Source organism: Lipotes vexillifer, unplaced genomic scaffold, assembly GCF_000442215.2.
Source record: "Lipotes vexillifer unplaced genomic scaffold, Lipotes_vexillifer_v1.1 scaffold808, whole genome shotgun sequence".
Taxonomy (NCBI): domain Eukaryota; kingdom Metazoa; phylum Chordata; class Mammalia; order Artiodactyla; family Lipotidae; genus Lipotes; species Lipotes vexillifer.
In genome coordinates, this window is record NW_006786020.1 from 548669 (window position 1) to 606992 (window position 58324).

The following is a 58324-nucleotide window of genomic DNA, read 5'->3' on the forward strand; positions in this document are numbered from 1 at the left end:
AGTGGTGGAGCTGGGGGGAGGGGGAATTGGATGAAGGCAATCAAAAGGTACAACTTCCAGTTATAAGAAAAATAAGTATTAGATGTAATGTACAACCTGATAAATACAATGAACACTGCTGTATGTTATATATGAAAGTTATTAAGAGAGGAAATCCTAAGAGTTTTCATCACAAGGAAAATCTTTTTTTCTATTTCTTTAATTTTGTATCTATATGAGATGATGATCACTAAACTTATTGTGATCATTTCATGAAGTATGTAGGTTAAATCACTATGCTCTACATCTTAAACTTACACAGTGCTATATGTCAATTATATCTTAATGAAACTAGAAAAAAACACTTAGTAAAGTGAACAAATGCTGTTGGGAAAATGGTGCTTATAGTTGACACTGGGTTGCTGCAACATTTAATTTGTAAAAAATGCAGTATCTATCTGTGAAGCACAATAAAGTAAGATATGCCTAAGCAGATATTGCTTTCTTTTTTAAAAATATTTATTTATTTATTTATTTATTTATTTATTTTTGGCTGCGTTGGGTCTTCGTTGCTATGCGTGGGCTTTCTCTAGTTGTGCGAGCGGGGCTTACTCTTCGTTGCAGTGCACGGGCTTCTCGTTGCGGTGGCTTCTCTTGTTGCGGAGCACAGGCTCTAGGCGCGTGGGCTTCAATAGTGGCACACGGTCTCAGTAGTTGTGGCTTGCGGGCTTTAGAGTGCAGGCTCAGTAGTTGTGGCGCGCCAGCTCAGTAGTTGTGGCTCGTGGGCTTAGTTGCTCTGCGGCATGTGGGATCTTCCCAGACCAGGGCTCAAACTCGTGTCCCCTGCGTTGGCAGGCGGATTCTTAACCACTGCACCACTAGGGAAGTCCGCATTTTTTTTTTTATACAGACTGAGTTTTTGTGGCAACCCTGCATTGTTAGATGATTGTTACTTTTAAAAATATTTATTTTGCTGCGCCGGGTGTTAGTTGCGGCCCGTGGGATCTTTAGTTGTGGCATGTGAACTCTTAGTTGAGGCATATGAGATCTAGCTCCCTGACCAGGGATTGAACCCAGGCCACCTGCATTGGGAGCTCAGAGTCTTAGCCATTGGACCACCAGGGAAGTCCCAATAAAGTATTTTTTAATTAAGGTATATTCATTTTTTAAAGACCTAATGCTATTGCACACTTAATAGACTACAGTGTAGTGTAAACATAACTTTTATATGCACTGGGAAATCGGACAATTCCTGTGACTCGCTTTATTGTGATATTCACGTTATTGTGGTGGTCTGGAACTGAACCCGCATTATCTCTGAGGTTTGCCTGTATATGGGGATCAGTTTTCTCTTGAAGTTCGTTCTTCCTTGAACAGGAAAAAAAAATGATTTTAATGCTAACCAATTCCACTAGTCAAAATAAAAGTAATGCAATAGAGCTCATGTACATTGAACCTGGATAATATGAGCCGTTCATGTATTTGTGATTTTAACAGAACCCCAGAGAGAAGACAGTACTCAAAATGGTAAAATTTTGAGCCCAAAACCAAGAGTTAAAGAATACTTTTTAGTTGTTTTCACTTTTATAACTTCCCTCAAGTCAGAGTGTGTAGGCAAATCACCATTTTATGTCTCTATTTAAGGTCAATTCTGTGTTTGTTCTTTTTCGACATAAATGAAAAGAATTAGTTACCATGTCTGGAATGCTGAATCTGAAAAAATTGACATACAAGAAACTTATTGTGAATTATACAAATAAAGGAAGTCAGCATTAAAAAAAAAAAAAAAAGCACAAGGCACAAGGCATCTGAAAAATGAAAGTAGAGTCTTTGGGCTAGAGCAAGTTTATGACAGGAAGATGTTGGGACAAGGCTAGGTTGGGCCATGTTGTGAAGTGCCCTAAAAATCAAAGCTAAAGACTTAATGCATCCCAATGGCAGTAGGAAGCCATTGAAGTTTAGTTAATTCTCAGATTTTACCTTTATCAAACACTCAAGGGGGTTCATGAGATTAATATATAATCTTCTAAGGTAAGAGGAAACATTCCTAAAGAATTATAATTCCTTGGCACTCAACATACTAAAGAGCCAATTTGGTCATCCCAAATCCAGTTTTCTAATCCTTGCTATGCTACTGGTTCACTGATGATGGGAAAGATAACTTCTCTAGGCCATAATTTCCTCAAGTGTAAATCAAGATCATTTGAAAAGTTCCTTTTAGCTCCAAACTCAATTATTCTCATTCTCCTGTTTGACTTTCTCCCTAACAGTGAGAAAAGAAGAAAAACCTGTTACTAACCCATTTAATGATACTGAAATCATGGTTTTAATTTTTTACACTGGAAAAGAAGTCACATATGCATTATTCACTGAAACTTGTATCTGTGGAGAGCACATGTGTATTTTTTTGACTACTGGGCTATCGAAAATTATTTTTCAACATCACAGATAAAAAATTAAACAAAAAAAAACTTTAGCAAAACTACTTTTAAAAATGTACTCTGGAATATGTGAAAGTGAATAACATTACTGATTTGATCTTTGTTAATTTTGTGCTGTACAGGAAACACCAATAGTAAATTTGTCACAAATTCATTTTCAAAAAAAAGTTGCATCCATAAAAGGACAACCTCTTTTCTTTCTTCTTTAAATTGGCAACATGAAAAAAATTTTAGCTTTCTAAAAGCAGAAGCAAAGAGCTCATGAAAACAGAAGTGTCCTGTGTGGGTATTTTGCAGTCACTCTTATGGTTTCTAGATGGTTGAGTGAGTCAGGAAATCTTGGCTCTAGTTTCTACTCTACCTCAACTAGTTCTGTGAGGGCAAATCCACCATTTATCTGGTTTTACTTTTCCTTTGAAAGACTTATCACAATTATGGTCGTTTTCATTGTATTGTCTTTTTCCTCACTACTGGACTGAAAGATACCTGAGTGCTGAGATTCTGTATTCACATATCTATCTCCAGATCTGGCACATGTTACTCAATATTCGCTGAATAAATGAATTTTTTACTTATCTGTAAATGGAGGCAGTTGTACTAAATTTCCCATCATTTAAAAAAAAATAAATTTATTTATTTTTGGCTGCCTTTGTTTCTTCATTGCTGTTTGTGGCTTTCTCTACTTGCAGCAAGTGGGGGCCACTCTTCAGGTGGGTGCAGTGCACGGGCTTCTCATTGCATTGGCTTCTATAGTTGCGGAGCATGGGCTCCAGGCACGTGGGCTTCAGTAGTTGTGGTACGTGGGCTCAGCAGTTGTAGCTCACAGGCTCAGTAGTTGTGGCACATGGGCTTAGCTGCTCCGCAGCACGTGGGATCTTCCCTGGCCAGGGCTCAAACCCGTGTCCCCTGCATTGCCAGGCGTATTCTTAACCACTGCACCACCAGGGAAGCCCTCTATGGCATTTCTATCTTTGATTCTTTGATATGAATTTACTTCGAATTATTTAAGTCCAGACAGTTGAATTTTTCCCTTCAGCTTGATTTCTAGCATTTTATTGCTCACTAGCTCTCTTTCCAGATTTGGACATTTTTGTTCTAACTCGAAGATAAAGTGGTACAAGCAGCTAGAGTGGGACTGTGTTTAGACAGGAAAGGATTCTCTGTGGGAGTGTCATAGAATTTGCTATTGAACCCAACTCCTACCTCTTAAAGTTGTGGTTTGCATCTAAAATGACAAGTTAAAAACTAATACGTAGGTAAATGTAAATCAAACTTCAGAACAATTTCTAAGTGGAAAATCTGATGATGTCCTAAATTTTACAGATGCTAAAAGCATAATAAAATTTTGTTGCTGAACCTCCCAAGAATATAATCCAGCACTACATGGTAGTCCTTTGTGGCAACAAAACTCCAGGAACCTCAGTGACAATAGCCATGGCCTTGCAGTTGAGTATATACATTTCTTTAATGTAAATCAAAGCCTATTACAATGCATTCTGTTACAATGAAAATCTTCACTTATTTTGGAAGCCCACTCAATCATTTTGAGCAACATTATATACAACCCAACAGATACAATGAAATCATTGACAACTCCTTGAAACGTTATAGCTAAATTACAAAGAGTAATTGGATAATGTAGACAACCCCGATAAAGTATTTATTCTCACATTGTGCTCAACATTAGATGACATATAAAATTCAACTGGGAAAGGGAAATAAAAAAAAAAGAAAAAAATTGTGCTTTTCCTTGAACCAGACTCAAATAATGAGATGAGGGTAAACCCCAGTTGGGAAAGTATTTAATTCATTGTGCTTTTATATATTTTTCTTGCTATCTATTCCCAGTTAAAACCTTAAATTTGTGCCTCTGGGTACTATTTCTTTTAACTCAAGTACAACATACCAGGCGTTCCTTAAAATCATTTTCTATTAAGTATAAAAAGTATACTCAGATAAGAACTCTATAAAATCATTTCCTTTTAGAAGGCATCAAATATTCAGGGATCTTTATTTTTAAAGGGTTAATGAAATGACACAGCTTTCATTGACCCAAACATGCATAATCCATCCTTAAAAATGCACCCAATTGGTAATGACACGATATACAAAGGGAATGCAACTTTACATATGAAAAATGATTGCTCACTATGGCAATTTGACAGTCAAACTAACAGACATTGTACATTAAAAAAAAATAACAAAAAACCCTCAATGTCTTAAAGCCAGTTATCTATAGGAAACCAAGGGAAATTCTGATATGGAATAGTTTGACTCAAAGCAAAGAATAAGGCACCTGCTATGAATTTAGAACAGTAACTTTCATTTTTTAAGTTACAACAAAATAGAATTAGTTAACCAAGACACTTGCTTCCAAGAGGGAAACAAGTACAGGGGTTGATTTTCTGGGTGAGAAAGGCAGGTAACAATGCAGACAAAAACCTGCTGGCCTAAGGTCAGCAGATTCCTTTCCTATTGTAGTCAAGTTCCTAAAAGTCCTTAACCACTCCTCTCCTTTATTCTCCCCATACTTAGGGGTATCAGAAGCTCTGAGGTTCACACTGTATATAGACTAGGTAGTAGATTTCCCTTCTGTTCCTCTTAAAACAGCTTATTTTCAAGAGGTATCCTGAGGCAATTAATACAGCAAATAAGCAGCTTTCTTTCCAATTCATTACCACATAGACACCTCAGGCTTTTTTCATCATTATGGCTAAGAATTTAAATAGCCAATACTTGAAATTTTCAACAGTACCAGAAAACTCAAAACCTGCTTTATCACTCACCCTTACCATTAGTAAAAAGAAAGTTTGATCAATCATAACCTATAAAATCATACAACAAAGGGAAGACTGAAGACTGATCCGTATCAGTAAATCCATTTAATTTCACATGACACTTTAGTCTGATGTACCTAGTACCCTAACAGAATTTTAATCAAGAAAAAGCATTTCCAAACTAATTTGCAGTTGATGTGCCTTTTTGGTATTAAAAGTGCTAATAACATGCTGTCCTACGGCACACTGGACTCAACAGTATGTCCTGATGAGGCATCCATTTTTAGTACTATTTTTCCCTAAAATGTTGTGAGCATAATAGGCCCCTTTGATATATTAAAGTAATTCTGGTGAAATCAATGGTGATAATAAAAAACCTTCCCTGACTTTACTCCACCATGGCTGCTTTTAGTGAAACCGAAGTGACTAAGTTATAAAATGCTCAACCAAGTTGTTTTCTTATGGCCTCTTACGTTAGTATATTCACTCATGCAAAATCCAAGGTAGTGTAATAGAAATAATATTGTTAAAATAGACGTTGTGGCTATAAGCATCTCCCTTTATATTAGGCATTTAGAAGCTTTTTAAAATTTTCAGGTGCTAGAGATTTCGGGAAAACTAGGCTAACTGTGTAGTTGTTCCATTTATAAGCACCTTATTACAGGTCGGTTACATAACCCTCTATGGGAGTGTGCTTTCAAGAAATAGTAATAAAGTGCCTAGCTATATAAAAACCGTAGGATTCCAAATTTTAAATTAAGCTAATTGCATTTACACATTAGGGCTAACAAAATCTAGACCCTGTCTACACAGATTCAATCTAATTACCTATATTGTATACTGTTCTAATAACCACATTAAAAAAAAAAAACTTACTCTTTACTGACTGAATAAGTAGGGTCCACTACTGTAGCTTAACAAATTTTATTGCTTTATTCATGTGGTGCTTTTGCAAGGCACTGTGGTATGGACTAGAAAACTTGGAATGACTTGTGAAGAAACCTTGGAATGACACATGAAGGATGATATGAAAAGTCATTCTGAGGCAGGATGCTTTACTGAATTGCTTTTAACCAGGGTATCAAACATCAGGAATGAGTTCAAGTTAAAATTCACAGGAGAATGGAAACATCTTAAGGTCAGTCACTTCACATGCCCATCCTGATACTTTGAATAATCTGGAAAATTGCTGTAAAGAGAAAGAGCAAGTATTAAAACATGCTTGGAATAAAACAGGCCTGGCAACTGACAAATATTAAGGTAGTTCAAGAATCCAAGAATACCCTTACAATTACTTGCAAATACTATGTAACTTCACAGTAATATGAACACAGGCCTACCGTAATAATACAATTTTTTTTATGCCTCAGCTTCCTTGAATTTTATGCCAAAATGTCTAGAGAGTTACCAAATAAGCAGTGATTTTTGGAAAGAAATTAAAGCACCAAAGCAAAAAGGTTTTTCTAGCATACAATTATTTTGGTTTAACCCTAAACATTAGGTGTACTTGACCTGTAACATATGCACATTTCCTCATTCTCACAAGGCTGAAATTCAATAATCTTTAGGTTACATAAATTGCTTGGCTCTTGGCCATTTATCAGGAAAGCTTCCAATTGGTATGTTTAGGAGACAGGCAAAATGAAATGTTTAAAAGAAACCTGAGTAACTTTAAAATGTCAGAACGTGTAAAACAGAAACAAGTATTTTCATATTAACAGCTTGCATATTAAGATGAAGAGAAGAAGGCATTCTGTAATCCATCTCCTTGGGCAAGAGTCTACTACTCTAACAGCAGTCTGCCCTGATAACTAATTTTTCCTACCATATGCCAAACATTTCTTTTATTAAACTAAAAACATTTGTCTCGCACGTTAAATTGCCAATCAGGTACAAGTTCCTCTACAATGAGTCAATTCTTTGCACTAGCTTTACTTTATAAAATATATCCAATTTTGACATAAAGACATTACATTTCAGAACATGTTAAATTAAGTTCGAACACCCGCATGTACATGATGTTCATAAGCTTCTCTTTCGCAAAGGTGGCAAAATATTCTAAATTCTCTTTCTGGGAGGTGTTTTTGTTTTTTGTTTTGGTCTAATGTTTGTCAACTCGATCATTACTAAGGACCTGACCTCCTTTTCTGCTCTCCTGTGAGCTCAAATCAAACGGGGAGAAGTTTCTAGAGCACCACCCTCTGTGCATATGTGGGACAAGTAATTGGGTTCAGATAAAACAGAATTATGCGGATCTCCCGGCAGGTAGATTGAGAACTATGCGGGCAGGATTTACCACTGATGGATCACCACGTCATCCCCAAACCGTCATCCAACACCTTACCCGATGGTCGCCCCCAAAACACTTACCAGAACCACAAACAACAAAAATGAAGAGAGCCAATAACCAGGGTCCTACAGACGCCTTCTCTTCGGGAGCATTTCTCTGCAAAAAGGAAAATCCACGGTCTCCAATGCAAAAAAACCACTCTAACCCCGGGCTCTCACCCTGCACCCCGAGCCAGGTCGCCGGGTCCCTGCACCTCACTGGTCTCCCCTGTGTTCCCGAGCCGCCCGGCTCCGGCACCCACCTCCCTGAGCTCCCAACGTAGCGTCCGGCTCGCGGCCTCGGGCCCTTGAGTCGCCCGGGTCTGGGGAAGAGAGCTCGGCGCGGCCCCGGGGCCCGGGCCTCATACGCGGCTGCAGAACCAAGAGGGGCGCCTGCTTTTCCCTTACCGAGGTCTTGGCGACGTTGCCGCGCTGGGTGATGTTCTTGCTGTGCTTCTCGTTGGCCATACGGATCCGCTGCTTGGCGACCATCTTCGCGGCGCAACCACCTGCCCCGGCCACCCCTGGGCCTCGCTCGCTCGCTTCTCCTCGGGCCGCTGCGACCGACGCTCCGCTCCCGATGCCCGCGCCGCCGGAGCGAGGAGGCTCTCAGGTGGGACGCTAGCTCCGGCCGCTGGGCCTGGGCGCGGCGGGCGCGGGGGCTGAGCCCTTAGCTGGGCGCGGGCCGCCGGCTGACTGACGACGCCGGACCGTCCGGCCGAGCGAGACGGGCGCGCGGGAGGAGGAGAGCAGGTCGCCAGGATATTCTCGCGTCGCCGCTGTGGCCTCCGCCGGGAGCGTGGAGTGAGAGAGGAAGGGAACGCAACGCTACACAACGCAACAACCGGACGGTGCAACCCGTCGCCTCGAACTACTTCGGGTTAGGCTGCCAACGTCAGCATTGGGCCGACTCCGCCCCGCGGAAGTGCACGCTCCGCCTGCTGAGGAAGAGGGAGAGGGCAGGCGAAGGCCGGCACTCCAGCCTTAGCCCCGCCCTTCGACGCTCCGTAAAGTGTTGCCCCAGAGCTGCGCGTGCGCGTTCGGGCTCCTTTTTCAAGGCTCTCTCCGATCGGAAGTGAATTGGCCCCGAGGCTGGCGGCCCCGGAAACACCAGTTTGCCGTCTCACGCCGGAGGAGACGTGTTGGGGCCGGGTTCGGCTCTCGTGAACTCTGACCCAAGCATATGAGTTTCTTTTTCCGGGACAAGATGGCGCCGTCCACGCCGCTCCTTACAGGTGAGTTCTGAACGAGCAAGGGATTATTTCTTTAGAGCAATAATTTTTGTGTCTCTAATCTTGGGCACCACCCGGGAAGCCTTGGAGTCTGATCCGCCTTTTCTTGTGGACTGCAGGAGAGCCGGAGGGCCTTTTGGAGATCTTGGTGTAGCGTGGCAGTCGGAAGTTAGGCTCTAGCCTCGGGACTCCAGCATTCCCCTTCCCTTTTGCTCGTCCATCATTCTTTCCTGACACTTCAAGTTCTACAAGAATAGAGGAAGGGGCATAAAAACGAAGAGTGCTAGTGGGATTTGTTACTCTGGGCCTGCAATACTGGTGTTACACCAGCGCTTACTTGGTGACAGGCCCTGTTGACAGGGTGAAGTCATTTAGCTAGCTCTTGTAATAAGAAAAAAACGTAAACGTATGACTCGGTCTACTAGAATAACCACGCACATTAAATACACCTGAATTTAAGTGATACCGAATCCTGCACTCCTTGCTTTAATGAAATTTGTGGGACAGAGTAGGGCGAGTGGAGCTGCGGTAGTGTAGGTTTTAAGGGGATGAGAGTGTGGTCTGGGGTGGTAGCATATAATGAACATTATAAAGATAAAGTAGCAACGTTAGAACATTACAGGATTCCTGAGGTTTCGAAGCTGAGGCAGAGTTTATAATGTTGGAGAAGATAATAAATTTAGTCTTAGACAATGTCGGCGATGACTCTGGATTAATGGCTGGAGTCTCATATATGAGCATCAAGTAAGGAGAGGGGAGTTGGGAGGGAAAAGAAGGCTATAAGTTACCAATAACTTAATAACATATTAAGGAAAAATAAGCCATTGAGAGAAAGGTTGTCTACTTTTGAGGAAAGGGGTTATTTCCCCCTGAGACTTGGGGGGAAAATAAGCTTTTGCACTTTTCACCATTCTACATTTTGAGATCTTTGTTATTAAGCACCCTGCTCATTCATATTCAATCTGGCTACCACAGTTCATTCACCACACATTTATCAAAAACTGACTAATTTGTTAGATAACATACCAGGTAGATACTGCTTAAAAAGTAACTAAATGAACTTATTTCTGTAGCTTCATAAAGGTAGCTTGTATGTTACTTATAACTTTGGAATACTAAATGCTTTTTTTGAACTTTAATTTAAAAACTGGTACATTTTAAAATTTGATCATTATTTTTTCCCTTTTAAAATCCTTTCAGTGACTGCTTGCAGGGTAAATTCCATCCTGTTTAGCGTAGCATATAGAACCCTTTATAATCCTTGAATAGCTCTTGTCATTCATTTCACTCCTTGCCATCCTATCCTATTTTGTTCTCCATCAATACTGAACTGCTAATAAAACCTTTGAACAGCCTGTTTCCTCAGTCTAACACTACTCTCTTCCTCTTGATTTGCCTGACGTCTTTTTATCTTTTAAATTTCATTTTAGACATCATTACTTTGTGAAGTCTTTCCTTACTCTTCCCAGATAGTCTTTCCCCAGCCTATTTTGGTACCTCATATATACTTGAGGTTTTGGGGGTTTTTTTTCCACTTATCACATAGGATAATTATCTAGTTGTTTAGATGCTTTTCTCCCTTGCTAGACTGTGAATTCCTTAATGGCAGGGGCAGAACCTTATTCATCCCTGTCTTCTCAGTACCAAGTACAATGCCTGGTAAACAATAGACACTAAGTGTTTTGTTTTGCTTTTGTTTTTATTTTATTTTTGGCTGTGTTGTGTCTTTGTTGCTGCACACGGGCTTTCCTCTGGATGCAGTGAGCAGGAGCTACCCTTCTTTGTGGTGCACAGGCTTCTCATTGCAGTGGCTTCTCTTGTTGCAGAGCACGGGCTCTAGCCACGCGGGCTTCAGTAGTTGTGGCACAGGGGCTCAGTAGTTGTGGCTTGCAGGCTCAGTAGTTGTGGCGCACAAGCTTAGTTGCTCTGCGGACCAGGGCTCGAACCCGTGTCTCCTGCATTGGCGGGCAGATTCTTAACAACTGCACCACCAGGGAAGCCTGACACTAAGTGTTTAATGGAAGAATAAATTATGAATGACAACCACTTTATTTGTAGTCAGATTAACCAAGAGTGACAGTTTTCTTACAGTGCTTAAGATCAAGGACTTCATAAGAGCTTAAGGGTTATCTAGTCCGTGTGCTCCAAATATTCTCATATTTATAGCAGCTCAGAGAAATTCACATTGCAAATTGGCAGAGTCAGGATTATATTCAGTCATTCAACTCCATGGCTGATTTTTCTTTCACTAGAACACACTGATTAATCTTTTAAACATTCTTAGTATAGGTATTTCAGTCAATAATAGATTCTTTTACTTCCAAAACTTTTTTTTAAATATAGACTTATGGGACTTTGAAGTTGTGAATAATTTAAAGATTATCCAGCAAATTTTATTTGTTATCACTTTTAATTGGAAATGACAAAAAGCTAAAGCAGGTAAAAAGGGTATTTTTTAAAAATTAGTTTTTTATTTTTGGCTGCGTTGGGTCTTCGTTGCTGCGTGTGGACTTATCAAGTTGTGCCAGCAGGGCTTACTCTTTCTTGCAGTGCGCGGGCTTCTCATTGCAGTGGCTTCTGTTGTTGCAGAGCCTGGGCTCTAGGCGCGTGGGCTTCAATAGTTGTTGCACACAGGCTCAGTAGTTGTGGTTTGTAGGCTCTAGAGCACAGGCTCAGTAGTTGTGGCTCACGGGATTAGGTGCTTCGTGGCATGTGGGATCTTCCCAGACCAGGGCTTTGAATCCGTGTCCCCTGCATTGGCAGGTGGATTCTTAACCATTGCACCACCAGAGAAGCCCCGAAAAGGGGATTTTTTTTTTTTTTTTTAAGAAAAAGCTCATGTAACCTTAAAGGTTCTACTGTTACATCCAGGTAGTCACATGACTCCAAAAATCTGTTTTTCTTCCTCCTTCAGCTCTTGCTTTCTTTCCGATTAAACTTATTGTCAGGCTGATGTTCTAATCGGGAGCTCCAGGTTTACAGTCAACCAGCTCAACAGCCCCAGAGGAAGGTGCACATGTGTGCCAGTTTCAAGGCTGGCTGTCTTTGGCTTGGCTCATGCTCATCTTTGAATCAGTCAATTTTTAATCAGATCACCAGGACCAAATTATATTCTCACCCCTGGATATTTCCCAAAGGAAAACTAAAGTCTCCTAAAAGGGGGGCCTGGCTGCTAGGCATGTAAAACAATAGCCCTTACATGAAGCCCATGTTGTCCAATCAGCTTGCCTAGTTGAAGCCATTGAGATAATCAGGACTGAGTCATTTTCTTAAATTGATACATACTTCAGGGGATGTAAGCATTGGAAAAAGTATCATACTATACTTTTTGCCATATACTATACTATATGCCATATCCCTGGCATAGGACCCTTGTTTGTTGAAGTCCAGTAGTTTTCTCATATTAACTCAGGCCTAGAGCAATAAATAGTATGTGAGTATCTAGAAAGGCTAGTAAGTTTTTAAAAGATACTATGTAGGGACAGTATTTAATGTAATTGTTGTTTTTAAACAGTTATTCTGTGTGAAACTCTGGCATTTATTTGTTGCTTTAATGAAAAGAACTGTTAGCATTCCAGATTTTTCTTTCCAGTAGAACATATTGCTGATGTTCTACTGGAACATTTATTTATTTTGATATAAACATATATAACATAATGTTTGATATAAACATATCAAACATAATTTATTTTGATATAAATTAAGACTTGAAAGAAGTTGCAGAGAGAATAAAGAAAGTTCCTGCATATCCTTCATCTAGCTTTCTCCAATGGTAATATCTTATAGTATATTAGCCAAACCAGGAAATTGACACTGGTACAGTCGTATTTACTAAACTGCTCTCCTTATTTGGATTTTACTAGTTTGTGCATGTCTATATTTTATCACGTGTAGCTTCATGTAGCCACCACTATTAGAATATAGAACTGCTCTATCACCACAAAGATGTACCCGTTTATCATTGGACCCTCCTTCCAACTCTAACCATTGGCAACCACTGATCTGTCCTGTATCATAATTTTGTCATTTCATGAGTGTTATATATCCTGGTGAAAAGCCAACCATTTTTTTTTAGTAAGTTTTTATAGCATGGCCAAACATAATGATTTGTGATAAATATTGAATAGCAACCTTAATATAATACAAAATTATTGAGACTACCTAGTGAAATTATCTTGATTATTATTCAAGGGACAATTGAAATGTACTTCTAAATTTCAAACAACAACAGTTTGCCTTTTTTTCTCCATCTCTGTGCAAAATAAAAATGTATTTTCCTTAAAAAAAAAAAGAGTTTTATAAATGGAATCATAGACTATGTAACCTTTTAATTTTTGTTTTCAAAGTGTTCTTTATTTAGAATGTGAACATATGCATGTTGAAAAGCAGTTGATTAATTTGACTCAAGATTTTGCTTCCCCAGAAACATACTAAAACCAGTAATTGAAAGCCACATGAGACTGAATGCTACTTGAGCAAGAAAGACATGGCACTTTTCACACTGACATTTCTGTCGGTGTTGCCTTCTGAGATTTTGGGTTAATAATCTGCATTATTAAGTTAAGTGGGAGTTTTGCTCCCCCACTCCTGTCTTAGTCCATTCTGGCTCTGGTAACAAAAATATCATAGACTGGGTGGTAAACAACAGAAATTTATTTCTTACAGTTCCAGAGGCTGGCAATCCAAGATCAGGGCACTGGCAGATTCAGTGTCTGGTGATCGATCACCTGCTTCCTGGCTCATAGACAGCCATTCTGCACTGTGTCCTCACATGGTGGAAGAGACAAGGGACCTCTTTGGGGCCTCTTTCATGAGGGCACTAATCCCATTCATAAGGGTTCTTCCTTCATGATCTAATTACCTCCCCAAAGCCATTCCAAATACCATTAGGGATTAAGTTTCAACATATGAATTTGGGGTAGGGGTACATAAACATTCAGTCTTAGCAACTCTTTGGGGATCTTCTACATGTCTTAGTTTGGGATGTAAGTATGAAATAGAAATTTTGGAAAAGGAAAACCATGTACCCGTACTAGTTGCCCTGAATATCCTGAAAGTTCCCACTGCTGTGGCCAGAAGGCTACCTTCATGGGTTCTGAGGTACAGCTGCCACTTTAATATAACGTACGAAAACTTAGAATTTTCACCAAGTAAACATTGTGGTCGGTAATAACAGCAAAGTCAACAAATACAGAGGACCAAGGTCACTAGGTACAAATGTCATAAGAACACAAGAAGCTGAGATGAGCTAGGGAAAGCTTTCTTTCTTTTTTGCCAATCACTTCAGGCATGTGTCAAGGAAATAGAGCATGGTTTGATTGCATTATCATATGGACATTTTAAGAGTATTGCAGCTTCATTGGGTATACACTGATAATGTACAGTTTTGTTTTCCTAGATAAGTATGAGAATTTTGAAAGAGCGATTAGTGAGTTAAATTGTCACTGAAGCTTGTGGGAGGGACCTCATTAGGCTGCAGAATTTTATGCAACCTAGCGATAACATGTAATCTGACAACTACAAACCCCCTAGTTTGGGAAATTCACTTTTTATTAATCCCTCAAATAAATGTTTATTAAAACCTTAACTGTAGTATTAAGAAAAGAATGGCTTGTTTTCTTCTAAATCATAATGTATCATACATTATATTGCAGCAGACGATTGATTTGGTGACAAGAAACAACACAGCTTTGCCTGTGTAGTAAGAGAATTTTGATGCAATAGTTGATTTTATCCAGAACGCCAAGAAGCAGTTGAGAATTTCTGATGCTAAAGGATTAAACTTCATAGTTTTCAAGTCTTCTAGGAAAACATTTCCTGGCACAAAATGTTTACTAAATGTATTAGAGATTTTTGGAATAGATATCGTCAGTGTTTCATTCAAGGTGTAGCAGTAGGCTGAGCTCCTTTTGAAATCATCCTTTTGAGTGTAGTGATGGACTCATTTTTTAAGATCCCTAATGCCTAGCACATGGAGCTGTGCAGGGGCCAGGTACAGAGCCTTGTAGGCAGTAGTGTGAGGAGTTTAGATTTTGATATATGTAGAACACTTTGCTAGACTCCATTCTATTCAAGGGCAAACTACCCACAGCAGTTTGGCAGCTCAGTTTAGTATATGAGGAAACATGGTATCCAGTTGTATACTTGTGGATATCTGACCAGAAACTCATTATTCAATTACGTGTTTACTCCCTTATTTTTCATCATTTCCACTAGAATGGAAGCTCCTTGAGTACATAGATTTTTATCTTGTTTGTCAGTGGTTCTTTTACTTTCATTCTAACTTAAAAACAAAAAAAATATTTATTTATTCATTCATTCATTTTGGCTGTGCCAGGTCTTAGTTGCGGCATGCGGGATCTTAGTTGTGGCGTGCGAACTCAGTTGTGGCATGCATGCGGGATCTTGTTCCCTGACCAGGGATTGAACCCAGGCCCCTTGCATTGGGAGTGTGGAGTCTTACCCACTGGACCACCAGGGAATTCCCTCAGTCTAACTTTAAATTATTTACTTTGGGAAGATAGATTATATTACTTTCAATATCTGAAGATTGAGCTAGTTAATTTACAGGTAGAAAATTGATGTTATGAGAACTGTCCCTTGAGAAGGGAAAGGAAATAGGGATCAGAGTTGGAGCCAAGAGTGGCCCCTAGCTACCAGCTTTGCTGCTGAAGAGTGGGAGATTTGTGAATAGCTGGCAGAAAAGGAAGTGAAATTGTAGCCATGGACTTCAGTAAAACTTTTTCCTTTCTTCAGCTCTTATACTGTTGCTGCTAGCAGGAGTTCTAGCTGATAAAATAGTTACTCATCACCAAGTCCTGTCAGTTTTCTCTCTTGAATATTGAACACTTATTCTCCGCTTTCCATTTCCACTGCCCTACCCTAGTCCAAGTTTTGTATTGTTTTGTTTTTTTGTGGCCGTGTTGCTTGGCTTGAAGGATCTTAGTTCCCTCCACCAGGGATGGATCCCGGGCCCCTGGCAGTGGAAGCTTGGAGTCCTAACCACTGGACCACCAGGGAGTTCCCGAAGTTTCTATTATCTCTTCTGTGGGACTACTGCAGACCATCTTGAGTAGTTTCTTCACATCTTACTGCCTTCTGGTTCACTGTCTACACTGTACCAAGTTGAGCTTTTCAAATTGCAAATGTTTCCCAACATTCTTAGGCTGCAGTCCAACGTTGCCTAACTTAAGCCACAGGATCCTGCTTGGTCTGAGCCCTGTTTTCTTCTCCAGATCCACCTCCTTCCAGCCACGCAGGCCTCCTTTCCATTCCTGTGACACTGTCATCTCTCTTGTCACGGAGTTTCTGCGACTGTTAACTGTTCTCCTTGCTTGTTAACTGCTATTCATCTTTCAGATCTCAGCACACAAATCACTTACTCAAGGATGCTTTCCCTAATCTTCCATTTTTAGATTAAAACTCCATATTATTCACTCTAGTAGCCTCATATCTTTCCTTTGTAGCACTAAATGCAGTTATAGATTGCCATATATTTGACTAATTACCTGATTAGTGAGGTCAGAGACAGGCTGATTTTCCTCCCTGTTGTATCTGCAGTACTCAACATAAGGTTTTGGTGGTAGTTTTTTTTTCCTCCAGTAAGCATTTGCTGAATGAATGAATCATTTTAATTGGTTCAGCTTTAGAACCTTCTAATTCAGCCATTTTAAAAAAAGTATAATCTAGTTCTGTAGATGTTTCTGCTTATTTAATCTTGAACTTTGTTCCCACTTAATTTTTTAGAATATTACTATCATTGGGAGCTTAGTAAATGAATGTATCTCATCCTGCTTGTTCTCTTAGCTTGAGAAATTGTAAATATATTAATAATGTCATATTTTTTAAGAACTTTGAATGAATTTATACTATATTTTTATGTTATTATTTTACATAAAGCACACAGTATTTTAAAGTTTATATTTTGCTGATTGGGGCAGATTCAGAGGTGGCGATGCATCTAAGGTTCCACAGTCAGATAGGAACTGAGGTCTACCTTTGAGTTCATGTCCTTTCTACTATAGTACAACTGCCTTTCACTGGTGACAGTTACAATTTTGAGTTTTTAATTATAAAAGTTACTTGAGAGAATAAGCTGATACAAAGATTTAACTTAGACTCAGCTCCTAATTCTGTTTCCAGCATCCATACATTTTGAAAATGAGATTAGAAAATAATGTGAAAACATAATACTAAGATCACTTTTCCATTTGAATAAAGGAATATAAGTATGAATGCTGTATCTCAATGCAAATGCATAGATTTCTTGTAAGATAGATAAAAGTGGATTTATCGAAGTAGTCTCCTTAGAGACTAAATGAATATGCTCTATAGGAAAAGAAGTAAGAGGGATATTACCTGTCTTAGTCAGTTCAGGCTGCTATAACAAAGTACCACATACTGGGTAGCTTATAAACAACAGAAATTTATTTCTTACAGTTCTAGAGGCTGGAAGTCTGAGACCAGGGTGCCAGCATGGTCAGGTCTGGTGAGGACCCTCTTGTTTGTTGACTGCCAACTTACTGTATCCTCTGTTTTTCTTGTAAAGGTACTAATCCCATTCATGAGGACTCCACCTTTGTGATCTAATAACCCCCCAAAAGGCTCCACCTTCCAATCCCATCACATTGGGATTAGGGTTTCAATGTGAGGATTTTTGTGGAGACACATTCAGTCCATTGCATTACCTATTTATTTCTCAGCGGTTATATGATTTTATGCAAAAGAAGAAGAAAAGTGTACCCTTTTAATGCTGATGTTTGATAGTTCTATGAAATGTTTAATGATTTCATTAGTATTTTGACTGAAAGCTTTTTTTTTTTAAACATTTGTGATAACTGAGTATTTATTAACAAAGTAATGGTGGTTCTTTCCCTTTTTTTTTCTTTAGTCCAAGGGTCAGAAGGACTATACATGGTGAATGGACCACCACATTTTACGGAAAGCACAGTGTTTCCAAGGTATGGTTTATTTTGTCGAGTAATGTTACAGAGAACTATACACTGCATTCTAAAGTATTTTTGTTGTTATATTCTGAACAAAAAAGAAAAAGAACAGATAAGCTAGTTTCTTGGGACATATTATATATTAACAGAAGATGGAAAGAATGAAAGCATGCATATTCTCTATCAAGAAAAATGATCTTTAGATTTGAAAATAATAGCTTAAGCATGTTTAAAAGAAAAGGTGTAGGCAATAGTGTAATTCAGTTCATGCCTCTAGCTTAGAAGAATTTTATCTTAGGGACTGAGGAAAAACCTGCAAATGTGATAGCCAAACCACTGCCTATAATCTTCAATAAATTATAGAATGAGAAAGGTATAAGAAATGAAGAAATATACAAAAAATATATACATATAAATATATAGCTAGATAAATAGAGAGACATTTTTCCCAAAAAGAAATAATGGAAAGGTAAACCAAAAACTAACAAAAGTGATTATCTATAGGAGGAGAGAGAATTGCAAGATCCAGGGGACATGTCTCTAAATGAACTTTGGTATATATAGTTTCGACTTTGGACCACGTAATTGTTTTAAATTAAAAAAAATATTTAAATGGAAAACAGGAACAAGTGAACCTAGCTTTATATTAAGTTGGTGACAACCATATGATGATGTACAATATTCTTAAATGCATTCAATAGTTTTATTATTAATAGAAAATTGATGTCCTTTTAAATCTATTGTAGGGTAAAACAAATAAATAATTAATGTCATTAGGAACCAAAGTTTCAGCATAAGAGTGAAATGGGGAGATAGACTTGCATGTATCAATATGAATTCATGAAAATGAATTCATTTGTATTTGTATTTCGTAGTTCTGTCCACTCTAAAGGTCTAGAGCCAGTGATAGCAGTAAGTACCTCACAGATTATGATTTCTAAATGCCATTCTTCACTAAAAGGAACCACTTCCTTGGAGGAGTGGTCAATTCCAGGTATAGGACAAAAAATGTATGAGTTGAGCCATACATATCTTGTGCCAGAAAGCGAGGAAGTTATAAAAGGCTAATGGGGTTTTGCTGAACTGTCACAGGAGTCAACCTGAAGGGGTTTATACCAACCTTAGATGGGATAATTTGAGCATTAAGAAGAATAATGACTGTAAGAATTAAGACATGTTAAGTATATAAGTAGTCTGTAAAAAAATCCTCCTCCCTCCAAATCGTATTGGTCAGCATTAGAAATTGATGGGATCCTTGTTCATTACTTTGAAAATTGATAAAGAAAGAAAAAAATCAAACATTTATGTTGCCTTTCCTGTACAAACTATTTTTCAGTAACCAAATTGTTGATGAGGAAAACTTCTTTATAGAACAGTAATAAATTTAAAAAGAATGATGGGGTTAGATAATCACCATTTCATTATCCTAAAGAAGTCATGTATCAGTGGTTCTCAGACTTTTGCATGCATCACAATCATCTGAAGAGCTTGTTAAAACACAGGATACTGTTCCCTCTTCAGATTTTCTGATTCATTAGATCTGGGGCAGGGGCCCAAGAATTAGAATTTTAAACAAGTTCCTAGGTAATGCTGACACTGCAAGTCTAGGGACCACACTTTGAGAACGACTGATCTACGCAAATGATCATTAAAAGATGCTGTTAGATGAACTGTTGATAGGGAACTTTACAATCAGGCTGGCATCATCTGACTCTGTTGACCATTTTTTTTACTAGACTCAGTTCTCTAGAACCTTGTTACAGGAAATATGGGCCCAAGATCAACCATACTGGCATCACCTTGAGCCAGTGCAGAAATCAAACATCAGAACATCTCAGGCCCTACACAGCTTACTGAATCAAAATCTGTATTTTAACCAGCTCCTCAGTGATTTGTATGCACATTAATATTTGAAAAGCACCACTTTGGAAAATAAGAGTCTGTGTTAAAGCTTTTGTGCTGCACTTCATTGGGGTGTGCAATCCCAAGGCAGCAGGATTGAGGGGGAAAGGGAAATGAGACAAGGAAGAAGTGAAAGCAAGTATAGAGTGAGGTGCACTGAACTACTGACCACAGATTCACAAAATCCATCCAAGTTGCTTGGTTATGCAGAATTTCTCCAGAGAGGTTGTATAGAACCTCTGTGCCTTAGAACAATCTGTTTTGAAGAGGATGGATACGAAATTGGTCTGCAGCCAGAATCTTCTTTTGATCTGTTTGGGTTGAATCTGAGTGCCCGTGCTTCTCTTCCTGCTACTGCAATAGGCATAATGGAAGCCATGCTGAAATGGGGCCTTCATTCTTGGAGAGTCTGAGACAACCAGTGGTGTTAGGAGATGAGGTGGCCAGGTCTCTTCGTTGAATAGCTGGTGCCTGGGAGCAGGAAGGATTAGGTGAGTCTGAGGAGGCGCATAATGAGTCCAGTACAATCTCAGCATCACTAAGAGCAGAACAAGGAGACATTATGTGTCTCCTGGTAAGTTGGAATAGGAACTATGCAGTACTTACCTTCTGTGAAGATTTTTAAAAATCTGCTTCTAATCAAGCTTTTAGATGAATTGTCCTTAAATTTGGCTGCACATTAGAATGACTTGGGGAGCTTTCAAAAAACCAGATATCCAAATACTGCCTATTAAATGATAGTAAGGAATTATTGTTAATTTCATGAGTTAAAGTGGCATGGTGGTGGTTCTGTTTTTTAAAAATGCCCTCATCAGTTAGAGATGCACACTGAAGTATAGAGTAAAATGATATGACATCTGGTTTTGCTTTAAAATATTCTGGCATTAAATATGAAAGTAGGGAGTAGATTAAAGAAAATTGACCATGAGTTAATAATTATTTAAGCTTGGTGATAAGTGTGTAGGGGGGTTATCATACTTTTGCTCTATTTTTGTGTATATTTGAAATTTTTCATTTAAAAGATTGTTCCAGAAGGAAATAGACAAAATTTTCCAATTGCCAAAATTAAGAAAAGAATTGAAGTCTGGATACTATAGTCCAGGAAGCTTGCCTTCATTCTTAAACATAATTCTAGAATGAGTTATTAAAAAGACAATTTATAATCATTAAAATAAGGAGGTAATTATTGGAGTCAAAATGAGCTTGCTAAGAATAAATTGTTTCACATTTATCTCATTTCCTTTCTGAGTAGAATTTCCGGACACATCAGAATAGAACTATAAACATGATTTTAGCAAAGTATGTGAGAAATGAGAAAGTCTTTTGGTTGAATGATGTTAGTAACAGAGTTGTCGTTGGTTAAGAGCTGTGAAGTCAGCTGACTAATGAGTTGATTTAGTTTGAGGGAAGGACTATTGGTGAGCCACAGGAGCTTGTTCAAAGGTCATCCAATATTCTCATAATTAATTTAGATGATAGCTTAGAATGATGTTTTATAATTTATATTTTACTTAAATCTGTGAGGAATGACTAATGCTTTTAAAAGGGAAAATGAAGATATAAGTAGATATCAGTAGGCTGGAATAATAGACCAAAAGTTGGGTAGGATTTAAAAAGAATAATTGTAAAATTCTGCCTTAAGGTTCAGAAATGAGTTGCACAAGTATAGAATGGAGGACATCTTGGTCATAGCTATTAATGTAAGGGAGTGAGAAAAAAAAATGTTTTAGTAACTATACACTGAGGATAAGCTACCATTATTGTATGATTGCAGAAACACAAATGTCATCTTCAGATGAATTAATGCAAAGACAGTGTCCAGGGCTTCCCTGGTGGCGCAGTGGTTAAGAATCCACCTGCCAATGCAGGGGACACGGGTTCGAACCCTGGTCCAGGAAGATCCCACATGCCACGGAGCAACTAGAGCCTGCAAGCCACAACTACTGAAGCCCGTGTGCCTAGAGCCCGTGCTCCACAGTAAGAGAAGCCACTGCCATGAGAAGCCCGCACACCGCAACCAAGAGTAGCCCCTACTTGTGGCAACTAGAGAAAGCCCACACACATCAACGAACGAACACCCAACGCAGCCAAAAATAAAAAATAAATAAAATAAATTTATTTAAAACAACAACAACAGAAACAAAGACATTGTCCAGTTTAGAAGGGGTGTAGTGGTCAGTTCTCTGTGTGTCGTTATTTGACAATTCAAATATTTGTTAGCCACAAAGTTCTGATCTAATGTTGTGACTACACATATGGCCGTGTACTGTACACACATGCACACATTTCTGTTTGGGTCTTCATTATCACTGGGAGGTGTACTCACAGTAACCATCTCCAGTTGAGAGATAACAGTACTTAAAGTTTTGATCGTTTGATAGAAGGTTGCCAAGAAGTTCAAGTTCCACAGGTTAGTTTTTGTACACAATCCTGCATCCATATTTTTTTAATGTGAAGATCCTCTTATCGTTGTTATACTTTCTGTCTCTGCACATGAGAAATTAATGGAAGGTCTTTGTCCTTGAAATCCAGGGTCACTTCTTGGCCACTTGAGGATATTTTATCCACCATTGTTTTGTTATGCAGGTAGTTTGGGAAATTCTTCACAAAACCTCTGTGTTGAAATCCTTCAGCTCTCTCAAGATAAGGGCTGACAGCTGGTAGCTTCCACATACACCTACGTTTTTGGGTTTTCATACCAACTAGTTATTTACCCAAAAGGGCTCTATTTCTTACTTAACATTGGTCTGTTGGTATAAAATCAATTTCCAGCTTTACAGTGGTAGTTGGCACTGCATTTTAAGCAAGAAAGTATTTTTGGTAGACTAAAGCATTTGGGAATTATTTTCTAAAATTTATGTAAGTTCTTAGTCATTAAATTTGTGGTAAGATTGTGGATGTTTAATCAGATTTTTTAAAAAAGTATTAATGCTTATTAATTTAAGCTTTTTGTCTTGTTATTTTTAGAGAATCTGGGAAAAATTGCAAAACCTGTACCTTTAGTAATGATGGGACCTTGTTTGCCTGGGGCAACGGAGAAAAGTTAGTGTTCATTTATATAACATTTTATGTGTGTGTTGTGAATATAAAACAGTTGTTTTATGTGAATAACATGTATTTAGATGTCATTTATAAAGTTCATCTTTTAATGTGTTGGTGTTGTTAGGTATTATCTCCAATATAACATCCACAGAACATCTACAAAGTTGTTAGTTTCTATTTATGTGCCAGGACTTCTTTGAGTTCTCTAGTTACTTAGAATTAAAAAGTAACATATGGGGCTTCCCTGGTGGCGCAGTGGTTGAGAGTCCGCCTGCCAATGCAGGGGACACGGGTTTGTGCCCCTGTCCGGGAAGATCCCACATGCCGCGGAGCGGCTGGGCCAGTGAGCCATGGCCGATGAGCCTGCGCGTCCGGAGCCTGTGCTCCGCAACGGGAGAGGCCACAACAGTGAGAGGCCCGCGTACAGCAATAAATAAATAAATAAATAAAAGTAACATATGAAAAAGGGCAATTAATTTAATGCAGAAGAAGCTGAGAGGTTGTTTTAAATAGTGCTCTAAGTGATTGGTTAGGGTTTCTTAAGTTCTGCACTAACATTTAGAGAATAACTCTCTTTGCTTGTTTATGGTAGATACCTTATATCTTTGCTGTTAACTTATTAACAACTGTCTATATTTATTACTGTTAGTTTTATTGTGTATAACAGCATGTCATCTAAATATAAGTTATTCAAAAGTATAGTATAGTATAGTATGGTATAGTCTGTATTACATAAAATAATCAGATTACAAAATTGGTCTTGCAAAAAAAAAAGTATTTTGGTTCAGTGTTCATAATTTTACTTAGAAAACCAATTCTTTTCAATTTTCCATAGTCACTGTATTTCAGTTCACAGCAGGAAAATGCCTGAATATTTGTTGCTTGGTTTAAAGTTATTTTTGTTGTTTTTAGCCAGATATAATATCTTAGGTTTTTTAAAGGGGAAAAATGATTGCATCCTTTTGAAAAGTATATTTTAAATGTTTCTTACACAGTGGTACTATATTCTGAGGTCTTTCAGCTCTCAGGTCAGATTGGATTAACACATGATTTTTAAAAATGCTAAAATGATTGCATTGAATTAGTTGATTCATTTCTATGACTATAAGTAGCTGGCAGAATTAGCTTTTATAATTAAAAATGTTCATCAGTATTTTTTTTTAAGTTATTGAATCCAACCAACAAACTACTACTCTCAAATTATTAAGAATATAATTATATTGGGTCTTATTCATAGTGTTAACAGACAGTCTTACTCTCAGCCTCAAACAAAGGACGTACTCTCAACTTTTATTTCTTTAGGTGTAACCTATTGTGGGTATTTGGTTTTTTAATTTTCAATCCATATTTTATTATTTTTCTAATATTTATATATATTTTTATTTTTATTTGGTTGCACTGAGTCTTAGTTGTGGCATGGGAACTCTTAGTTACGGCATGCATGTGGGATCTAGTTCCCCGACCAGGGATCGAACCCAGGCCCCCTGCATTGAGAGTGCAGTCTTAACCACTGTGCCAGGGAAGTCCCTAAATCCATATTTTAGTTTACACCATTTGAGTAATGAGTTGATAGAAATTTACTATCTGATGGGACATACCATACATCTTTTCATTGCCTATTATCTTTTTGAGGTATCCCTTATTCTACTAGCCTACAGTTTATTGAGTAAGTCTATTTTCACTTTGGCAATTATTATTAATTTTTTATATGTCATATCTCCACTTTGTTTTCTGTTGGATTCAACTCAATCCTCTTAATATGTCCCCACATGTTGTGTCCATCTTTTTAATAGATTTTTTTATACCTGGTTCTAGCATTTATTTCCTTAAGTTGCTGCAGCCACAACAATACATATTGTTCCTGGGGCAAGAGAAACAGATATAGTGTATTGATTGTGGTCTTTGCTGGGTTCACGGTTAACTAAGTCAGAAGCTATAACTGATTTTTCCTTAAATGTGTGCTTATTTAAATTAAAATAAACACCCTTCATTAAACTAAGAATAACTTTAAAGTTTATTAACAACAACAAAAAAGAAGCTTCATGTAATTCTAAAATATGTAATTTACAGTAAGTTGTAAAGAATCTACAGTCATCAGTGTGTGTGTTCGTGTGTATGTTTCTGTGTTTAAATAATGTATGGTAATTGTTTATTCTTACCAGTTGCCACTTATCCTAACCCAGTGTCCTCAAACTTGAGTTGAACAAAGTAACTTTAAGGAATTTCTGCAGTGAGATGGAGTATCTTTTTTTTTTTTCTTTCTTTCTTCTTTCACCACAAGGACTACGTAAGAGCAAATCAGGCCAAACAGGTTTCAGAGCATTGCTCTGGCATTTATTGGTAGGATGCTCTTGGGCAAATCATCAGATCATTTCATTTTTCTAACCTTCAGTTTTACCATTTGTAAAATGGAGATGATAATACCTGTTTTATGAGATTGTTGTGAGGATTAAATGAGAAAATGTACATAAAGTGGTTAAACCAGAACATGGTTCATAGAAAGTGTCCCCAAAAGTGGAAACTGCTTTTTTTTTTTTTACAATTATTGTCTTTTTTGTCATTGTACCACAATAATTCTTACAGTAATATCTTTCGTAGACTGCTTCTGAGATTTTTATAGACATCAAAAGTATCCTTGCTGATTTCCCTAGCTGCTGCAGTTTCCATTTACTCAAATATATATACTTTTCATTTTCTCTTGGATTTGAAATTCGTCAGCTTATCTGTAGATTTGTTCTGTGTTCACTTAAAGGCCTGTTTTTTCCTTTTTGGTTGAAGGTGGTATCTATTGTATCTTTCTGCAAATTCTATATTACTTCCCAACACCAGCCTTAAATAAGGGCCTTTTGGTAAAATGTACACTTTTTTACATTAAAGTGTTTATTGGATATTTTCTAGAACTGACTGAAAATTGATTTTTATGAGGAATGAACACTTTAGAGTGATCTGTACTTAAAAAGAAGTATGAATGTTTTGGATAGTGCTGGCTATTGTGAAACAGTATTTCATTGCTGAAGTAATTTCTTTTGAAACCAGAATAAATGTTATCAATGTCACTAACAAGGGACAACTGCACTCCTTCGACCTTCCAAAGGCAGTTTGCCTTGAGTTCTCGCCAAAAAACACTGTCCTGGCAACATGGCAGCCTTACACTAGTAAGTATTTTCCAATTGTAAAAATATTCTGACAGGACCAACTCAACTCAGTGGGGGAAAAAAAGGAGAAAGTTTATAACCTTATAGGAAAGTAATTAATATTTATGATAGTAAATAGTGTTTGAGAATATTTTTAATTGACAGTGAATCTTGTATTCCCCAAATAGAATGTACTTTAAGTAATTTCAAGGCATAGTAAGTTAGTGAGAAGATCCATCATGAGATAGAGGAAAAGAAAAAAGCTCAAGGGAAAATTTATAAAGTAAATAACCAATGGATAGAGAAGATCGCAAAAATTAAGAAGAATAATGACCTTTAAAATAAAAAACGTTTTATATAATTATAAATGAAAGAGGAAGTATAGTAGACACAACACCTAAGAAATGTGTATGGTATGACAAAGAGTAGGAAATGATGTGTCATTTTCTCAAGGCATTTAAAGATCTAATATACATTATATGAACATTTTACTGGCCTGGCCAACAGTTCATTTGGGTTTTTCCATAACATCTTACAGAAAAATCCAAACGAACTTTTTAGCCAACCCAATATATAGCTGTGCTTCATAGATCAGTGATAAAATATTGGGTCCCGGTATAGGGCTTATTTTAAGAAGCATTTTGTTATAATGTGGATATTGTTGAATAAATATATGATAGTAGTTCATTGTTGGGTTATGAACTTCCTGAGTTCGTTCTTCCAAGAGGCATGGACTCTATTTTACAAGTAAGTAAAAGGGAAATTGAGAATCAGTTGAGGACTGTGAGTGGTTTTATATAACATTTTTTCATGTGTGTGACTTACAGACACAGCTTTTGTGATAAGACAGTTTAATCTGTTTAACAGCAAACTATGTCACACTTAATCTCTTAAGTATTCTTAGAAACTGTAGTAATTAACTCATTTCAGAAATACAAAATTCTGCTCAGACAGCCGTCATATGGTCATAGCTTTAGGAATGGATGATTAAATCTATAATTAAAGCTAGAGGGGAAAGTTGATTTAAAGCAACTCTTACCCGATCTTTATAATCTTGTTCAAATTTTTCTAAGAATGAAATCTTTTTATTAGTGTTAGGAGACAATTACTGCAAAAATTTTTGTTTTTATGGCAACTTCTAAAGATGATACAGCTGGGATACCTAACCTACAACTTTATGATGTGAAAACTGGGACGTGTTTGAAGTCTTTCATCCAGAAAAAAATGCAAAATTGGTAAATAAATGCTTTAAAATACTAATTATTTTTAAATATTTTAAATATCTTTATTGTATGTTATTTGTTTCTCTGGTATTGATTTAGAAAATAACTTCTCAGATCAAAATCTAGATCTTTAAGGATTTTGTAGGTGAGAATGTAATAGAGTAAAAACTTGATCTTTTATTTAGTATTTGAATCAAAAGGAATAATATTTTTCTATTATACATGCTGATTAAAACTATTAGTAACTGACTTGACATCATATTTATAAGTATTTTTCCTTAAATAGTAAACAATATCGTAAACTTTAACATGTTAACATCTGATGTTGCATTCTATTTAAATTTTTTTAATATTCTTTCTTTTCAATGTAGGTGTCCATCCTGGTCAGAAGATGAAACTCTTTGTGCCCGAAATGTTAACAATGAAGTTCACTTCTTTGAAGACAACAATTTTAGTATGGAAAGATTTATGAAATAATTTTATTATTTGCTATAAATATGTACAGTTTTTATTGCCTTATATGGTATCATAGGGTTCTCCTAAATCCTGTTAATATATTAACAATTGCTGTTATAGTAATTCATTTGAATAACTCCAAGTGTAATTGCTAGTAAAATTTTATAACACATTCTTTTATAATAAACTTTTACTATCTGATAATTACTATTAAGACATTTGAGTACCTCTGAGTTTAGTTGCTATTGAAATTCTGTGATACAAATTTTTAAAATATTTTGTTGTGTGGAATTTCAAATACAAAAGTAGACACCTAGTCCCATAGCCATCAGCCCATTGCCAAACCTTCTTCATCCATGCATCTGTCCACCTACCATCTCTTTTACTCTGCTAAAGAAAATTGGAGACATCATATAATTTTACCTATAACTATTTCAGTATGTATCTCTGAAGATTAGGGCTCTTAATATTTTTTTTAAACTTAGTCATGATACCATTATCACAGATTATAGAATATCTGGTCAGTGTTCAAATTTCTAATAATTGAAAATGTGATAAATTTTTTAAAACTCAGGATCCAAATAAGGTCCTTCACATTGCAATTGATTTATATATCTTTTAAGTTTCTTTAAGCTATAAGTTCCCTCTCCATTCTTTTTTCCTCCTTGCAATTTATTATTTAAGAAACAAAGTTACTTGTCTTATATATACTCCCATATTTGAGTTTTGCTCTTGTATCCCATTCTGTAATTTAACATGTTCATCTGTTTCCTGTAAATAACTATTTGGATCTAGAGTTGGTCAGCTTCAAGTTCTTTTTTGGGGAACTGAGGGCAAGACTACATCATAAGGCAGTGTTCAATTCTTTTATCAAGAAGCACATAATGTCTCATTGTCTTTAATTTTGTATGGTTAATTGGCGTTAATGTTCAGTGCCTCAATCCATTATTTCATGCGTGGTTAAAAATTGGTGATACTATAGTTTCCCTCCTTCCCCTATCATTTATTAGCTGTACTACCTCTATAAGGAGAAATTCCCCTTTCTACTATTTGGTTACCTAGTGGACCTTTTATATGGGAAAGGCAAAATAAATATTCTTCTCCTTTATCACTTTTAGTAAAATGAGTTATTTCTTTAGCAATCTCCATTGCAACCAATTAGTCCCCACCCCCAACCTAATGAACTATGGATTTGAACATGATGTGTTTCAATCCATTTTAATTAGTATTCATATTGATTCTCAAATTGTCCCATCATTGGTCAATTAGTCTTTAATGACTTTTTTGCTATATGGTAGGACAAATCATTCTAGGATTATCTTGTATATTTCTTGCTATACACCTAGAATCAGCCAATTCTCCAATATACTCTGCTCCCTTTTAGTAGAAAATGGTATTTAGAGACCACAGTCTGGGTGTAGAGGATTCTCATTGCTACTGTGTTGATCATTGTTTGTAGGCCTTTTTTTTTTTTCTTTTTTATCTTATATCTGTATTGCCTTTTGCCAACACCAAGAATGTGGTTCTCTGGGATAACAGGGGTGATAGTTTGAGAATATCACATCCACATAGTTATTCATTTGCTTTATTCTTCATTGACCACATAGCATTCTTAGAATAGCAATACCAACAGTAACACCTATAACATGATTACTGAAAAATAATTTAAAGAAGAAAGTTTTGCAGTTCTTTTTGTCCTTAGAATATTCTATTGGTGACTGAACACTTTTTAGTACAGTCACTGACTTACAATAGTTTGCGTTAAGATTTTTCAACTTCATGATGGTGTGAAAGTGTTCAGTAGAAATTGTACTTTGAATTTCAATCTCTTCCTGGGCTAGCGCCCTCTCGTGATGCTGGGCAGCAGCAGTGAGCCACAGCTCCCAGTCAGCCTCATGATCACAAGGGTCAACAATTGATACACTTATAACTCTTTTGGACCTGTACAACCATTATGTTTTTCACTTTCAGTTGAGTATTCAGTAGATTATGTGAGATATTCAACACTTTATTATAAAACAGGCTTTGTGTTTAATGATTTTGCTCAACTGTAGAGTAATATTAAGTGTTCTGAGCACTTAATATTTAAGGTAGTCTAAGTTAAGCTATGATGTTCAGTACATAAGGTTTATTAAATGCATTTTCAACTTATGATATTTTCAACTTACCATGGGTTTATTAGGACATAACCCCATCATAAGTCAAGGAAGTAGAATGGGAATTGGTAGATGTTCACATGTACAGAAGATGGCATGCAGGCTGATTTTGACACCATCTACACAATCATTTAGCATTACCCTTCAATTTCCTGCTTTTGAGACTTAATCCTTTCCCCACTAATTTGGGGTTAGCTTGCTCGCTTATCTTACTTGCCTCTTTATGAGCATGCCAAAAGAAGGGGGCTGCCAGTTTAGCAGTTTGGTATGCTACTTTTGAATAGCTGTTGATCTCTATATTTGAACAAAGAAAGACTAATAGCTCTTGATCCTGTTAACTAGGAGAGCGTAGTGTTCATACTTGGTTTCTTACTGCCTGGCACAGAGTAAGCACTCAACAAATATCGGCCATTGTTATAGTTACTATTGTTGATTATCATTGTTGTGGATCTGTTTATCACATTAGTTACAGAATTTTCATTTCCACGTTCTACAGTAGCAAGCTAGGGTCATCTGTCCCGTCAAATGGGCTCTAAGACTACTTTAGTTCAGAGATTTAAGAGAAGAGAACTGATATTTATTTAATACCTACTGTGTGCCTGGCACTGTACCCTAGGAATTAGGTATGTAATCCCATTACTTGCCCAAGGTCACACAGTTGTGACTGAGTAGGAATTCAAGCACAAGTCTGTCTCACTCACCCATGCTTTTTCCACTCTGTTACTCTGCCTCACCGACATGAGACTACAGTGAGCCGTTTTGTGTATAGTTATGTTAACCTTTTATAATGCATTCAGAATTTGAGATATTTCTATTAGCTTCTCTCATTAATCTAATACCATTTACTTTTTTTAGATACATTTGCAAATAAATTGCATTTGAAAAAAATTAATGATTTTGTGTTATCACCTGGACCCCAGCCGTACAAGGTAACTGCTAATGTTTTTGTTTGTTCATGTGGAATATTATGAGATTAAACCTTTTCCTAGTTTTTAGTGACTTTAAAAACATGTCCATATTAGTTTATATGCTTCAAAAAATTTAAGTCATTATTTATGTCTGTTTATCTTAGGTGGCTGTCTATGTTCCAGGAAGTAAGGGTGCACCTTCATTTGTTAGATTATATCAGTACCCCAACTTTGATGGACCTCATGCAGCTTTAGCCAATAAAAGTTTCTTTAAGGCTGATAAGGTTACAATGCAATGGAATAAAAAAGGTATGGTAAATATATTTTATCTCCCATTTTGTTTATCAAGCATTAATTTAGATATATTCCTATGTATATAGAAAAAGAAAAGAGTATCAGTGCTTATTCAATGAAAATTTACATGTGCTTTGTTATACTTTTTAATATTTTTCTAATCACCATTAGTTTAATTTGTGTTTTAAATCTAATTAAAGTTTTTGCTCTTACAGCTACTGCTGTGTTGGTAATAGCTAGTACTGATGTTGACAAGACAGGAGCTTCCTACTATGGGGAACAGACGCTGCATTACATTGCCACAAATGGAGAAAGTGCTGTGGTGCAATTACGTGAGTGTTCCAGCAGTCTTCCTTTAATAGAATAAATGATTAAAAAATACAGTGCCATAAAGATGATATCATCTAAGTTCTTGATCAAGTGATAGAACTCACATATTTTAATAACCCTTAAGATAAAATTCCTCTTATCATCCCCAAACATACCTTATTTTGACAGAATCCGATTAGTTAATTTAGTTATGCCAGCAGTTTAGTAGGGAACTTGCTGAGAGAGATAATTCCATTGTAATAGCTCTTTGGGGACTTGTTTAATTAATTATGACAGCAAGTTGGTGTAGTGTGTTTGGCACCATCTTCAGAACTGAAGAGTTTTAACCACTTCATATTTTGTTTTGATGAGTTAACTGTGAAAAACTAGTTTTAAAATTCTGGCAACTCCCTAATCTTTTTTATTTTGAATTGAACATGTAAGGGTAAGGTAACCTTTCTTTCAAAAACTGTGTATTCCCATTCAAATCAGGAACAAAACAAGGATGACCCGCCCCCCTTCCATTTATCATTTAACATTCTGAAAGACCTAGTCAGTGTACCTGATCAAAAGAGTAAGTATACAGTTTTGAAAGGTGAAAATCGAATCATTTCTGCTCATCAGATGAAGTTACAGCATAAACAACAGCCTCTTAAAAAGCAAAATGGAAGGAAAGATTCCATATACAGCAACAAAAAAGAAATATATAGGGCTGATGGGAAGAAAACTTTAAAACTTCTGAGGGGCAAACTATAACCTTTAATAACTTTACAAAGATGTCATTTCTCTCCAAACTGATCCAAAAATTAAACTAAAATGCCAGTAGATTTTCTTTTATACAACTAGATAAGCTGGTTCTAAAGTTGATATTGAAAAATAAACATGCAAGAATGTTTTGAAAACTTTGCAAAAGAAAAGTAGTGAAGGAGGGATTCTGATACTATTAGATATTAAAATGTAAAGCAATTTTAATTAAGACAATTTGGTTCTGGCTTATGGATAAGCAGATAAATCAGTGGAACACAATAGCATCCACAAATAGATCCATACTTCCAAAGCCATTGATATATAATAAAGTCAGCATTTGAATCAATGCAGGAAAATATTGATCATTTAATATATGGTTTAGGGACAGTTGGCTAGCTATTTGGAACAAAAAGTTACTATTGCTGGGCTTCCCTGGTGGCGCAGTGGTTGAGAGTCCGCCTGCCGATGCAGGGGACGCGGATTCGCGCCCCGGTCCGGGAAGATCCCACATGCCGTGGAGCGGCTGGGCCCGTGAGCCATGGCCGCTGAGCCTGCGCGTCCGGAGCCTGTGCGGGAGAGGCCACAGCAGTGAGAGGCCCACGTACTGAAAAACAAACGAACAACAACAACAAAAAAAGTTACTATTGCTAATTCTTTACCAAAATAAGTTCCAATTGGGCCAAAAAAGTATACCTAAAACTACAGAACTAGAAGAAAATATGGGAGAATTTTTTTCTAATTTTTTTTAAAATTTTTATTGGAGTATAGTTGCTTTACAATGTTGTTAGTTTCTGCTGTACAGCTACAGCAAAGTGAATCAGCTGTATGTATATTTTTCTAATCTTAAAGTAGAAAAAGACTTTAAATAAGGTAGAAGTCGTATGGGGAAAGTGATAAATTTTAGTATATGACATTACAGACTTCTACACTGGGGGAAGAAAGGAGTCCATAAATTAAGCAAAACAAACAAAAAATTAGGGGAAAAAATTTTTAGACAAGGGATAAATAATGAGAAAAGGTGAATTTTCTTAATATCTCAAGGAGAGAAAAATAGGTATAGGACAGTAAAAAATAGTCCACAAAAAAGAAATAAAATTATGTGTAAGTATACTAAAAGGTGCCTCATTTATAATAAAGGGAAACAAGATACAATTTTTCACTTAGTAGGTTGGCAAAGATAAAAATATGAAACAGTATGAGTGAGAGTGAGGGGAAAACCTTTGCTATCAAAAACTACTGGTAGGGGGCTTCCCTGGTGGCGCAGTGGTTAAGAGTCCCCCTGCCAGTGCAGGGGGCGCAGGTTCGTGCCCTGGTCCGGGAGGATCCCACATGCCGCGGAGCGGCTGGGCCCGTGAGCCATGGCCGCTGAGCCTGCGCGTCCGGAGCCTGTGCTCCGCAACGGGAGAGGCCACAACAGTGAGAGGCCCGCGTACCACCAAAAAAAAAAAAAAAAAAAAAACTACTAGTAGGGCTTCCCTGGTGGCGCAGTGGTTGGGAATCTGCCTGTCAATTCAGGGGACACAGGTTCGAGCCCTGGTCCAGGAGGATCCCACATGCCACGGAGCAGCTAAGCCCGTGCGTCACAACTACTGAGCCTGTGCTCTACAGCCCGTGCTCCGCAACAAGAAAAGCCATCACAACGAAGAGTGGCCCCCGCTCACCGCAGCTAGAGAAAGCCCATGCACAGCAACAAAGATCCAACGCAGCCAAAAATAAATTAATTTAATAAATTAAAAAAAAAAAACTACTGGTAGTGTAAATTGGTACAAGTTCTTTGAAGGGCATTTTGGTGGTACATTATGAAGTAAATGTATGTGCCCTTTGACCAGGCAGTTTCTCTCCTACAGATGTATTTGTGTACATTTACAGTGGAGTATAAACAGCAAGATTTGTAATGGAATACAGTGCAACTGAATGAGGCAGAGCTCAGTGTGCTTACATGGAAAAATTTCCAAGAGTATTAAATGAAAACAAAGGTTTAGAACTTTTTTTGTGTGTGTAAGTGCTTAAGAGAGAGATGCTTAATGTCAACAAAAATATTCTGAAAGGATATGCAAGAAGTATAACAGAGGGCTGCCTTTGCGTAGAGGGACTTATTTATTTATTTATTTTTTAACATCTTTATTGGAGTGTAATTGCTTTACAATGGTGTGTTAGTTTCTGCTTTATAACAAAGTGAATCAGTTATACATATACATATGTTACCATGTCTCTTCCCTCTTGCGTCTCCCTCCCTCCCACCCTCCCTATCCCACCCCTCCAGGCAGTCACAAAGCACCAAGCCGATATCTAGAGGGACTTATTTTTGTGGCATGTCTTTTTATATAGTTTGTATCTTTATTACTGTATGCATATATTACCTCTTCCAAGACAAACTAGTTTTTTAATAGTAATAATAACCTATGCTTCTATGAGCCCACATTGCCAGAACGTTTACAAGAAATTAAGGGACTTCCCTGGTGGTCCAGTGGTTAAGACTCCGTGCTTCCACTGCAGGGGAGCACGGGTTTGATCCCTGGTCAGGGAACTAAGATCCCATATGCTACGCAGCATGGCCAAAAAAAAAAAATTTAAATAAAAGTACTAAAGACAAATAATAATATACAAAATTGCAAAACAATTATAAAAAAATAAAAGAAATTAAGATTCATTAGGGGTTCTTAAATAAATTTATAATCATACATTAATCCCCATAGTATGTCATGTAAAAATATTTTAATTTTAACATACCATGAAATTTTTGGATTTTTTTTTTTAGTGTTTGATGTGTTTATGAGTGTTATATGATTGTAATTTGTGCTATTAAATATTATAATACTATACATATTTCTTTATCACTAACTTGGATTTTATCTTCTTTTTCTAGCAAAAAATGGCCCCATTTATGATGTAGTTTGGAATTCTAGTTCTACTGAGTTTTGTGCTGTTTATGGTTTCATGCCTGCCAAAGCAACAATTTTCAACTTGAAGTGTGATCCTGTGTTTGACTTTGGAACTGGCCCTCGTAATGCAGCCTACTACAGCCCTCATGGACATATATTAGTACTAGCTGGATTTGGAAATCTGAGGGGGCAGATGGAAGTGTGGGATGTTAAAAACTACAAACTTATTTCTAAACCGGTGGCCTCTGATTCTACATATTTTGCTTGGTGCCCAGATGGTGAGCATATTTTAACAGCCACGTGTGCTCCCAGGTTACGTGTTAATAATGGGTACAAGATTTGGCATTATACCGGCTCTGTCTTGCACAAGTATGATGTACCATCAAATGCAGAATTATGGCAGGTTTCTTGGCAGCCATTCTTAGATGGAATATTTCCAGAAAAAGCGATAACTTACCAAGCAGTTCCAAGTAATATACCTAGTGAAGAACCTAAAGTTGCAACAGCTTATAGACCCCCAGCTTTAAGAAATAAACCAGTCACCAATTCCAAACTGGTAAGTAAAGTTTTACTACTTTGGTAGGAAAAGGTTTTTCAGTGTGTAGAGTTCCCTAGATCCTTTTCTTATGCATGTTCTTGTGTTACTTAGTATCTGATTAGAAGATATAAACTCTAGGGTAGAAATTGTGGAGGACCTGCTGCTGAAGATGGTGAATGGTGGTTTTGGGTTTTGTTTTTTTTGTTTGTTTTTTTGGCCGTGCCATGCGGCTTATGGGATTAGTTCCCTGACCAGGGATTGAACCTCAGTCCCCTGTAGTGGAAGCAAGGAGTCCTAACCACTGGACTGACACGGAAGTCCCAGTGAATTATTGTTAAGTTGACAAAGTAATTAATGTAAAATCTCTGGGAAAGATAACTGGGTGTGACTTACTGGGTATAGATTGTGGGCTCAAATTCAAATGCCTGTCAGGCTAGGCTGTTAGTGTAAGGCAATGGTGAATGGGAGAGAATGGTGAAAGGGAGAGAGCATACCCTCTTTCAAGGCCATAGCAGCTACACAGCAGTAGCCCATTGTTTCCACAGGAGATTTTAGGCCCAGTTTGCCAAAAGTTTGACTTTTCAAGACAAGTCTGGATGCTTGTATGAAATTTCTCAATTTTTAAAACACTGCTGTTCAAACAAAACACACTTGTTGTCCTTAGGCCATCAGTTCCAGACCTCTGTTGTTAAGTTATGACTGGAGTATTGGTCAGATTCTGATCTGCTTTAAAATGTTAGCATTTCAGAGCTCAGGGGAAAGCATTTATTAATATCCTGAGTTTCTGTGATGACGTTAAGGAATAAAGTTGCCCTATAAGAATGAACAATATTATTCATATTAATAGAATGATGACCATACAATAGGTGTAAACTGGGACTGTTCCAAGTAAATGGGAATATATAGTCACTTAATCATTAAGGCACTCGGGGAAGTAGATACTTTTTCAAAGGATAAATGTTTCTGTGCCTCCATTGTGCTCCTAACCCTTTGAAAAACAAAAACAAAAGAACAAGCCTTCTTCCTCCACAAAATGTAGCATTTTGACTTCAATGAAACGTTGTTGAAATATTTTTGTTGCATTAAGTTATTTAGTAAAAATATATAGAAACGTATAACAAATTAAGCCATGTTTATTATTTTTGTGTTTAGATTTTTTTAAAAAAGGATAGAATAGTCTTAGGATTTGTTCTGTCTCTTTATTGAAATTTTCCTTACCTGAGATAAAAAAAAGAAGTGACCTTAACACATCCTGCTTTCTAAATCTGTGTAAGATAGCACAAGAGGAAGAACTTCTGAATTAGTGTATATTTTTATTCTCTGACTCATAAAACTAATTTGTTTTGGTTGGTGGAGGGAGAAAAATTAATATAGAAAGAATATATTTTGAAGATAGAAAAAACTAGGTAAGAACTTCTTAAAACCAAACTGTTTTTTTTACTCTTTTTTTTTGGGCTGTGCCGGGTCTTAGTAGCGGCATACAGGATCTTTGTTGCAGCATGTGGGGTCTTTCATTGTGTCATGCAGGCTTCTCTCTAGTTGTGGTGATCAGGCTCAGTAGTTGCGGCACGCAGGCTTAGTTGTCCCGCAGCATATGGGATCTTTGTTCCCCGACCAGGGATCAAACGTGCGGCCCCTGCATTGGAAGGCGGATTCTTAACCACTGGACCACCAGGGAAGTCCCCAAACCAAACGTTTTTGACATTTAAGATTTCTACTAAATTCTTGCTTTTGTATATAACCTGGTGATTATGTGATCCTATCACATCATTTTATTTGAAGGAACTATATGCCTATGAATGAGAAATTATTGTTTGTATCTAATTCCAGAAAACTAAATGGCAAAGAAAACTTTGTCAAGAAATTACTAGAAGGACTTCCCCAGTGGCGCAGTGGTCAGGAATCCACCTGCCAATGCAGGGGACAAGGGTTTGAGCCCTGGTCCGGGAAGATCCTACATGCCGCGGAGCAGCTAAGCCTGTATGCCACAACTACTGAGCCTGCGCTCTAGAGCCCGCGAGCCACAACTACTGAAGCCCCTGCGCCTAGAGCCCGTGCTCAGCAATAAGAGAAGCCACTGCAATGAGAAGCCTGCACACCGCAACGAAGAGTAGCCCCCACTCGCCTCAACTAGAGAAAGCCCGCGCGCAGCAACGAAGACCCAATGCAGCCAAAAATAAATAAATAAATAAATTTATTTTTTAAAAAAAAAAGAAATACTAGAAACAAAGATAGTCTGGTCAATAACTTCACAAAGGAAGAAGGTTACATAGCAGAGGGGAAAAAAGGTGTTTGGATTCTTCCCCCTGAAGGAAAAAATTACTTTTTTTATAAGTAAAAATTCATATATAAATTATACTTAAAGAAGTATTCTTGGCTTTCAAAAAAACCCTTCACTTTTATAATGTGTTCATCAAGACAATCTTATAATTGATGTAATTGAAGAAACAAACTTTATTAATGAGGATGAAATTGTGTACAGTAGACACACAGTGCTAAAGCCAGAAAAGCTCATGATCCATAGTAGCTGTGTGGATTTTTTTCATCTAAAATGAAAGTCTGTCAGGGGACTTCCCTGGTGGTGCAGTAGTTAAGAATCCGCCTGCCGGTGCAGGGGACATGGTTTCGATCCCTGATCTGGGAAGATCCTACATGTCGCGGAGCAACTAAGCCTACACACCGCAACTACTGAAGCCTGCGCACCTAGAGCCCGTGCTCCGCAACAAGAGAAGCCACCGCAGTGAGAAGCCCACGTGCAGCAACAAAGACCCAACACAGCTAAAAATAAATAAATAAAATGAAAGTCTGTCAGTGGCTACATGATGCTCATAGTGTGGAAGAGACTTGTAACTCATCCTTTCTTCTTGCCTCATTCTTAATTGCTTTCTCTTTTTTTTTAAAGTTCTCATGAGTAGAAACTTTTTCAGCCAAAGCAAGATACTATAGAAGAACTCACTATTGAAAGACTATAAAACAAATGTTCAAGGATTAGTATATCTTAACTAACATTATGTGCAGTGGATCAAAAAAGTGCAAGAGGCTTGCCATGCAAATTTGTTCTCCAAATGTGGGTTCTCATATATTCAGTTGCTTCAAGTAGGGTATGTTCACACACAGAACTTCGATGCCTGCAATAGTTAATGCAGCTGCTAAGATAAAAATAACTTTATGGTTTTTTACTTATTCCTCTATATCTTAAATGTTTGAGCCCTGCGCATTTGATTATAGCACTTATAAGTACAATATAGCTCTGAGTTCTAGTACTCAAGAAACTTCAAAAGTGTACATCATGGTGATTTAATACACATTGTGAAAGGTTTCCCCTCACCTGGTTAATTAGCATATCCATCACCTCACATATTTATCTTCTTTTTTTTTTTTTTTTTTTTTTTTTTTTGGTGAGAACATTTGAATTCTACCCTCAGGAAATTTCAGTTATACAATTATACAATACAGTGCTATCAAGTATAGTCACTGTGTTTTACATTAGATCCTTCTTGATCCTGTATGTAATTCTGTTGTTGTTGAATGTGGTTGATAGTTATATAAATATCTGATGATGAAAATGATTTCCTGTTTTCACAGTATAGTCTGACAAGTCATTTAGTGTTTTAAAACCTCTTCATTATGTTAATTCTGGATTTATAACTATGTAGTTACCCCCTTCTTATTTGATTTATTTTTTTATTGTCTGTTTTAGTTTTTCCATTTGCTTTTATTTTTAATCTTCTAATCTCTGATTTTGCAAGATCTAGCAAGTGACTGTGCAAAGAAAACAAATGAGGCAGCTGTTTCTGTTGGCAGTAGTCAAATCCAAAAGGACCCCAGAAGAAACTATAGTTAGTATCTAATTTCATAAAAATCATGTGTCAGTGGTAGTACTAAGAAAAATTCCATTGTTTAAACAAAAATAAAGTGAATTTTGCTGGCTGTTATATAACTGAAAGATATCATATATCAACCAGTAGGAAAGTCCTTATTAAATCCATCTTGACCGTTGAAGTGTGCCTACAACAAGAGTTTTGAAATATTCTTTGCCAGTGAACTTAGGATAAATTTGGTAAAGTAAGTTTGTCCTGTACTAGCCAAATTGTATAATTTGTTGTATATGTTTGTAAATACATGGACTCCATTTCAAAGTCATGTATTTTACATTTTCTATAGCATGAGGAAGAACCACCTCAGAATATGAAACCACAACCAGGAAATGAGAAGCCGTTATCAAAAACAGCTCTTAAAAATCAAAGGAAGCATGAGGCTAAGAAAGCTGCAAAGCAGGTACTTGGGGCACTTATCTTTTCAAACAAAACAAACAAATAAAACCAGTTAAATTAGCTGTATGCCTTAAAGTTTAAAGAATTGTAGTCCTAAAAACTTGACAGGTTATAAAATGTAGTTGGAGTTAGACTTAAGTAGCCAGAATGTCTCTTTTGTGTTTGCCTATGAATTTCTCAGTAGTCCTTTATGTATAACGTGGGACCTAGGAAACTGGAACTGACCTTAAAACCTGAAACCCTCATGAGATTATGTAGTGTGTTACTTGCAACAGACCCTTTTGGAGGAGCCGGTGTGAAGTGGTATAGTTTGCTTTTTTGAAAGCATATGTTTAAGAGAAACCAGAAATTACATGACTATAAGGCCATTTTGTCACTCAGTATATTACTATAGGAATTGTTCAGCTGGGAATCTAAACACTAGAGTACCCAAACAATGGAATTGTTCTAAAATAATTTTTTATATGATTTGGTAGTTGAAAAACCACACCAGCATAATAATTGACAAGTAAATTGTGATGGTATGTGGCTTACAGTGATAGTGAGATCTGCTGGGCTGGAAATTTGTGGTTAGTAAAGTCATGGTAACCACATTTTTGAGATTGAGACAATTCCATCTTGCCTATTAATGCTTGAATTTTGACAGTTCTAGGTTACTTGTGTGTTTTGACAGGCAGTTATTATTTTAAGGTACAGAATTTCATTATGCAGCCATATTCTGCTAAAATCTGGGCCTAAAAAAATCGGTGTGCTCTTTTGTAGTTAATATATTTCATCTCCAGAAATGTCTTTAAATGACTCAGGCTTAGGTCCGTCCAAGTAAAATGATCTAGTCCATGTATTAGACTTGTGTAAAAAGGAGGACTTGGCCTTTCATCAGAGTGGGTAGAGACCTCTGCTAGCCCCGAATATTACAAACTGGTAGCTAAGATTCCTTTTTTGTTGTTGTTGGTTTTCCAGCTAATAATTATAGGTATAATTGACAAATAAAAATTTTAAAGTGTTCAACGTGATGATATGATATAGGTATACATTGTGAAAGGATTCCTACAATCAAGTTAATTAACACATTCATCACCTTACATATTTACTTCTGGGGGATGGAGCACTTAAATTCTACTTTCTTTGCAAATTTCATTGACTGTATTCATTCAGTACAATATAGTATTATCAACTACAGTCACCATGTTATACATGAGATCCTCAGACCTTGTTCATCTTATAACTGACGGTTTGTACCATTTTACCAACCTCTCGCCATTTCTCCCACCACCCCCCAGCTCCTGGCAACCACCATTCTACTCTCTTGTTTCTATGAGTTTGACTTTTCTTTTTTTTTTTAGATTCCACATATAAGTGGTACCATGCAGTATTTCTCTTTCTCTTTCTGGCTTATTTCACATAGCATAATGCCCTCCAGTTTCATGCATGTTGTTGCAGATGGTAGGATTTCCTTTTTTTATGACTGGATAATGTTCTACTCTGTGTAAATATGTAGGTATGTTTATATATCACATTTTCTATATCCATTCTTTCGTTGAAGGACACATAGATTGTTTCCATACCTTGGCTATTATAAATAATGTTGCAGTGAACATGGGAGTACAGCTGTCTCTTTGGGATAATGAGTTTTGTTTCCTTTGGATGTATACCCAGAAGTGAGATTGCTGGATCACATATTTTTAATTTCTTGAGGAACCGCCATACTGTTTTTTATAATGACTGTATAAGATTCCTTCTAACTGAGATTTAAGGGCCTTCAGAAACACCCTCAACGTAGAATCCTACTTTTATAAGTGATGTTTCTTCCTCTTTATCAGAAGATATTTTTAATATGACCATTGCTGGTACTGAGCTAAGGTCCCTTTGTAATAAAATATTAGTTGTTTATTTTTTTAAAATATTTATTTTGGCTGCGCTGGGTCTTAGTTGAGGCACGTGGACTCTTAGTTGTGGCATGCAGACTTCTTAATTGTGGCATGCATGTGAGAGCTAGTTCCCAACCAGGGATCAAACCCAGGCCCCATGAATTGGGAGCATGGAGTCTTACCCACTGGACCACCAGGGAAGTCCCATTAGTTGTTTACTTTTTTTGTGTTATTCTGGTATTTGAGCACATAAAATTTGGGGAGGAGGGTCATAGAATCAGTATGTCTTATTTAGAAAAATTAATATTAAAATAGTCTGACTTCTTTTTCTTTTTGCCTACACCGCACGGCATGTGGGATCTTAGTTCCCCAATGAGGGAGCCCACACCCTCTGTCATGGAAGCGTGGAGTCCTAACCACTGGATCACCAGAGAAGTCCCAATGTGACTTTCTTAAAGATAACTCTGTGGTTCTTTTGAAAAAACAATCAGTTCTATTAATGTAAAACATAATAATTACAAAAACAACCCCCAACACACACCCCACCTCATACAACCATATAATCACCCACACATGTTATTTACTAAAGATGATACTACTGTTCTGTCATTTTGGAGTTATTCTGCATGTTTTCTCAGTGATGACAAAGAGTTTTCTACTTGCAAGATAATCCTTTCAGTATGTATTTTTGAGACAACTGGCTGGAGTTAGTAAAAGTTATGACTGTGTGATAGAACAAAGGTAAATGATCTATGACAGGATCTCATCCCTGACTGAATTAAGGAACCAAAGATAAAGGAGTCAGATGTACATAATCTAACCAAGTACTTTTATAAACTGGTGATGACTTTGTAAGCTTATCAGCTATACCAAAATTAACTGAAACAAAGAGTTTAATCTTACCATGTACGTAACCTTTTTTAGAGAATGACCAGAATTCAGGTATACATTTTAATTTGTTCTTGGTTTTTTTAAATATGGAGGAAAATCGTCATTTCACTTAACTTTACTTATTTATTTTAAATTTGTTTTTATTTTTATTTTTTTGGCTGTGTTGGGTCTTTGTTGCTGTGCGCGGGCTTTCTCTAGCTGTGGCGAGCAGGGGCTACTCTTCGTTGTGGTGCACAGGCTTCTCATTGCCGTGGCTTCTCTTGTTGCGGAGCACGGGATCTAGGCGCGCGGGCTTCAGTAGTTGTGGCGCACAGGCTTGTTCCATGGCACATGGGATCTTCCCAGACCAGGGATCGAACCTGTGTCCCCTGTATTGGCAGGCGGATTCTTAACCACTGAGCCACCAGGGAAGTCCCTCACTTAACTTTAATAGTTTTTCATATTTATGACATTTATCTTCCTAGAAAATTAATATTCTCAGCTGATTACAAACAACTAAATTAAAATTTTTTTATCTGATGTCAAAAGTGCATTTTGATAGGCAAAGTGTGTCTCTTCTCCTTTAATTTTATATTATGAAAAATACCAAACCGTATATTATCAGAACTTATAGGCTCCTTAAGAGTGGAAACTAAATAATTTCTTTCTGAATACTCTGTTAAAGTGCTCAGTAATGTTCTCACATAGAAGGTTAGGAATTAATGTTTGTTGATTGTATGTACAAAATACAACCAACATGACTCTAAAGAGAAAAAAATACTCCAATTCTGCACTCTCTAAAAACTCTCAGACAGACATTTTTTTAGATTTGGAGATCAAGGAGTGATAGCCTGTCCCATGTTCCCCTGGGGTGCTTTGGTAGTTCGGAGTATTCCACCCAGAACTCTTAAGAGGTTTTAGAGTCTTGCAGGGTCTCTGCATTCCACTGGGAACTCTCTAAGGAAGAAGTAGAAACCCTACCTTTGGTCCAATAAAGAAAGACTTTCATAACTTTTCCCTCCTCTTGTCAAAACGTATGTCTTGTCATAATTACAAAGGAGAGTCAGTCTTTTGCTCTTTCATTTATTTAGCACGTACAGTCGAGCTCACATTATGCTGAGGGCACAAGTGAACAAAGAACCTCAGGTACAGTCTCATGGGGGATAGTACAGTGCAGTTACAGTAAGGAAACATACCATGTGTTGTGCAACTAATCTGGTCTCTTGGGGGGTGGGGGAATTTTCCAGAGGCCTAAAGGATAAGTAGGGTCAGCCAGGTGACCTGAAGGTGTTCTAGGCACAGGGAACAGTACACATGAAGGCCAGGAAATAAGAATATATGACACCTTAGGGGAAATAAAAAATGGTTCAGAATCAGTGGTTACTCGGTGAGAAGGGATGAAGCTAGAAAGGTCATCAGAGATCTGATCACATTGGGAGCAATATACTGTCCCTTTCAGGGAACAAAGTTTTCCATGGCACTTTCTTGCAGAGCTGAATTGATGTGATTATAAATAAATCTCTATGAAACTTATCCTGTAGCATCAACTATTACATGTACTTGATATATGTGTAAAAGTTTTTGAGGATATCCCAAGAGTGAAACTTCAAACACCTTAATTAGAAAAGCCCTCTCACATTTCCAACCATCCACATAGTGGCACTTACCAAAATATCCAAAAATTTGGAATGCTTATTTGCTGATACAGAAAATTCCTAGTTTACTCTGCTAAGGTCATTTCATTTATTTCCATTTGTTATTATATTACTAATTATATATTTTATATTACTAACATAATATTTCATCATACTACTAATATTATATTACTAATATACTATTATTTTTTATTTTATTATTATGTTACCTTAATTTTTTTTGGGGGGGGGGGCGGCCCACACGTCACAGCATGTGGGATCTTAGTTCCCTGACCAGGGATCAAACCCATACCCCGTGCATTGGAAGCGCAGAGTCTTAAGCATGGGACTGCCAGGGAAGTCCCTAACTTTAAATCCTAGATCTAGCAAAGTGTTCCCTATGACAATTATATAGTGAAAACCTTTTGGGTAGTTTATTATACTGTGACTTTTTTGAATGCTTCATTATAATTATCTGTTATGGGACAATATAGCATACTTCATGAGACCAGCAATTTAGATGCTTTCTTTATATAAAATGTGCAAAAGATAAAATCATATATTGGTTTCTGAGTTTTATGTACCAAGGCTATGTTTGTTGAAATACTTTAATGATTTCATTTTAGAAAATTGAATTTTTGAAAATATTTCCTGTAGGAAGCAAGAAGTGATAAGAGTCCAGATATGGCACCTACCCCTGCCCCACAGTGCACACCACGAAATGCTATCTCTCAGTCAACTTCTGGAGACCCTGAGATAGACAAAAAAATCAAGAACCTAAAGAAGGTGGGAGGCTTAAGTGAAAAGCACATGTGTTTATTGAAAGAATACATGAGAATTATACAAATAAAGTAATGTTTAGATGCCTAAAGACAGGCACCCGAGAGGTTTGTACAGTCCTCATTGTTGCTTTTTCACCATGAAATACTGTAACTTAGGAATGGCACCTATTTTAGTTCTGTTCACAGTTGTCTAAAGGATATTAGTCTTTATTATTGATTTTTGGAGTAATAAGAAATAAAGTACATTTGAACACTTTTATACTCACTTTTTCATTAGACACTTGTGAGACAGGTAAGAGCGGATATTTATCCCATTTTTAAAGATGAAGAAAGAGAAACAAAAAGAAGTTTATTAACTTGTCAAATTGCAACCAGTTTGTGATGGTGGCCTTGGAGGTAAAATCCAGGTTTCTAGAGCCCTTCCCAGGCTACATTATGGAGTTTCTCTTAAAGCCAAAGACATCGTCCAGGTACAATGAGGTTCTGAAATAAATGGTGAAAACGGTGATGTATTTAAATACATATACATGTACATGTATACACATAGATGTACATATATGATAATATTAATTAAAATCTTGAAAAATACTTTGCTAAATTCCATGTTCTTAACATACCCAATTTTACATTTAATTTTAAAAAGTAGTTTACCTTAGCATTTTAACAGTCTGTTCCTGATACAAATGTAAGATAATTGATTTTCCTTATTCATCTTTCACATTTATATGATTGAATTGTTAATAAAATTTGCATTCTAAAATTACTTATTCTTCCTTTTGACTCATAATATGTTTGATGTTTGCAGAAACTGAAAGCAATTGAACAACTGAAAGAACAAGCAGCAACTGGAAAACAGCTAGAAAAAAATCAGGTCTTTTCTGCATTTTTTATTTGGGCTCACAGTCACTACCACCCTTCCCCTTTTTATTATAAGCAATTATTTAATCAGGTAAAAGAGCATATAGATTTTAAAACTTCTTTTGAAAACCATGTGCCATTTTTTTTTTTAACATTTTTAGTCTTAAATAGGCAAAGATAGGGGAAGACATGATGTGGATCGTGGTGAATGAGGAAGTCCCTATTTCCTCTGAGGCATACTAATGCCACTGCTGCTGAAAATAAAGGCAGTTTATATTATGTTAGACAAATAGAAGATTCTCTTCTTTCCTGTGTCTCAGGTCGCACTGTCCCATTTGCCCCTTTCCCTCCTCCTTTCCTCAACACTTTGAAGCCCAAGTGTAGAATGGAAGATTTATTAGACCTAAAGGTGCATGCAGTAAGACAGCTCCGTTTTTTGCTCCCTTAATTCATACCAAATAACAAATTAGAACTTGTTTCTAATCTGTATTTTTAAATCTATGTTTACCAGTAGATCTGGTAAAGTCTCAGAAATATTCTTTCTCTAAATTTTTTCTCTTTTGCTATATGGCTATAGATCCAATAATTATTTTATTTCCTATTTAATAACTTTATTGTTTTAAACTTTTCTAGTTGGAGAAAATTCAGAAAGAGAAAGCCCTTCTCCAGGAGCTGGAAGATTTGGAACTGGGTATTTAAAGATTCAAAGAAAGCAAGTTGGTTACCAGAAATCAATGCAAACATATTTTCTGTTAAACCCATTGGTGTACATGGAATATTCATGTGCCCACATTTAATGTTCACTTATAATTTTAACCATTTATCCAAGATTCTGCATATGTGTGGAATTATTTAATAATGTCTGTTAAATTGATTTTTACCTCCTGCATCCTATGTCTTGTCAAAACATGATATAGAAAAGAGACATATGATTTTTCTTTTAAGCTAAGCTTGACAGATTGAAAGACCAATGTCATTGTTTTTTAGTAGGGGACAGTATTTACCATATAAATGAATAAAGACGTTTTAAATTTGATCATTGTTGACTTTCCTCAACGGATTCTTTATTAATTTACAAGGCAAGTTTGGGAAATATTTCCTTTGAATATATAATGTGGCTATCTTTTTTTTTTTTTTTTTTTTTTGTGGGATCTTCCTGGACCCGGGGCACGAACCCGCGTCCCCTGCATCAGCAGGCGGACGCTCAACCACTGCGCCACCAGGGAAGCCCTAATGTGGCTATCTTGATCCTAATCACTGTATTATCAAACGTTGAAGAAACACCTTAAAATCAGGTTGTACTGAATATATTAAATTGTTGGGACTTCCCTGGTGACGCAGTGGTTAAGAATCTGCCTGCCAATGCAGGGGACACAGGTTTGATCCCTGGTCCAGAAGATACCACATGCTGTGGAGCAACTAAGCCCGTGTACCACAACTACTGAGCCTGCACTCTAGAGCCTGAGCGCCACAACTCCAGAAGCCCACGCGCCTAGAGCCCGTGTTCCTCATCGAGAGAAGTGCACCGCAACAAAGAGTAGCCCCTGTTCGCTGCAACTAGAGAAAGCCCACTCATAGCAATGAAGGCCCAATGCAGCCAAAATTAAATAAATAAATAAATATTTTAAAAATAATAAGATAAATATATTAAATGTTTATATTATTTGTAGTATTTGAAGTAAAGTTTTTCTGACTAGTTCTAAAAAGGAAGTATAGAATAAAAATAGAAAATAGCAAAACATTTTATTTTGATATTTCAAATAATAAACCTGATCATTTAATGATGAGGTAAATATTTTCTAAATATGAACTGTGATCATTTTGCTATAGTCATCTTGATTGTTCACTCATATGAAGAATAAAAGATGTACTGATAATCCAAGATACTCAGCTATCAAAATTAATTTCTATTTGGTTTTAGAATCTATTAGTGTTAATTTTTTTCATCTGATTTACATTTGAAGTTATTTTTATTTCATTTGCATTGATACAGGTTTTCATTATCTAGAGCTAGTATTTAAACTAAGTAAAAGAAAAGAATCTAGGAATACTTTGAGAGATATACACAAACAGATAACTGTGTTTACTGATGCCCCAAAGCTGCAAATAAGATTTGGTAAAGACCTAATGCATTAAAATTTGAGTGGTATTTTAAATGTTGTGAGTGTGAACATACACACACTCATGTACATATAATTGCTTTCAACATTAATTTATTTCTGTTAATAGAAACTTAAGCTTTTTTGAAGTAATATATTGCTTTTATAATATATTTGAAAATTGTTTTTCTAATGTTAAATAATTCATCCTGAGACAGTATAATGTTTTTTGGCCTGGCAGCCTAATAATTTTTTTTTAATTTAAAATTTTTAAGATGAATTACCAGTTTACACAGTTTACAGCAAATATATTAATCATTTTTAAAATGTTAAGGGAATTCCCTGGTGGTCTAGTGGTTAGGACTCCACACTTCCACTGCAGGGGCATGGATTGGATCCCTGGTCTGGGAACTAAGATCCCATATGCCGCATGGTCAAAAAAAATTAAGAAAAATAAAATAAAATGTTTATTTTAGAGGTAGTATCATTGAACCTTTTGTTTTAGTCAGATGCTTTTTAATTGCTCCAAGGTGACTGTTCTGACCAAAATTAGATTGCTTGGACTCGTTTTTTAGAATTGTCTTTATTTGTGTAATCATTTAATCCATTTAATTTTTTCCAAAGAAATGTTTTATTTCTGAGCACATATCAATATTAAAATCACTGACGTGTTCTTTGACTACATATTTTGTTTGATTTTTATTTTAAATACATTGTCCTCAGGGAGTAAGAGTAAGGTGATAGAAGAGTGTAAGGTGATAAACGTGCGCTTGAAAATGAAATTTTAAATACACTACTGTGTATTCATTATAAAGGAAAATCTATAAATCCTGGATTCTCATAAAAATCTCCTTTCCTTATTCATCTCCGAAATGTATTTGGCATTTACCATAAGCATCTGTGAATACCATTGTAAGCTTAAGGGGAGATACTGCAGTAGACACAAAGGCTCGTGCACGTGTTACACAAGCTTCCCAGTGAGGGAAGAGAAAAAGGGGCAAAACCCAACTTTTGTAGCTGGAAAAAAGGAATTCTCTTAGAAAAGGAATAGAGATGTAATTTACGTCAAAACATACTTATATATGTTGCCAAATAATACAGAATATTTTTGAAACAATACTGTGTTTTTTATGGCTACATTTAAGTATGTAAACTTACAGAAAAAACTTTGGACAGGGTATGCACTAAACTGAAAACATTGACTACTAGGATGGGCGGTAGTCAAAAGGAACTTTAACCTTATTTGTAATGTTTAACTTTTTTCTATGTACTTTTCATTTATTTTTGGCTGCGTTGGGTCTTGGTCGCTGCGCACGGGCTTTCTGTAGTTGTGGCGAGCAGGAGCTACTCTTCATTGTGGTGCGCAGGCTTCCTCTAGTTGGGGTGCGCGGGCTCTCTAGTTGTGGCATGCGGGTTTAATTGCCCCACAGCATGTGGGATCTTAGTTCCCTGACGAGGGATCAAACCCGAGTCCCCTGCGTTGGAAGGTGGATTCTTAACCACTGGACCACCAGGGAAGTCCTTCCTTCTTTAAAGGTTTATACTTCTACCAGTGAAATTTTCCCATATTCTTATCAAATCTATAAGGCTTTTGAATTTTTACCAAATCGAGGGAAGGGAAATAATACTTTTTGGTTTTGTTATTTCTTTTTATTAGTAGTGGGTTATGTACTTTTCCACATTTGATGGTGGTTTATATTTTTTTAGTGATTTTTTTTTTTTTCCCATGGCCCATTTCTCTATTTGGCTTTCATCTTACTGATTTGTAAGAATATTGTATATAGTAACACATAAAATCCTCTTTTTTTAAATTTTAAACAGGAAGTCCGTGAACAGGGTTTTTTTTTTTTTTTTAATTCAAGCAGTACAAAAGGCACACAGTGAAAAGTACCTCTGTTCTAGTTGCAGCAATTTCCACTTCCTTATGTATCTTTCTAAAGATATGTTGCATATTTATATTCAAGTATACATACACTCCCGTTAAAAAAAAAAGCATATATACTGTTCTTTATTCCTTTTTTCCCTTAACATATTTTGGAAATCATTCCATATCAGTACATAGCTCTTTTAAAACTTATACATATATCTTTATAATGACCACATTGTGTGGAGGTAAGATAATTTAACCAGCTCATACTGATGTACATTTAGGTTATAAAATGTCAGTTAAACACACAAATACACATGCTTTAAAATAACAAGTATAGATGTTTATCTGTATTCTGGGATTAAGCTGGATGTTTTGAGAAATTAAATTTGTTCTATGGATGCTCAGTTTAACTGATGGTCATTTTTGCAGTATATTTCTTTGAGTTAGTGAGATACTAGAAAGGACAGCTAGGACTATTAAAATTTTTTTCAGATGAGGTTTCAAAGCAGTTCTTGGATTCATCCACCTATGTAAATATATTAATGTCCAGAGCAAGGCAAAGTGATATGAATTTATACGTAGTAAAATGACAGAAATTACAGTGACGGCATTGCTATTCCAATCTTTCCAAAGTTAAGTGTTTTCTTTATTCCTGGAAGGAAGGAGGAATAGTGGAATAAGCCACACCAGGTGCCTACTTCTCTGGGTCAACTTTGCCCCCGAGACCATAAAATCAAACCAGATTGAGGAGGAATAAACTTCACCCTTTTTAAAGAGCTGCATAGGTCAGTTCATCAAGTGTTTACTGTGTAAAGTGCAGGTTACAAAGGAAATACAATGTATTTAGAAATGTTAAGATTGACTTTGAAATGAAGTGAAAGACACTTGAAGATTCAAGACCTGGTACCAAAAGATGTAGCCAGGTGTCTTAATCCGTCAGGAATGCTGTAACAAAATACCATAGACTGGGTTGCTTATAGAGAATTACACTTCCCTGTCTAGAGTTTTTACAGTTTCTAGACCACTGCCTTCTTTCCAGTGTTGCCATGGATTTATTGCTGTACCACTTTACCGTCATTTCTCTAAGATCCTGAGAAAGGAGAGAGGCAAATGCATGTGCTTATTTCGCTATCTTAAAGCAGAAGTCAGAAAAGCATACTTCTAAAGGTTTTTAAAAAATATTTTATAATATCTTTATATTTTAAGTGAATTTGAAAATCAAAAGCAGTTTTTTTTCACTTCACCCAAAGCACAGTTCCTGTTAATGTTCACTAGAGGGTTTCAAAGATCAGAGAATTGGGGAATTAAGGAATTAGAATTTATGGAAATATGTTCCGTACTAGAAATATGCAAATGAAAACATAATAGCATGGGGTGCTGCTCGTTTTTTGGGGGGTTTTTTTTGTTTTTTTTTTTAGGTCGCGCAGCATGTGGTATCTTAGTTCCCGGACCACCAGGGATTGAATCCATGCCTCCTGCATTAGAGGCATGGAGTCTTAACCACTGGGCCACCAGGGAAGTCCCTGCTCTTTCTTTTTATACTGACAAATTCCTTGAATTAACCCTTTTTAGCCCCTTGCCATTCAGACTTAACTCCTACCTTTCCCCTGAGTTCTGTCAGTAATCTATTGGCTGCAAATAAATCGTGTCTCAAGAGTTTGTTTGTAGGTCAAATGTTTGCAAATGGAATTTGTATATGTTTTCCCATAGAGGAGAATAATATAAGTGGTTATTGGTGCTGAGGTGAGACCATGAAAACTTTACGTGGAAGAACTGAGTATAAATTCATTAAAACAAAAAAGCTGTTTACAAATTAATTTTTTAAATGTAATGCCAATAAAAGAAAACAGAATGAGAATTCTTTTTGAAAGTTTGAATGCTAACTTTTTTTTTAAGCAGATTTAAATGAAGGAAAAAGTAGGAGAAAATAATTTTTAGGAGCTTCCTATAGATGCTTTTGGTCATTTTTGTGTGCTTTAGATACTGGTTCTTTGCTACATACATATAAAGTTATGTTCTCTTTTCCTTAATTTAAATTTTCACTATTCCCAAATTCAACCACAACTGAGATTTTTCCTAAGATCACTAAGCAAAAAATGGAAGCAGGAGGGAAAGTGAAAAAGACATTAGAGAAAAAGATATACATGAGATGGACAGAGAAAGACAGAAGGCAAGGGAGAAGTGAAATGAAGAGACCCTGGAATTGGGTCAGAGCCATCACACCCAGGACACCATCTCTGGTTCTTTTCTGAGCTGGGAGTGACGGTGAGCACCCTTGGAAGAGGAAGTAGGTGCTGTGTAACCCAGGAATAGCTGCAAATCAGGAACTGTGTGACTTGGGAATACCTCCAGAAATCTCTTAGGAATTAAGCTCCTTCCAAAAGAAAAGTCAAAAAACAAAAGTCAGCTATGTTTTTAAAGTCTTAAAAGACGTGGCAAAGCAGAGCTTCTTGCATTCACATCCTTGAGCAAAATTACTTCTGAGCACAGTTTTGTTTGTCTATGTTCAGTTGAAGCTAAACAGGTCAAATCCTAGAATTGTGATATCATCAGAGAGAACCTTTTATTGTGCCCAGCCTGCTTTGCTTTTGTGTTCTCTCCCTCTCTTCTTCCCAGCAAGGGCCCGTGGTACCCTCTTAAGGAGTCTGAAGTCCTTGGCTTGTGCCTCCTCTCCCAAGCCCCCAGTCATATAATAGAGACAATTCATGCATACTTATTGATTGAAATAATACATCTGGACCACAAAACTCAAGCAGGCATTTGCATTTAAACGCTGGCAATGAAAGACTTGGGAATTTAGATAGAGAGTTTGGTAATATTGACCAGAACAGAGAAGTGATCAGCCTTGGGCATAGAAGTAGCAGGGGCCCAGTGCAAAATGAAAACGTGGAGTTCCTGTTCAAAAACTAAGAATTTCATGGCAGTGACAGCAAAGCATTAAACCAAGTGCAGGGCGTTTTTAAGTCCTGGGCCCTGTGTAACCACACAGCTTGCACAGCCATGAAGCCAACCCCGCACAGAAGCTGTGAGAATCTGAACTCCCTCCGATCTAAATGAAGAGACTTGACTTTGTTTCTGGACATCCCCCTGTTCCCTGGAGGAGAAAGAGGTAGTGGCTGACCCTAGCAAGACTGCTGCAGAGGAAGGAAAGGTGGTGTTTGGTTTTTTTTTTCAGATTTTACTTTTAGATGAGTTTTTAGGTTCTCAGCAAAATTGAGGTGAAGGTACAGAGATTACCTGTATACCCGCTTCTTCCACTCATGCACAGCCTCCCACATTATCAACATCCCCTACCAGAGTGGGACATTGGTTGCAACTGGTGAGCCTATCTTGATGCATCATAATCATCCGCAGTCCATAGTTTACATTAAGTTTCACTCTTGGTGTTGCACATTCTATGGGTTTGGTCTCATGTGCAATGACATGTATCCACCATTATAGTAGCGTCCAGAGTCATTTCACTGATTGGAAAATCCTCTGTTCTCCACCTATTCATCTCCCTACTCTCTCCCTGGCAACCACTGATCTTACTGTCTCTGTAGTTTTGCCTTTTCCAGAATGTCACGTAGTTGGAATCATACAGTATGCAGCCTTTTCAGATTGCCTTCTTACACTTAGTAATAATGCATTTAATGTTTCACCATGTATTTTCGTGACTTGATAGCTCATTTCTTTTTAGCGCTGAATAGTGTTCCATTGTCTGGATGGACCATAGTTTATTTAACCATTCAAACATTCACCTACTGAAGGACATCTTGGTTGCTTCCAGGTTTTGACAATGTGAATACAACTGCTGTAAACATCCATGTGCAGGTTTTTGTGTGAACATAGTTTTTATTGTATGCCTTTAATCTTAGGCCTCTTGCTCCAGCCCCTTCCTGGTACTGAGGTCTGGCCTTGATTCTGAGCTTGCTGACCTGAACAGCTTGCTGGGCCAGGGTTAGCCCATCTGTATAATGGCCTCCTAGACACTGATGGTCTGCTGTCTGAACTTCTAAGTATTGTCTGCCAACAATTCTATGTTTAAGGGTTGGAGATGGGAGTGGCAAGAGTTTAAAAACCGAAACCAGGCTTAAGGAAAGAAAGAGCTTAACATGGCTCTAGGTTAGGGTTCTTAGTTTGCAAGCAACAGAAATGGTCTCTCTCTAACTTAAGAGGAAAAGAGTAGTAACAGAATATGTTATAGCTCACAGATTCAAGTGAAAACAAAAACAATGAGGCCCAGGAGATGACAGGAACCAGAGTAGTTTGGGGTCTAGAATGCTCCTCAGGGTTCTTCTACCAGAATTAACTGGCTTCAGTAGTTTTGGGCTTGGGACATAGTCACAGCTCTGGCTGGGAAAGCTTTGGGAATCTTTTTTTTCTTTTTTTTTGGCGGTACGCGGGCCTCTCACTGTTGTGGCCTCTCCAGCTGCGGAGCACAGGCTCCGGACGCGCAGGCTCAGTGGCCATGGCTCACGGGCCCAGCTGCTCCACGGCATGTGAGATCTTCCTGGACCAGGGCACGAACCCGTGTCCCCTGCATCGGCAGGCGGACTCTCAACCACTGCGCCACCAGGGAAGCCCTGGGCATCTTAATTGACAGTCCCAACAAGATTGTGTACAATGGGTTCTGGCCAGTCCTCCAAAGAGAAACTGAAGTGCCATTACCAGAAGAGGGGGAGTCAATGCTGGGGAGCCTTCCTACAATATGCACCTTATTAATATTATGAAGAAGCCCCCACAAGGTAACTTGCCGCTCAAATTTTGTACAGCGTTCTTTATTTATTTCTTACTTTCGATCTTGAAATGAATACATTTGGTTCAAATAATATTTCTCCATACAGACTATGTTCTCTAGATACGGTTTTTAAGTTCATTTCTAGGTGATTATATTAATTTACTTTGTATCAAATGCTTTTAATTGAGGCCTCAAAACTATTATGTGTTTACTACATATGGATGTTCTTTCATAATTTTAGCTACCACGTGCACTTAAATTATCCCCAAATACATATGTGTACATTCTGTCTCTTTCTAGTACCATATTACTAGTTATCTCCAGCATAAGTTTACTTGACTATCTAGTCAAAAGTTGAAATTTAACACGTTGAAAATTATCTTCTTTTACCACTTGCCAAATTTTCCATTACCATTCACTGCAATAAAAGTTCAAGTAACTTCCATGTTCATAGTAATTTGCTGGGTTCTCTGGAGATTTGAAGACAAATAAGACCTGAGTCTATTCCCTAAGAGACCTCAAGTCTAGTACACTAAACTTGGCTTCACGGTCCGAGGAAACTTAAATACATCGGTGCCCAGGCCTCATCCTAGACCAATTAAATCAGAAGAACACCTGAGCTAGAGACATGATTATTGCTTCTTCACTGTCTTAACTCAGGCTGCTATGATAAAATACCATAGACTGTGTGGCTTGAACAAGAGACATTTATTTTGCACAGGTCTGGGGGCTGGGGAGTGCAATATCAAGGTGCTGGCCAGCTTGGTTCTTGGTGAGGGCCCTCTTCCTGGCTAGAAGACGGCTGCCATCTTGCTGTGTGTTCACATGACTTCTTTGTGAGCATGTGTGGGTCTCACCCTCAAGACCTAATCTAAACCTAATTATCTTCCGAATGCCACACCTACAAATACCTTCACGTTGGAAATTAGGGCTTCAATATATGAATTTGGGGGAGAACACAAACATTTGTCCCATAACATTCACTCTCTAGACCACCCATCAGCAATCACCATATTTCCTCTGGAAAAAATCTCTTAGCCATGTCTCTTCCTTTTTCTTTACATTTATCATACCACGTTCAAAATTCTTAAAACTTGTTTTTTTCTTTGGCCTTGCCGCGAGGCTTGTGGAATCTTAGTTGCCCGACCAGGGATTGAACCCAGGGCCCTGGCAGTGAGAGCGCCAAGTCCTAACCGCTGGACTGCCAGGAAATTTCCCCCCATACTACTTTAGACAAGCAATAATAACTATCACTACCACTTACTGAGGCACCAGGCTAAACTTTTTACATATTGCATTTTATTTGCTCTAATCCTTGTTAAAACTGTAAGGAGAGGGCTTCCCTGGTGGCGCAGTGGTTGAGAGTCCGCCTGCCGATGCAGGAGACACGGGTTCATGCCCCGGTCCGGGAAGATCCCACATGCCGCGGAGCGGCTGGGCCCGTGAGCCATGGCCGCTGAGCCTGCGCGTCCGGAGCCTGTGCTCCGCAACAGGAAAGGCCACGGCAGTAAAAAACTAAGGAAAGTCACAGGTACACAGCTAATAAGAGAGAAGAGGATGGGACTTCAAAACCAGTGATCATCACTCCTGTGCTGTACTATCTCCATTCTCTCTTTTTTCCAGTCCACCTTGCATTCAGTCCTGAAAATGACCTTCCTCAGAAACCTGTAGCACTTTTTTCTCTGCCATTGTCTGCTCAATTCATTCTTTACTTTTCAGTAAGCCTTTCAAGGTCGTCAATTTTCTGACCCTTCCTTATACTAATTGTATTAATTGTATTCTCCAAGGAGACTCCTCCAGGCCAGTTCTGCTGATCTTTTTATGGACATAAACTATTTCTGTGTAACCTGAATTTTGGACCAACTACCAGCCTCTGAGAATAAATGGAGTAACATTAATAATACCAACTATAGGCTTCCCTGGTGGCTCAGTGGTTAAGAATCCGCCTGCCAATGCAGGGGACACAGGTTCGAGCCCTGGTCAGGGAAGATCCCACATGCTGCGGAGCAACTAAGCCTGTGAGCCACAACTACTGAGCCTGTGCTCTAGAGTGCATGAACCACAACTACTGAGCCCACGTGCTACAACTACTAAAGCCCACGCGCCTAGAGCCCGTGCTCCGCAACAAGAGAAGCCACTGCAGTGAGAAGCCTGCGCACCGCAACGAAGGGCAGCCTCTGCTGGCCGCAAGTAGAGAAAGCCTGCACGCAGCAACGAAGACCCAACGCAGTCAAAAATAAATTTATTAAAAAAAATAATAATACCAGCTCACATGTCACAGACTCATTGGTCCTACATGCAAATCCATTTAATGCCTGTCACCCCTGCTCCACTTCCAAGTATGTCTGGGAGGCTCCAGGGGATGTCTGATTTATATTCAGTAAATGAATTCACTCTTATCAGGTGTTGCCACTGCCCCTAATTGCACCATACGTCTTTCTGATAACTGCTACGTCTGCACTGCTGCATACCCCACCCTCTGCTGGCACCTGAGGTTGCTCCGCTGGGCCCTGGGGTCTCTTTCAACATCTGGGCATATTTAGCATATCTTAAGCCTGATATGCTAGAGCTTCATCATGCCATAGCTTGTGTCCCTGGACAAGATGGAGAATGTCTCTCTTCCCTTTACATTATATTCTTTTGGGGGAGAGTTGTTAAAAGTTGTGCTTCTGGGGTTCCAATGTTGTGCTGCATTTTTAGGCTTTTAGACTTGTCACTTTTTTTGAATTGAGTTGGGCTGGGACGGGGATACAATCTGAGCAACAGTCCTTATGCTGGATTAGGAATCATCTTTCCCCCAAAGACCTGTGCTCTGTCGCTGCCTGGGCTCTTGTTGTTTGGTTTCTTCTCTTAAAATGCATTATTTCCCAGAAGGATTCATTCCATGTCCCCCCACCCTAACCCACATACACATGTGTCTACCTGCCAGCCACACCACACATGTCTGAGCCCCAACAGTGGAAACCTTCTAGGCTAAATGAGATTTTCCACTTGCCTAATTTTGCACATCTTATTGTTCCCAGTTGAAATATTTTCTTACCCTATAGTGATCTTCTTTAAGAAGTCGTTCCTCAAGAACCCAGCAAGTCTAGTTATTCCTTGTGCCCTGGTTTTGTGCTATGTCAAAGTGGTTTATAATGATTGTTCTGCATTAACTACTCCCTGTTGTATATGAGTTCCTACCTTTAGACACTTCTTACTTCAGTCACTATGCACACAGTTACTACATCAGTCTTCCTAAGACAGTGCTTTGATAATGCTGCCAAGCTTCAGTAGCTCCCATTTTCTATAGGAAAAAAAATTTAAATTGCTTAGCCTGGCATTCAAGGACTTTCACAATCTGCCCCACCTACATTCCCAATCTGGTTTCCCATTCACCCCCTAGTGGAACCCCCCTCTAGCACAGCAGTCCTGCAACGACCCCTCTCCTGGCTTTTGCTTACGTTCTCTTTTCTTCACTGTTTAAAATCTTAACCATACATGACATGCACACATTCAAACATTATTTGCTCTATGTCAGTAATTAATTAATAAATAAAAATAATATAGGTAAAGCCCTTAATAGCACCTTGTATATAGTAGGCACTCGATAGATAGTAGCTGATATTATTTGTTCTCATTTTATTCTCATTGTTATTTCAAGAAGTCCATGGTCACCTGGACTACAAGGAAGAATGACAGTCCTTAACCTTGCCAGTCTCAGCTAAAAACAGAAGAGTCTGACATAGTAATAACTGATTACAGTGTTATATAATGACTAGGTAGGAGGTCAGTGCTGAGTGCCTCAGGGGCATAGTGCAGGAAGGGCTGAGGATAGACTTTACTGAACAAACAGTGAATTGGCCTTGAAGAGTAAGTAGAAAGGTTTACATTTTTCTTTATAAAAGTTTTGCACATTTCATTTTAGATTTATTCTAGGAAGTATTGGTAAAGGATACATTTTTTTAAAAATACATTTTTAAATTGTTGGTGAAAGATAATTATTGATTTTTGTAAAATGAGCTTATATCCAGCAACCTTGCTGTGCTCAGAGTTTGTCAGTAGATTATTTTGGTT

General features: G+C 37.4%; 1 protein-coding gene across 2 annotated transcripts; it reads left to right on the forward strand.

Moving 5' to 3' along the window:
- Window positions 1–8708: 8708 nt before the first annotated feature.
- EIF2A (eukaryotic translation initiation factor 2A) lies at window positions 8709–46483 on the forward strand. 2 transcript variants are annotated; one of them, XM_007458381.1, is made up of 14 exons: window positions 8709–8760; window positions 17648–17717; window positions 22572–22646; window positions 25683–25798; window positions 26913–27015; window positions 27375–27457; window positions 30471–30544; window positions 30688–30832; window positions 31033–31149; window positions 34740–35311; window positions 39458–39571; window positions 44597–44725; window positions 45527–45592; window positions 46213–46278. In XM_007458381.1, exons 1-14 carry the CDS (start codon window positions 8709–8711, stop codon window positions 46276–46278), a joined length of 1782 nt encoding a protein of 593 aa, XP_007458443.1. The 2 variants fall into 2 exon arrangements, with proteins under 2 accessions (XP_007458443.1, XP_007458444.1); XM_007458382.1 differs by lacking the exons at window positions 26913–27015; window positions 27375–27457 and having other exon boundaries at window positions 8723–8760; window positions 25683–25801; window positions 46213–46483.
- The last annotated feature ends 11841 nt before the right edge of the window (window positions 46484–58324 follow it).

What these genes read in the sequence shown, in the direction of transcription:
- EIF2A (XM_007458381.1), top strand. Translation starts at nt 8,709, where the DNA reads ATGAGTTTCTTTTTCCGGGACAAGATGGCGCCGTCCACGCCGCTCCTT. An exon ending in GTCCACGCCGCTCCTTACAG is followed by an intron (nt 8,761 to 17,647) that starts GTGAGTTCTGAA and finishes TTTTTTCTTTAG; the next exon opens with TCCAAGGGTCAGAAGGACTA. An exon ending in CTTTGAAGACAACAATTTTA is followed by an intron (nt 27,458 to 30,470) that starts GTATGGAAAGAT and finishes TACTTTTTTTAG; the next exon opens with ATACATTTGCAAATAAATTG.